The sequence below is a fragment of the Phocoena sinus genome, chromosome 1, assembly GCF_008692025.1.
Source record: "Phocoena sinus isolate mPhoSin1 chromosome 1, mPhoSin1.pri, whole genome shotgun sequence".
Taxonomy (NCBI): domain Eukaryota; kingdom Metazoa; phylum Chordata; class Mammalia; order Artiodactyla; family Phocoenidae; genus Phocoena; species Phocoena sinus.
The window spans coordinates 105,141,866-105,213,183 of record NC_045763.1 but is presented as its reverse complement, the minus strand read 5'-3'; the positions used below and the strand labels follow the sequence as shown (position 1 = coordinate 105,213,183).

The 71,318-nt window shown below is 49.8% G+C and overlaps 1 protein-coding gene and 2 long non-coding RNA genes across 4 annotated transcripts; all 3 read right to left on the bottom strand.

The window, feature by feature from the left end:
• Nucleotides 1-19,008: 19,008 nt before the first annotated feature.
• TENT5C (terminal nucleotidyltransferase 5C) lies at nucleotides 19,009-41,098 on the bottom strand. The gene is given in 5 exon segments (XM_032638279.1): nucleotides 19,009-23,624; nucleotides 23,627-23,657; nucleotides 23,659-23,676; nucleotides 23,678-24,516; nucleotides 40,961-41,098. Coding segments are annotated over 5 exon segments (1,290 nt in total). The 5' UTR covers nucleotides 41,052-41,098; the 3' UTR covers nucleotides 19,009-23,313.
• Nucleotides 38,481-39,728, bottom strand: LOC116757021. The gene is made up of 2 exons (XR_004350820.1): nucleotides 39,029-39,728; nucleotides 38,481-38,656 (listed from the first exon to the last, which is right to left on the bottom strand). It is a non-coding gene; the product is annotated as an uncharacterized LOC116757021 (long non-coding RNA).
• Nucleotides 41,099-59,364: 18,266 nt separating the features above from the next.
• LOC116761865 lies at nucleotides 59,365-70,852 on the bottom strand. Of its 2 annotated transcripts, none has more exons than XR_004352142.1 (4): nucleotides 70,498-70,852; nucleotides 69,933-70,039; nucleotides 67,650-67,763; nucleotides 59,365-59,712 (listed from the first exon to the last, which is right to left on the bottom strand). It is a non-coding gene; the product is annotated as an uncharacterized LOC116761865 (long non-coding RNA). The 2 variants fall into 2 exon arrangements; XR_004352141.1 differs by having other exon boundaries at nucleotides 67,650-67,705.
• Between the last annotated feature and the right edge of the window lie 466 nt (nucleotides 70,853-71,318).

The window sequence follows — 71,318 nt, the reverse complement described above, 5'->3', positions numbered from 1 at the left end:
GCTGCAGAAGTAAATGGAGATGAGACAAATGCCAGTGAAGACTGAGAGGCATTTGTTTTGTTTGCACTGAAAACATGGAAGTTCAATAAATGCCCAGAAGAGATGATACAGGAGAGGCATGCTCTATTACCGCACTGTCCAATAAGAGAACCACTAGCCACATGTGGCTATTTAAATGAAAATTAATTAAAAATGCAGCTCCTTAATCACAGCTGCTAAGTGGCTACTGCACTAAATGACTAATCAAGTGTTAAACGGCTACCATATTGCCCAGAGCAGATAGAGAACATATCCATCATTGCAAAACGGTCTATTGGACAGAGCTGCTCTAGAAAAAAAGTTGTAATTTGTCATGTCTATGCTGGCTTCAATAAAACGAGTCTAAGTGAGACCAGTGCACGCAGCCCCCAACCTCCTCCTACCCAAAACGTTCTCCAAACAGCAGAAAAACTGTTGGGATTCTATTACAATCTATACGCGATAAAATCACATTGGGTCCCAGTGATTGCGAGTTAACCCTGGGAGAGTTCAGTGGGGACATCAGGGAGCTGCTGGACCGCAGGATGTGGTCTGGGGGCAGTCTGGGCGTTCTGTGTATTCATGATGGTTTCCCACCAAATCCAACAAAGGTCTGTGACACCTAGAAGCAGCTTACGATCGCCCGGACTGAATGCACGGGGAAAAGGAAGTATGGGCGGGGGGTACTGATGGGAGGTATTGGGGTCATGCTCAACAGAAAAGGTTGGAGCAGTCAGGCCGGGGTAGACAGATTATGGCGGGTAAAAGGTGGTCATTACAGCCAAATTCCCGTTCTACAAAATTCAAGTGACTGTAGAGAACCAACAAATTGTGTTTGTGATTTCTATATGTAATTTTCACAGTTTTTATATGACAACTTAATAAAAAAAAAAAAGGAATGTGGTAGAAGATGTGGTGTTATTATCCATCAGGGCTGTCCACTTAGGGTTTGTTATAAGGTGTCCTCCTGACTTGCTGAAGTGAGAAAGTCACTTCTGGAATTTTAAAAATAAAATTTCCAATTGTATGGGAAAATCTCTCTCTCCTTTTGAAATCACCTTGCTCCCAAAGATATGTTCACTTCCCTGTACAATGAAGAGGTGGTTTTTCCTCAAAGAAACTTGTTTACTTCTCTTTTCTTTCATCCCATTAGTGATTTATGACCCCTGTGTTATATTTATCTTATCTCTTCTCCAATAAGACAGGAATTTGGAGGAAGCTCTTGAACCATTTCTGAACCCTCGTGTGTGATGAGGCAGCTGAGGCTCAAGAAAGGTAAATGACTCGTCCAAAGACATGAAAATGACATGTTCAAAATCCCCTGCAAAGAAAGAATTCTATTCACTAACATAGTTGAATCGTACAAACATTCTGTTGAATGAACGAAACATGTTCTAAAAGAACGAAATTATAAATTCGCTTCTATCAAGTTCAAAAGCAGGCGAACCTAAATGATGGCACCTAGAGGTACATACACACGTGATAAAACTATAAGGAAAAGGAAAAAATAGTGTCACAAAGGTCAGTAGAGCAGGACCCTTGGGGAGTGGGGAGAGTGAGGTAATGCAGGGCTCTGGCGGGACTGCTGAGGGACCAGCAAGGTTTTATTGGTTAAACTGGGTGGTAGTTATACAAATAAGGAAAAGCGAGGTATACATCTTCTCATCTCATTGATTCAAACATTATTTTTTTAAAAGCTCAGTTATTAGGATGCACCAGTCCAGAATCAGTGGGTGTTCCTAGGTGGAGCAGGTCATTTTTCTGAGAGTTGAAACTTCGAGCTGTGGCGTTGGAGGTACAGTGGGACATGGGCTATTATGGGGCTCTGCTTCTTCTGGCGGTGCCTCAGTTCATCTTCCTCTTATTTTATTGGGGTTTCAAAGTGTTGTCCTTGGGGGGCTCTGTGGAGGTGAGTCAGGGCTCCTGAGAGAGCGGTCAGCACCCGAGCAGGACTCTAAAGGCCCCAGATCAGCTGCAGCACAGCTGCCCTCCTTCCAGCTGCTTTACATATTGGGCATCCACAAGGGATTTCATTTTAAAAATGGGTTTTGATGTCAAAAGAAAAATGTAGAAAATCCCTGGGGTATCAGTTCTCCCTTCAGTAATAGACATACTATTTAGACATATTAAAATGACTTTTCTTTTTTTTAAGAAAAAACTCCCTTCCAGATTATTCACTAAGAAAATATCCTCAGGCTTCGCCCCTGGACCCTGGGCCCTGAGGTCCCGGCTTCTGCTCCCTAGCTCCCCACCTCACTCTTTCCAGCTACACTCTCTCCAACTTCTGTGCTGAGGAAAATGCTGCTTTCTTGGGGTTGGTGGGCCAGTTTCAGCCATGCTGGCTCACCCAGTGGTCTTCTTCAGGGAAGGTGGACTTTCTAGGAGGTGGAGTCCCCCAGTCCACACTGGGCAGGGTGCACAGCTGGGCCACAGGAGAAGGGAGTTGCAGACCAGTTCCAGCCACTACAGTCTGGATTCCATGGGGCTAAGCCAGGTGCTGCCAGGTCTAATGTCTCTGTCTAGACTTGTCTGCTGCTAGGCCTCCAGGAGCCTCCAGCATAAGACCTCTGGCCTCCCCTCTGACCTGCCGGCTTCTAGAGCTGCTGACATAGGAGTCCTTAACCTTGCAGGCTGCCTGATCCCTGCTAGAGCGAGCTGAGCACAGTGAGAACCAGTCATATGACTACCCAGAGCCGAGGCCCAGGGAGTCAGAATGGAAGGGGCTGTGCTCAGAAAGCCTGCCCAGGAGGGTAGCAACATGGGCTGGAAGGTTGCCAGACAGAGCACCAGCCCAGCCACTTGCCATTCAGAGAACAAGCTTCCTCCAGAGAAACTTGCCCATTGTGGCTCCAAGGCTACATTCAAAGTCATGGACAGGATGTATTATGTAACCAAAGGCAACTGTTCATCTCGGACTCACTCCAGAACTTCATTATTAAAAATAGCTAAGACCATTTACTGAGTTATTACTACATTCCAGGCATTCTATTAAGTGCTTTAGGTACATATCTGGGTCAATCCGAGTCAATCCTCCCTACGTGTTAAGTATTTTTTCTCATTTTATTGATGCAGGAACTAGTCCATGGAGAGGTTCGGTAGCTGTCAGGATTACTGAGTCAATACAGGTGAACCCAGGTCTGATGACCCCCATCCAATCCACTGAAGTGTCAACAGCCACCACGCTGCTGCATGCACGGGGCAAGCTCACCGTGGCCGCCATCTGTGGGCCTCAATATCTCCCAACGCCTCTCCACTCCTCCCTCACAATGTTGTTCCCATTTCCCCCCTCCACCCATCCCCATTATGGTCCCCTGACCTTCATTTCCTAGGGACGCCCCCATGGCTTGTTTCTCTGCAGGGCCCCATGTAGAGAAAAATGCTGCCAATGCCTAGGGTCCTCACTGAGCCCCCTAGGAACCTCATTTGGGGGACCCCAGGTCAGTTCTCAAACTTCTAGACCTTCTATATATGTGTCTACATTCATGGCTACAGTCCAATATGAGATGATCCTGGCAATATTGCTGAGTTGCCAAGAACAGATACAGCTGTGTTTGGTGATCTGTGTGCCTCAGACAAATACTGAATCTCCTGTGTATGCTTCCTCAACTACAAAATGGTGATAACACTTGTACATACCTCACAGGGTTGTTGTGAGGATTATGTTAATTAATATATGTAAAGCGCTTAAAACTCTGCCAAGGGCTTCCCCGGTGGCGGTGGCGCAGTGGTTGAGAGTCCGCCTGCCGATGCGGGGGACACGGGTTCGTGCCCTGATCCGGGAAGATCCCACATGCTGCGGAGCGGCCGGGCCCGTGAGCCATGGCTGCTGGGTCTGTGCGTCCGGAGCCTGTGCTCCGCAACGGGAGAGGCCACAACAGTGAGAGGCCCGCGTACAGCAAAAAAAAAAAAAAAAAAAAAACTCTGCCAAACTCATTGTGCTATTATTATTATTGGTGTTGTCATTTTATTACTCTTACTAAGGCAGAAAACTACGCAGTGAGTTTTAGAAATAGTTCAGTCAAGGAGGTAAATTTTTTGAAATGCTGGCACTCAAGGGCTAATCTCTGGGTATGTGAGAAACCGGCTGGCCCAGCACTCCCATCGCCTGGGGGACAGGATAACCCAGAGGTGTGGCACCGTAAGGCCACTTGAGGTGAGAGATAAAGGACCAGGGAGTCACTGGGTTTGTTTGATCTTTCTCAAATTGCCAAAATAGATTCCTTAATAAGCAATACCCCTCTCTCCAGTGTCTTAAAGAGACTGAATGACAACCAGTTAGAGGAAGCTTTTTAATCAGCAAAACAGCATTGCTGTTATGATCTCTTTCTCTGATAGTTTCATTGCTCCCCACCCCCATCCCTTTGCTATACTTTGCAAAGACAGAGACTGCCCTTCTGGCCTTTGGGTGAAATCAGGCACAGCCTCCACTGCTGATTCACTGGCTCCCATCGCTGCAGGTCCAGTTCTTGAGGAAGAGGTGGGTGGATGACATGGGCCTCCCGGGTGGCTCCAACAAAGCTGAACCCGACCACAAGCTAAACAGCTGTGCTTGGTGGATTTTATTTCTCTCCTGACCACTGCTGTGGATTCTACCTATGATGAACACGGCAGGAATTAAGATTTTTTTTTTAATTAATAATTGGTTCAATTCAAAAGAAATCTTTAGGCTTTCACTTCTAGCCATTCTTACCATTTTGACTGAAAAAACTTGAAACCAAACAAAATGAAGGAAAGACATTGGGTGTCAGGCAGTGAAAGGTAGTGATTCCTGAGAGATGGGAAACCAAGGAATTGAGGCCTCTGATTGGCTCAGCTCACTGGCTAGAGAGAGTTTGCAGGTTTCTGAGGTAGGGAGGAGGAAGCCAAGGGGAGCTGAGTTTTGGAAATGGAACTGGGAATCTGGGAGAGTGCAGGGCAGAGGACCAGAGAGGAGGGAACTGCGTAGGGAGGGAGCTCCAGAGATCTGAAGAGGGTCTCCTGCAGACCTTCATCTGAGCCCTGACCAGCACATACATGTAGAGAGAACTACTCGGGGTTGGAGGAAGAACCACCCTAAAGGACTAGAGGGAACAACCCCCGTGTTCCACAGATCCAGGAACTGTTCCTTCTCTCACCAGCCATGGGACATTTTGGGGCATTAGGTGGAGAACTGACATAGATGATAGGATTTGTAGACAAGAACATTAAGAAAGTTATTATACTATTAGAATGGCTAAAATCTGAAAGACTGACAAAGCCAAAATCTAATGAGGATGTGAAGCAACAGGAACTCTCATTCATTGCTGGTAACAATGCAATGGTACAGCCACTCTAGAAGACAGTTTGGCAAAATCTAATGAGGATGTGAAGCAACAGGAACTCTCATTCATTGCTGGTAACAATGCAATGGTACAGCCACTCTAGAAGACAGTTTGGCAAAATCTAATGAGGATGTGAAGCAACAGGAACTCTCATTCATTGCTGGTAACAATGCAATGGTACAGCCACTCTAGAAGACAGTTTGGCAGCTATTACAAAGCTGAACATGCTCTTACCGTATGATCCTGCAACTCATCTGTCAAAAGCCATAGAATGTATAACAAAGAGTGAACCCTAATGTAAGCTATGAACTTTAGTTAATAATAATAATTAATAATCTATCAATATTGACTCATCAATTGTAACAAATGTGCCACACTAAGGCAAGATGCTAATAATAGGGAAACTATGAGTGGGGGAGGGCAGGGAAGAGAGAGAGAGAGGGGATATATGGAAACTCTTTGGACCTTCTGCTTGATTTTTTCTATAAATCTAAAACTGCTGTTAAAAAGTCTTCTTTTTAAATTTATTTATTTATTTTTGGCTGCATTGGGTCTTCGTTGCTGCAAGCAGGCTTTCTCTAGTTGCGGCAAGCGGGGGCTACTCTTCATTGCAGTGCGTGGGCTTCTCATTACGGTGGCTTCTCTTGCTGTGGAGCATGGTCTCTAGGCGCGTGGGCTTCAGTAGTTGCAGCACGTGGGCTCAGTAGCTGTGGCTCGTGGGCTCTAGAGTGCAGGCTCAGTAGTTGTGGTGCACGGACTTAGTTGCTCCACAGCATGTGGCATCTTACCAAACCAGGGCTCGAACCCATGTCCCCTGCATTGGCAGGCGGAATCTTAACAATTGTGCCACCAGGGAAGTCCTAAAAAGTCTTTTAATTAGAAAAAAACTACGTAAAGTACAAAAATGTTACGATAACTCTATTCCATATTTTCAAAAAGACGAAAGATTGACTATGTAAGTAAAGAAGTGGAAGACATAAAAAGACCCAAATTGAACTTCCAGAGATGACAATTATAATGTATGAAATGAAAAACACCCTGGATGGAAACAAGAGCAGATTAGACATTGGTAGATGATGGGAGGTTTACTCTGCAGAGCTGAATTGAAAAGGCTCTGGATTGGGGGATATCAACACTAGCTAAGGGGTGGTTGAGACACTATTCTGAAAGTGAAGATTAAGTGAAAGTCCACACACTTGACTGTAAGTCAGGCTTGTGCCTTCAGATATATGTTTGGCTAAAAGATTCCTCTTGGGAAAAACTGGCCAGCTCAAGAGAAAATACCTTCAAACATCCACATTGGGGGTCTCCCAACAAAACATGGCTGAGTACCTGCCCATCCCTCTACAGAGAAGGCTGGAAACTATAAGTATGCCTCGTGCACTGACTAGAGCTTCTAATTAATATTAAAGTGACTCATTCCCCCCCAAAAAAGAACAGCCAAGGGTTTTCTACCTTCTGAAGAAAGTCTCTAAGTGAAAGATGGGGTAAATATGTAAACAGAGAAAAGGAACTTGGAGAAAAGAGAGTAAAGAAGCATGAGAAAATATCAGCAAAATGTATAAATACTATTCTCGGGGTGATAAGAGAAGCTATTGCGTCCGTGAAATAGAGTAGAAAGCTAAAAAAAAAAAAAAGAGTATTAGAAAAGAACCTTTGAGGGCTTCCCTGGTGGCGCAGTGGTTGAGAGTCCGCCTGCCGATGCAGGGGACACGGGTTCGTGCCCCGGTCTGGGAAGATCTCACATGCCGCGGAGCGGCTGGGCCCGTGAGCCATGGCCGCTGAGCCTGCGCATCCGGAGCCTGTGCTCCGCAACGGAAGAGGCCACAACAGTGAGAGGCCCGCGTACCGCAAAAAAATAAAAATTAAAAAAATAAAAATTAAAAATTAAAAAGGAAACTTTGTAAGTTAAAAACTTGATAGTAAAAATTTTTAATTCAACAGAAAATTTAGAAAGTATGCTCAGGATATTCAGGATACCACTCGGAAAGTTAAGGAAAATATATCGATATCTATTGAGACAGAGACAGAGAGACAGAGAATTTGATTGAAAACCAGAGGGAAACAGTAACATTAGAGAATTAGACCAGAAGGTCCAACATCTGAATAATCAAAATCCAGGAGGAGAAAATGAGGAAATTTTTTTAAAAGAAATAATAAAGTAAAATTTCCCATAACTGAAGGACGTGACTTTCAAATTAAAATGACCCATGGAGTACCCTGCATAGTGAATGTAAATTCACACACACACACACACACACACACACACACACACTCGGCACTTTATCACTGAGTTTCAGAACCTCCGAAGAGAAGACCCTGAGAGGGCAGGTAATGGGAACAGGTCACATACAAAGGATAAGGGACTAGTGTGGCATCAGACTTCTCAACAGCAATACTAGAAGGCAAAAAGCAATGAAAAAATGTCTCAACATTCTAAAGGAATATGACTTGCAGCCTAGAAGTTTATGTCCAGCTAAATTCAACCAAATATGAGGGTAGAATAAAGATATCTCAGGCATGCAAGCAGGTTGGGTGGGAACTCTGTCCTCTTAGCCGACCTGACTGGAGGGGCTGGGATGATTAATGATGTCTCCGGAAGCCAATCTTTCAGGGGATGGCTACAAGGGACACACCTGTATACAGCAGCTGTCTGGGAGACAGGACCATGTGCAGCAGTATGAACAGTCATCGGTCAAGTACTGTCCCCCTAAGGGGAGATTGGAAGTATAGGGGGACATCGGCTGTCATGATTACTAGGGGCTGCTACAGCCATCTAGTTCCCCAAAGGCCAGGACATTAAGTATCCTGCAGTGCATGAGATAGTCCCTCAACAAAGAACTGCCCTCCCCATAATCCAAAAAGCACATCCCTGAGAAATAGTGACTTAGACACTTTCTTTGGCTTTTGCTAGGAGACTGATTATGCTTGAAGCGGGGCTGAGAGGGAGTCATGAGCTTTCGTGGGGCGGGGGGTGGTGTTGGGTGAGGGAGAGAAGACAGCTGATTTGGGGAGAATGGAGACAAGTGAGAACATTCCAGGGGATAAGATACAATGACTGATTAACATAAACAAGTATGCCACATGCCCGTGGGTCCACAGAACAAATTCTATAAAGCTATTTTTGGTGATGCATACGTTAGCAAAGGTCCCTGTAATTGTTCTGCGCCCAAGTTCACGTCAACACCCCCTCATTGTGTGTCACCTGGACCACTGCTGAGCTCCCCGTGGCTCTCCTCATTTCCAGTCTCACCTCGGCCCCTCCACCTGCTGCACAGTGACCACAGTGATCTTTCTCAAATGCAAATATGATGGTGTCACTCACTGGCTCAAAAACTTTCAGTGGTTTCCCAATGCCTCGCCGGTCCCCAGAGCACGTGTAGACAAACTGACTCATCCTGTAAGACCCAGCTCCGAGGTTGGAGGGCTTTCCCCAGTCATTCCTTCTGATGAGACCCTAACACTGTACCCCTCCATTTTAGTATGATCCACAGTGTGACCCTTGTGTGCTTTTATACAGTGTTTCCCAGGAGTCCACAAGCTCCTCATGGGCAGGGACTGCTTCTCAACTGTCCTTGGATCTCCAGTGCCCAGCACCAAGCCTGGCACGGGGTAAGCACTCCTCAAGCATCTACTAAGTAGAGTTGACCCATTCCTTCCTCACGAGAAGGCTGAGCTCAAAGAAAGGTCCCAAGGACACTTCTGTGACCGACATGAGCAAGGGCCCTACATCATGTCAGGCCTCCTCTGAGCACCCGAATCCTTCACAGCTTTTCTGAGTCACAAGGTCACTGTGGCATCAGGCTCAGCTTACATCTGTGGGCTAAGGCCTCTACAGATGGGCTAGTCCAACATCTGCATTTTGCTGATGAAGAAACTGCGGCCTAGCGAGCGAGGCCCAGTGCCTGACCTGAAGAAACATGGCCTCACAATCCAGATTAGGACATGGTCTCCTGGCCTCCAGGCCAGTGTCCTTCCAGCTCTCACACCAGGTTCGATGGGACCAGTGGGGAACTGGTGAGTATTGTATAGATAAAGTGAAGGCTTCACCAGCCTGTCTCCCCTTCTCACCAGTGGGGAAGCTTGAGTGGAGGGCGTGGGGATGGGGGGGATGGGAGAGAGACCGGAAGGTGACTCGAGCCCAACGGTGGAGGATCTAGAGGCTCTCTACAGGCAATGAGAAACAAGTGAAGGCTTTTGAGAACAGACTGACTTGATTGGAACAGGGCTTCCCACTGAAAAGAGGTGGGAAATGCAGTCTGCCAGGGACCAGTGAGGTTACCAGAAGTGATCGGTCCTGATTTATGGATGCCACAGCTAGAGGTGCACAGGAAAGAGGCAGGCTGTGTCTCACCTGCACAGTGAGGTCTTCGCTGGAAACTCTCTCAGCTCGGAAGATGTCATAATCAGAAGAGAAGACCCTCGGTAAAAAGCAGCAGGGGGTCTGTCCCTGGATTCTGTAGTCTGGACCCAGGAAGTGTCAAGAGGTCAAGGATGTGGCCTTGGAGTAGCAGTGACAGTAACCAGTGAAGGCTGAGACTGGGAGCCAGCCCCTAGGCACTGGAGCACAGGACTGGCCAGCCAGACATGGTGTGGGCTGGAGCCCCGAGGACCAGTTGACCTCGGGGAGCACCAGAAGCGATGCTCTTCCCCTTGTCCTATGGTTATACTCCTTGCTCTTTCTATATTTGTTTCCTCTTTGGTCTCTTTTAAAATGTAGTAAAATGTTGTTTTAAAACATCCAGACTGTCTCAGCTGGCTCCAGGGAACCAAGGGTGTTGGTGGTGCCCATGCAGGGGCGGGGGTGGGGGCAGCTCCCCAGGCCACTAGAGTGAAGGCTCCACAGGGGTAGAAAGAGCTGCCAGTCACTTGCTCTGCCCACGGGAACATTCTCCTTGCAGAGTTAAACCTTCAAGACCAGGGATTTTGGGACTTCCCTGGTGGCGCAATGGTTAAGAATCTGCCTGCCAATGCAGGGGACACAGGTTCGATCCCTGGTCCTGGAAGATCCCACATGCCACAGAGCAACAAAGCCCATGCACCACAACTACTGAGCCTGTGAGCCACGACTACTGAGCCCTCGTGCCACAACTACTGAAGCCCACACACCTAGAGCCCGTGCTCTGCAGCGAGAAGCCACTGCAATGAGAAGCCCGTGCACCACAACAAAGAGTAGCCCCCACTCTCCACAACTAGAGAAAGCCCCCACGCAGCAACAAAGAACTAACACAGCCAAATAAATAAATAAATATATTTAAAAAAAAAAAAAAAAAAAGACCGGGGATTTTATCATGGGAAGCGAAAACCTCTTACCACCACCCTCTGAGTGGATTTCAATTCTTGGACTCAGTTTTGTTCTGCAAATCATAAATCCCCTTGATTTTATTACCATTCAGTACACAGTTCCTCACCAGGAACAATGATTTTTTTTTTCAGAATCTGAAGTTAAAATGCAATGTATTAACAATAGTCAACTAAAACCACAAAAACAAAACATCTGGAAGCCTAAGAAAAAGACAGGCAGATTGGTCTCTCTTATTGAATCTGTGTGGACAACCGTTTAAAAATTCAAACTAATTCTGAGGGTGTGGACATCTAGTTTATTGGTTTGATGTTTCTGGTTGCCTTTTTTTCTTGTTGATAACTGTGACATGTGATCCCATTTTCAAGTGTTTTCTGTGCCCTGGGATGTCATCTTCGGGGACTGGGCCCCCGTTTTTCCAGCTCCTAAGGACTCTCTGGCCATCCCAGCTCCTGTGGTACATCTCCTCCTCAACCTTTAAGGCTGTGCTGTCCGAACTCCAAGCACGTGAGAATTATCTGGGGATGATTCCCTGCCCCTAAGCCAGACCTACTGAATCAGAATCTTGGGATGGGATCTGGGGAAACTGAATTTTTAACTAGCACTCCAGGTGATTTTATCAGATAATCTGAGGACCAAAATGAAAGCCACAACTTTACTAAAGAATCGCCCAGTTTAAACACAAAATAGACATGCCTACGCACACAGGCTATCATTTATTAACTATCTGTTTACCGCTAGGGTCTTTACTAACTTTAGCTCCTTTAATCTTTATACTAACCATAGCAGGTAAGCATCCCCATTTTTATAGCCAAGGAAACAAAGAGGTTAAAAAACTGACCAAAGGACACAGAGTTGGGAAACGGCAGTGCAAAGTCCATCCATCTCCTCAGCCCCCACCCACTTCTCACTCTCACTGTCTGTTCCCTCTTGAATGGGAAAAGACAGACGCCCGGGAGGAACAGAGCGTGTGGGCTGGCTGCATAGCATCACCCGCTCCATTCTCTCCTTCCCCAGGCGTGTGTCCTCCACGTTCTTCTTAGCGAAGCCCAGTGTCTCTCAGATACTCTCTTCACGTCTTTGAGCCCTCTTATCTTGGCAGGGTTGAGCCCCGGTCTCTCATCATGACCCCTCCATCACTCTGTCCCTTGAACACCTGAATGGCCCGTAGAGTCGCTGATGGCATTAGCACCCTCTCCATCCCCCTCCGGACTCATCAGGGAGAAGGTCAATAGTTTTCCCGTTTGGAACCTCCATCTTTCTTGAGCATTTTGTACGTCAGGCCATTGTTTCTCCAAATCTCTGACAATCCATGTGCCTGTTGCAGAAGTGCAGGCTGAGCTCCTGGGGCGGGGAGGTCTGAGCCAGGTGGGACAGACCCTGCTTGATGCCCAGCCTGGGGGTACAGTCAGCTACTACACTTTCAAGCAGCCCCAGGGACCCCCGAGAGAAGTGGTAAAGGTCTCTGGAGTCTGGGAGTCACCCCCCAGGATGCCAGAACAAAGGGCTCACTTTAGCCTTAAGCGAGTGTCTCAGGATTCTGGGGCATGTGGGCAGGAGGGATTCATTTGACTCAATGCTGAGGGGTACAACTTGAAAGTCCCAAGCAAAGCGTCCCAAGGTCTCTGAGAGGAATTGTAAGGAGTAGAACCAGCCTGCCTAATAGGAGTCGTAATATTTGAAGGGTCTATGAAGAACCGAGGGAGAGAGTCCAGCCTTTCTGGGAACATGGAAGAAATTGTGACCCGCATGGGGATAGGAGCTTCCCCCGCCGAGCGAGAGGTATGGTGGAAGGTGGGCCAAGAGGACCATCTGGGGCCAGAGGGCAGTGATGCCCACGTGGCTAGAATCTCTGGGCTCAAGTTCAGAGTCGTGGTGACAGAAACTCACACTGGCAGGTACAGCGGGCCACCACAACGAGACCCTGAGCAGGGAGCTCATGCGGAGAATATGACACGTGGGTGACAGGACTGGCAGTCAGTCTGCAGTTCCACCCGGTTGAGGGACACGGTTGGAGGGGGGACAAAAACGAGAAGTGCTTTTCTGTGAAGCAGCCTCTCTCTCATCTAGAATAAGAGCCGGCAAACTAGTCAGTGGCCGCATCTGTCCTGCTGCCTGTTTGCTTACAGCTGGCAAGTAAGAACACGTTTTACATTTTAAACGGTTGGGGAAAATAAAAATAATGGTATTTCACGATACGTGAAAATTATATGAAGTTCAAATTCCAGTGTCCGGAAATAAAGTTTTATTGGAACACGGTTAATTCACATATTATCTCTGGCTGTTTTCGCGATAAAAACAGCAGAGTAGAATAATTGTGACAGAAACCGTATGGTCCACAAAACCTAAATTATTGCTAAATGCTTCTTTACAGTAAAAGACTGCTGACCCCTGAGCTAGAAAAATCCTTATACTGTCCCCAATAAGATATTTATCCAATTGGCTTCCACAATGGCCGGATCAGAAACTCACCCCAGCTGAACCCACGTGGCTGTGCCGCGTCCCCCTCCACCTGCCCTTTTCCACAGGCCCTGACTGCTGACCCTGCTGGAAGCCACTGACTGCTCCCTGGCGGGGGAGGCCCTTGTCTGGCAGAGAAAACACAATCGAGCAGGGTGGGTTAAAGCGTTCGTGTGAAATCTCAGGCAGGGAAAGCCCCAGCTTCCTCCAGTCCCGTTTTTTTGCCATTTTTCTGAGCTGCTGGGTCCCCGGTCAGGGGGGAGCAGGCCCTGGTGGGGGACGAGGGGGCTGGCTCTGGGGCTCGGGCAGTGGAGGAACATCTGAGACAGCAGCTTTGGAGAGAGGAAACGCCCCTGCCACGCAAAGTCCTCTTTGTTTATCATCACCATTATTAGAAATGTGCACATCCCAGCAAAACCAGTGGGTCACACAGTTACAAAAGAGCCTGCCACACTGGAGCAGGAGGTTTCTGGGCTTTTTCAGCGTGTAGGTTCTAATTCCTGGTACAGGGAAGTGGTTCAGTGAAAGAACAAAATGACTTCATTGTACAGCGAGTTCACTGTGGTCGTCCAGAACAGTATCTTTCATTCTCTGCTGACCGCCCCGCACAGGGGTGGGGGGAGTAGGTCTGAAGTTCCGGGGAACTGTGTGAGTTGGCAACAGGTCGGAAGTGAGGCTCATTGATTATCTAGTAGGAATTACGACGAATTGCCACCCATGGGTCAATGGGCAATGAGGTGGTCTGCCAGGACAGAGCACTGGCTGGCGCCCCAGGCCTCAGCCCAACAGCTGGGCATGGTCCACACCACCTTGGCTCCAGGTATGAAACTGTTCAGCCCAGGCTGATCAACCCTTCCCTCTGCGGCTGTGTGGGCTGTGTGGGCTGTGACATGTTGCTTAACCTCTCTGAGCCTTGGTTCCTCATCAGCCAAGCGGGAGGTGGGATGGGGGCAAAGACTCTCCTCACTTACCTGGCAGAGCTGTCATAAGCATTATGGATAGTATAGATGACACCCTTAATTGGCCTTGTAGGTTTCAATACATTGTAGCTAGTGTTACTATTTACTTCCTGATGTCCAACAGAGCTGAAGAATCTGTGGCACACGTGTTAGTGCTTTCACGCAGTCTGTCTCCACTCCCCAAACAGATTATGAGCCCCTGGAAGGCAGAGGATATCAAGGAATACATACCATCTCTGAGCATCTGGTATTGGGCTTGGGGCTCTGTATCAAATACTTGCTTTTCTAATTCTCAGCAACCCCAAAGTGTGTACCATCTTCATTGACATCATCTCGAGGAAAGTTGGGCTGCGAGCAGTTGATGAGAGCAGGCAGGGAGGAGGGGAGGTGTGCCGGGTTTGGAGCTCTGGCCCTTCTGCCTTTCTAGGTTGTCCCTCACCTCGGGTCCCTTGTACCCTGCTGGGTACGGGCCTGGCGGCGCTCGGGCAAGAGGCTGGAAGCACAACGTGCACAGCGGGCTTCGGGTTTGACGTTTCCTGACATAGGGGCTGCGCCCAATTCAGCAGCAAACTTCAAACGGCAAAAGCAAGGGAAGAATCGTGTTCCTTTCAGTAGTATCTGAAGTGGGATGGAAAATAAGCCTCTGCTGGAGAGCTGCCCGTGGGCCTGTGCTGGAGAGACGGGGGGTTTCTCCCACCCCGTGCTGATCACGGGAAGGCCAAGGAAACCGATCCCTCACCTCGGGGGAAGGGACAAAAGGCACAAGGATAATCAGGTACATGCAGCCAACCTAAGAGAAGGGCAGAAGCACAGAGGGAATCTGAAGTAGCAGGGGCGGCAGAGGAGTAAGAGGCTGCCAGGAGGTTGCTTCTCCCAGCCTCCAGCTTGCCTGAGCCAATGGCAAGATTCTTTTCTAAAAAGTCTTTGTCTAGCTAGTGTTTATTTAGGGATAAGGTGACCCAACTACCACTATATTTAGTACATGAAAATTGACAGGTGTTTGCCTCCGGGAACTGCTTCGGGTTTTGCTATTAGTTTTCTGAGTCCCCTCCCTTGTGGGTTTCGTTACACTATGGCTGTGGGCAAGCTGGTTTCCTGACTTCTGCACGGTCTTCCCGCACTCCCGTACCCTCTGCTCCATCTTGCAGGTAGTTTACATATTCCTGTATCATGTAACTTTTTTCTTGTTTAAGGGAAAAAAAAGATGCTGTTTCCCTTTTAATTCTGATGTTAAATTATATGCCAACCCCAATGCAATAGAGGCACCTTATTTCCGCTTAGTCAGTTGGTTTAATTTTTGTTTTGAGCTAATCAGTTTAGTCGGTCTCTTTGGCCTCCATTTAATACCACTTACTAACCACAGACTTGGGACGTGTGCCCTTCGCTCTCCAAACGCTCTTGTTGGAGGGCGGGATACCTGTTCTCCTGTACCTCCTCCACGTGATACCCTGTAAAATACAGGTTGAAGGCAAAACAGCATATTGTAGAAGGGCTGAAAGCTTGAGCCCCAAAGTTAGATGCCCCATAGCCTAGTCCTGGCTCTGCTGGCTGTACGACATTCTGGTTTCCTCTGGAAACGGAATCGTCCTATCTCCGAGCTGTCAGGAGAGTCAATGCTAACACAGCACAGGACGTGGCGTTTGGTGATGTTCCCGGAACATGTCAGTGAGCCTGCAGTAAGTACCCCTCACCGTTCCCCACCTGATTCACAAAGGGAGGGTTGTCTGAGAAAAGCTGCTGGCCTGCCCAAGGAATTCCTTTCCTGCACAAGTGGAAGCGGATCTATTACCAAGCAACTCAACACCTCTTCGGCCCTTGGGCCCCAAGAGGCTGGCATAACAACTAATACTGTCGGGTGATTTATGGTTTACTGAGTGCCTTTGGGGGCATAAGACTGGGAAGACTGGGGCCTTGGAGTTGGCCGTTGTGCACAGGTTCTGCCTCTCCTAAGATATGAAACCTTGGGGTGCTGGGAGCTTCCGGTCCCTTGTCTGTAAAATGGGAACTGTGCTCCCCATCTCCCAGGTCTCTGAGATCCACAAGCTGACACGCATGTAACGTGGACACGGTAAACTCTAAAGCCTTAGTCAAATGTGAGCAACTGTCATTTCATTTTCTCACGGCTTTAGCTTCCAACAGACCCCTTAAGCAAAGGCTCAGACGCCATCCATATTGAACAGTTGCGAAATGTTTAGGAGAGTCACTGTTACGCTGCTGGTCTCCATTGCTTTCTCTCTCTCTCTCTCTCTCTCTCTCTCGCTCTCTCTCTCTCCCTCTCTCCCTCTCTCTCTCTCGCTCTCTCTGTCTCACATTCACACACACAGTACAGCTTCAGACCCCTCCTTCCCAGGTAAGCATCTAAAAGAAGGCAGGTGACACCTGCTTCTCATGCCTTCCCCTAGGACCACTTGTAAGAAACTTCCTACAGTAAAAGGCAGCTTGAGTGGTGACTGATGAAACAAATCTGTGATGCAGCTTTGGCCGCAACAGGTCGGCGGGCTTGCTCTGAGCTAGGTGAGGAATCACCTTCCCAGGCATGAAGCCGAGCCTCCTGCCATGGCCCAGCTTCCCTGGCGTTCTGGCGGCACTCACAGAAACCTGCTCAAGAGAGGGATGCCGCTTGTGGTTCATCTGCCAGCTCAGCACATTCTACTAGAGAGCGTTCACCCTCGGGAGAGGGACACAGCCCCGTGTACAGGAGAAAGCATGGGGCCGGGAGGCAAGAAGCCAGCACTGTGGGCCCAGCTCTGGTGCTGTCACTCGGGGCAGGAAGTCGCTTGACCTCATCAATTCCCCCTCAGCTTTTGGGAGGTGTGGGGTACCAGACAGCCACCATAGTGCCTTCCAGCTCCTTTTACTATGTCCCACCTGGACCTTCCTCTCAACTCTACCTGCCATAAGGTGCACAAGGAGCTGAAGGTCTCTGGAGAGGATACGGCTCCACGCCAGGTAAGGCAGTAGAGGGTGTGTCACGCTGAAGCTCTGGCCTGTGTTTCTCCCAGAGGTTGTTTAATAAACCCTCTCAGGTCCTGTTCATGTTCTCAGCATCTTCCAGCAGATGTTAATCCCAAATTACATGTATGTGACTCTCCCACCCAAGTCACTCCTTAGACAGTGAAGGAGAAAAAAATTCCCCACTAATTGAAAGTGTGCTCCTGGAAATCCTGGCTGGCGCTGGGAGCAGTATTCCAATGCCAAAGAATGAACCCTCGGAGCTTGATTCAGGAGTTCTACTGAAACACCGGAAGGGAAAGTCTGGGGGAGGGGGGGTGGTAATAGGTGGGTGGGGAGTTAGGGAGGATACAACAGAGTGTCAAGTTTGCAGCCGTAAGTACTGACCTTGTTCAGGAGGTCAAGAGCCTGCGGTCAACAGTGCTCCAGCGTCCGGGAGGTAACTACTCATTCTGGGGGAACTGAGCACCACCGCTGCCCACATCAGTTGCTCTGTAAATATTGGTCTGGACGATGCCTGGACTAAAATGTTTCCCAGCACGAGAATGAGGCATGATAACACATCCATGTTAGTATCCAGGATTCAGCCTCCTGGTTGCTAGCGGCCCCAGTCCAAGTTCTCTACGGGCAAAAACACCAAGTTCAACATTTGCACAAGTTCAGTCTCTGACAGTTGTGTGGGAGGCAGGCTGGGGAAAACGAAACAAGCAGGTGTTCACGATCTAGGTGAAGAGCTGATGCAACACAGTAAGTACAGGAGTCGAAACAGAAGCGGGGAAGGTGGGCTGGGAAGCAGGGTAGATGCGACAGCCCGGCTGACTTTAGGGGCTCGCTGCACAGAAGGACCTGTGTGCCCTGGGGCTGGAAGGAGGGCTGCTTAGCAGGGGAGGTATAAGGCTGGAGCTGCCTGCAAAGGACTCCTCATGGGTTTAAGTCTGACATCTGCCCTCGCACAGCAGAGCCTTAAGCAGTTTTCAATGTCTGGGAGGAGCACAGGCAAGTCTGTTTTAGAAAGAGCCCTCGGATGAGTCGAGAAAAATGGCGGGGAGACACATGATCTGACTCATGAAATAACCCAGGCAAGAGGTGAAGGCCACGCCAAAGCAGGCAGAATCAAAGATTTCAGAAGGAACATGCAGTACAAACGAGGAGGAAAAGGATCCTGGCATTGGCTTGTAGGGAAACATAAAAGATTGTAAAATTGCTCTCTGGTGGATCCTAATTCTTGTGGCCATGGAGGGAGCTGCTCCAAACTTCAGGAGCAGCTCTAGGTCCACACAAAGTATAGCCAGTGTTGAGTAGGTGGCCAGAACGGGGGTAGTCAACGTAAGGCTGATGGAGGCCACTGATTCGGATGTTGACAGCGCCAGGATAAAGGGCGGGGTGAGGAAGCAGCAGAGGTGGTGCAGGCTGGGACTCAGGGCTTCAGAGAAAGTGTCATCAGATGAACACGCCATAGTGATCTGGAAGGACTCCGCATACTGGACTGCAGGTAATTCTCATCCTCAGACCAGAAGGTCTAAGAAGGAGGAGGAACAGGCAGGTTGAAGACGAGGGGATGAAGGATTTTACACGTTTAAAGACAAGACAACCACTCAGGCATCACTTGGTCACTCCTACACTTCTTTTCCAATGTGGAGACACCATGATAGCAGTTGCATACAATATAGTTGAGGTTATTTTGGTTCTCTCATTGAAATAGGTCTGGGGCCAAGGTCAAGCTCAAGAGAATCTAGCCTTTAGCACTGAATCGAACAAGGTGCCAGAGAAGGTGGATTTCAAGCCCACACCACCTAATGTAAACGTTAGCCAAGATGCTGTGGTCAATAACAAAGCTCAGTTTAAATCCAAGTATCAAGGGAACTGCAGCCCCCGAGGTAACCACACAGAGAAAAGCACCATCTTTCAGACAAGTATCCAAGGCTGATAACCGCTTACCGCTGTGCAACGTGTTTCCTGAAACCTATAATAAGTTCACCGTTGAAGAGACATAAAGAAATGCGCAGAACTGACATGGTCTTTTTAAATATACCTTTATTTCTCAAACTCAAAGCTTTATTTCATCAAGTTCTAACACATTTTGCATTGACAAGTGATTTCACCTGCATCCCATAAGAAGGTCAGTGGCCATTACACCAAAGAGGAAACCTCCCATATCCTAGGAAATTAATATTTGAAAGGCTATGCAAGTGTACAGTAACAAAAAAGCTTCCAATTTAGTCTAATTTGTATCTTTTCATCTATAGTAAGTTGGAAATGAATGGCTAAAAACCTAATTTTCCTAAAGCAGTGAGTTTATTTAAATTCATGAAAAAAAAAAAAAAGACCAGATTGCTTGAGTTTTTAAACACCCACAGATCCATATTATTTAACGACTTCCTCTTTAGCGGATGGTCTTCTCACCTTCCTATGCAAACACACATGACAATTTGCACCACCCCTCACTAGCCCAGGCAAAACTCCAAGCATTTTCTTTTGCTTCCACTTAAACTATTCTTTAAGGGATAGGTAAACAAGATTTAGAACTTGAACTCAGAAGAAAAGCATTTTCTTTCCTGATCCTCACTTTGGAAGTCTCCACAAATAATCCTGAAAACTTGCCAGGTCTCTTTAAACACATCCCCTGCTACACACCCCTCCCTTGGTCCTCTGAATGGAACTGGCCGAACTGGAGTATGTTCCAAAGTCAGCTGTGACATTCTGGTCTCTGCCAGATTAAAAATCGAGTCTAACCTTGGCAACTGGATGTTCTTTCACCTCACAGAATCTACCCCAAGGGTTCTTCCCTAGTGTGGAGCCCATCAGATACCCGGGAAGCAATGGCCCCAAGGAGCATTAGGGTCTCTGCTCACGACTAGATAACTATCATTTATTCTCTGGAAGAGGACATTTGAGCTCAGAGTCTAGCTGCATCCTAAAACAAGGCACTGGTACCAGAAAGTTAACCAAAAAGGAGGTATTCCTAAAGTTAGGAAGTTGCTTTTGAGTGGCACCATTTCCCAAAGTTAACAAAGCAGTACTAGGTTAAAATCCTAATCTACCATGAAGGTAAGGGGCTAGTGCTAGCAGAGAGGCTGAAGGACAAGCAGATTCGGGGCTTTAGCAATTTCATTATTATCGCATCACCACAAAACACACGTTCACACACAGTTCTCCGTGACTCAAATCCCCGGGGGGGGGGAAACATATCAAACTGGGGGAAAAAAAAAAACAAACTCTTGAATGCCAAACCACATCTGTTGCCACACACCAGGAACCCAGCATCTTGCCTACCTGCCTCTCCCCACCTGCGAGGCCCTCCCAGCTGTGAGCCATGCCACCTCCCATGTGCAGTCAGCAGGAACCCTGCTTTGAAGGTGTCAGTGATGTAGTTTAGTTTCAGAGTTGAAGTTATTGAGTGAGGAATAGTGTCTCACTGCCAAGGTAAGAATTAAGGGTGAGATGAAGCTCGAGGCCAGGAATTTAGCGTGTCCTCTTCTGCCAACGCATGGGGGAAAAGGTACAGCTTTCATCTCACAGCTGCTCAGCCTGATTCCAAGAAACAGGCTGGGGTAACACGCCTGCAGAAAGCATCAGAAAACTGCTAGGAGTCCTGAAGCAAATGAGGCTGCTTCCATTTATATTAGAACTTGCACTTGAACTTTAGTGCCCTTTGCCACTGCCAAGTTTCATATTACTCAACACACAAAGAAGAGGAACCACTGGACTCAGTACAAGTTCAGAGTACCTGGTGCTTGTGTGAGCAGCACAAAAGGCAGGTTCCAGCTAGAATTTCCAGACACCTGAAATTCAAGGTTACCTGTTCTGAGGCAGGCAAGAGGCTCACAGAGCAGATGGAGACACCACTAGACCAGGGTGGTATTTAAAAGTGCAGCTTTGGGCGAGGGCAGCTTTTGACCCTGATGGTGCCGGAACACAGGTCTACCCTCTAACTTCAAAACAGCTGGGCTGACTAAGAACTTCAGGTGAAGGGAGTCTATCGAGATGGCCATTGTGCAATGGTGGTAAATAACTGGGGGGGGGGGGGGGGGCTGGGGATTTCTAGCAACTTCTGTGCCTCCCTTCATCCTTAAAGGAGGACCAGTACCAGACAGCAGACAGAACGCCCAGGACAAACCGGAAATTTAATGACTTGATGCAGTTCTGATCCCATCTTCATCCGGACCCTCGTTACCCTGATCCACAAGCCTTCTAGTAGAAGCAATACTGACTTCTGAGAGCAAGTGCGTATGCTGGTGGCTTTGTCATATTTCAGAGCTTTGGTTAAACAGATCTGTCATCTTTGTGCAAACATGTTGCCATTTGACAACAATGGCAGCCTTTTAAGGTCATGGATGACCACAGAGTTTTTAAAGTCGGGGCTCACTCTTCACTGCCCTTTTTAACACTGAAGCACCCCAGGACCCGCCTCAAGGTAGAACCAGCCTTGACTCAAAGCCAGTGAATTCAAATATAACTACTGGTTCACAGGGAAACAGAAGCTGGTTACACTAAGAAGTGGCTTCTATTCAACTAGTCCACAACATGGACACCAACTAAGCCTCGGGTTTCAGTCATGCCCGATCTGCTTTCAAGAGGACAACATATCCCAGAGAAAAACCTGAAAATATAATCTTCAGAAAAAGGTACACCACTCCTTTTCTACTAAGCATTAAGGTAACTTCATTGCTTCAAGCAAGGAGAAAGCAATCACTCAGGGCTCGGGATTTTTATGGCCACAAGAGAAAGTAAAACTCAGCAGCATGGATTTAATTAAATCACTCAAGAAACTAAGCTGGCTGGCAACATGGAGTTTCTTTGCCCTTGATACCCTAAAGTGATGCTTTCTAAGAGATCCCACGAAAAGCTTCGAAACACGAAGTCCCTTACTCTACTGGGAACGCAACAGTAGCCTAGAATTCTCCCATTTGCTAAGCTTGCTTCAGACTAGAGATTAACACTGTTTGCCTTCTAAAGTGCAGAGTATAAACAAGTATGGTCAATCTACCAGAGTAAGGAAGATTCTTCTTCTTCATCCTCTCAATTCTTCCCAAATACACCGGCAGGAATCCTCTTGAGGATGCCTCGGGGGCTCGGACACACACGAGCCCCGCTGACGGAAGGAGCGCCCACCTCACACGCAGCACAGGGACAGCAGGTGCGAATCTAAAGCAATTTTAAACCAGAGAACTCTGCCCGCAGGCGCGGACCATTCCACAGGTCACTCGGATCTACTGAAATCCCTGGATTTGTTTGCTGTCCAAAAAGCCTGGAGAAGGAAACCACTATTTTTGAAAAAACAAAAACAGAAATCGGCCAAAGTACTCCAGAAAAAACAGCCGGTCACACTTGGAATGTGACCAAAATGGGTTTCCGATTAAAACATGGGAAGACCCTCACATCGGTTACGGCAAAGACCCTAGACTCGGCACAATCCTTAGTCTTGGGAAGGGCAAAACAAAAGCAATGAGCTGATGAGGGAAACAAAAAAGTGTCATTCAATAAGAATTCCTCACTTCTAAGAAAAGAAAAATTGAACATTCACGTTTCCTATTTACAATCCCCCACCACAATTCTACTGGACATTATGTTGCACGGTTTATTTTGTTTTCAAGTTACATTTCAAGAAAAGGTCTTTTTTTTTTTAATTTTTTTTTTTTTTATCTCAGCAAAATCTCACAACTCCTCGTGATAGCACAGCATCTAAACCATCAACCACTTCCAACCAGATAGTAATTCTCCAGCTATCGGCTTTGGTTTATTGAGGAGAGAAATCCTCAGCTCTGCTGACAGAGAATGAACATAAGCAGTTTCGTCCCTTGAACAAAAATTAAGCCACAAGAACACCCTCACATTTACCATTTTCTGCGGGACTAAAACTGACACAAGAAAATCGACCATCCGCACAACTTTCACGTAAGTGCCGAGGATTCCAAGTGAGGGCCGACATCCCCTACCCTAGGCTCCAGTGAGAAGCCCGGCAGCTGGAGACTTCTACACTGCCCACGTGTTTCCCAAGCTCAATGACCGCACGGAGCTCAGACGGCCCGTGCCGATGTCTGGAACACGGCATGTTAGTGTCTGTCTTGGAAAGATGTGGATAGGTCATAGTTCCTATAGCATTTTCCAAAGTGGCACTGGAAATAACAGGTCCCTTTAGGGTTGGCTCACGATATACTGGAGACCCATTCCAATGGGCACACAAAGAAAAAAAAAAAAAAAGCAGAATCAGAGCTGAGTTCCCCTTTAAAAGCCAAACAACTACATCTAGAAGGAGTCTCCCCTACCTGAGAGCCCTCGCCCTACGGGGGTTCCCCCTGCGGAAAACCCTCGGGTCTCAAGGTTAGTTACAGGGCAGCCAGGTGGGGTAGGGCTGGCTGTAGGTGACCGGAGAGTGGGCCACGTAGTAATTGTTGAAGTTGCCGTCGCTGACGTACGGCGCGGGCTGGTAGTAACAGGTGACGGTGGTGGCATTGGGGATGATGTTCTGCTCGGCCAGCACGCGCAGGGCCAGCAGGGAGATGAGGTTCAGGGGTCTGCCTGCGCTCGTGGCCATGAGGCACACGGTGCTCTCGTTCACTACCCTGCGCAGGGTCATGAGGTAGTCGTACTTGCTCCTCTCCTCCTCAGCGAAGTGGTTCTGCAGGTAGGTCCCAGCTTCCTCTGCTGCTCGAGGATGTCGGGGAAGGTCGATGAAGAACCGGGAAACACATGTAGCGCTCCAGGGTCTTGATCTCGTCCTGGTCGGTGGGCCTGAAGTCCCGCACCAGGAGGTTGCTGTACTTGAGCAGCCCCCCGCCCCGGATCTCCTCGGGGTTCTTGGTGGCGATGAGTCTGTTCTGCAGGTGGTCCAAGGCTTCCTCAAAGTCCCCGTACACGCTCTCCCCGATGACAGTGGGGTGCAGGTGCTCGGAGACGGGGTGGCTGGAGCAGTCATAGAAGAAGAGCAGGGAGTCCAGGATGATCTGGAAAGAGTCCACACTGAACTCGAACTGACGCCGGATGGAGTCCACGAATTTCAGCTCCACGTTCCGCCCGTTCTTGTTGGAGAGGGAGATGAGGCTCCAGCGGTCAGTGTCCGTGCGTACCTTCACCAGCTTCTGGACGTACGCCTCCTTCAGGGTGACTGGGCTGATCCTCAGCTTGTTCACGCCCTCTGGCAGGAAGTTCAGGAGGGAGCACAGAACCACATCCCTGACCAGCTGAAACTCGGCCTCCGTGGGCAGAGCCACGTGAAAGATGAGGTCCAGGTCTTTGCAACCCAACCCATTGTCTTTGACCAAGACGTGGCCGGCCGCGGAGCCGTTCAGCCGGACGTCCTGCACTTTGATGCCCGCCTCCTCCAGCCGGCCGCGGACTGTCTGCACGATGTCCTTCAGCGTGATCTCCAAGGTGGGGAAGTTGCCTCGTCCGTGGATGGGTACGACCTCGGTCAGGACCTCATGCAGCCGGCTCACCTGGTCCCAGGTGAGCACGCTGAAGGACACGCAGTCGCTGGTACTGGGGCTCTCCTCTGCCATCTTGGGGGATGTTCTTGCTGGGGAAACTGAAAGAGAGGGAAGAGAAACAGAGTGAGGATTCACTTCTATGTGGCAAAGCAGCTCCAGGGACTCAGAGACGATGCTGGTTTCTCTCTGAACATCTTCCTTACTGCAAAGTGGCCGAGAGCACCTGCTGCCCGGTGCTGCTGCCGAGGATTAAGTGAGCTTAAGCGTGTTAAGAACAGTGCCCGCAGGGAGTGAGGACAATATACACGTAAACCTACCCTACACCAAATCTGACAACTTCGGACTTTTGTTTTCTGTGGGGTTTGTTCGTTTTGCCCGTTTTGTCTGCGTGAGGGTAGGGTCGGGGGTGGAGTCTGTGTGTGAAGGGAAGCAGACAAACTTGCTAAACCGAGTAACCTAAACACAACATTATTCAGTAGAGGGTCTACAGGTTTTGCTAATTTTCCTTGTTTTCCATGGAAATCACCTCTCCTGCTTTAGGCTCCCTAACTACATCCTGAGCTGGTTGATACCTCGGGACAATGCCCACACAGAACACAGGATCCACAAGAGAAGCTTCCTTCTCTTCGTGAATAGGTGGATTCTCAACCCTGGGCTTGGTCCTGCTAGAATCAAATACGCCGATATCCTCTTCACTTACGGGAGCTGTCTGCCCCGTAACAAACAATCCTGTTATCCAGGGGAGGACCAAGGAGGTGTCTGAATGACAAAATTCCTGAGTAACAAAGGGTTAGGTCAGCCAAGCAGTGGAACCGCTCTGCCCAGCAAGGAGGCCCCACACGGGATATGGAAAACCTCCTCAGGGCAGTGTGATTTTTCAACTGTATTTTGAAAAAGAATCCCTTCAGTCTACCCAAGGAGAACAAAGTTAGCACTCAGTACTAGGAGAAAAACATGTTTCTCGCACATCACCGGCTAGAACCACAAGGTTACCAAAGTAATTGTCAACTAAGTTACATTGTTCAGAAAATGAAACAACAGATTCCCTGGAAATGCTCATATGTAATAACAAAAACGGATACAGCAGAAAGTCCAGGTGCTTTGGATCCACATGGGTCACATATTAGCTAGATGGACGTAAAAGGCTGAGGTGCTGCCCTCAGACTTCGCTGCAAACAGAAAGTCTGGCCACCCCCTTCACTTTTCTGACTCGCTAGACACACAGAATCCATCCCCATGACCTGCAGCTTCACTGTTTGGAAGCAGCTGCCTTTGAAAGCACGTCCAGCATGCGTAGTCCTGGGGTTCCAACTTGGGTTTTTAGTCCTGCACTGGCGCCAGGGACCCTCGCCTTATCTATAGAGCTCAGATCAATGGAACGGTTGTCGAGCCATGTCGGGGGCACCACTGGACACACCAAGACCAGCTTTCCAGGAGCTGGCCGTCAAGGAGGAGGGTGAGGACACAATGTCTCAATATGAGGCAGTGTGTCGGCGAAAGAAAACGTAATATGAAGGTAGAAGTGGTGTCAGTTGATTGGGGCGAACAGGAAGGCCACAGAGGAGCTCATTTATGGGGCGGGGACACGGCTGACAGAAAGGCAACAAGAGCTCTCAGCTGGGGTTGAGGGGCAGAAGACAGCCGAGACCTGACAAGTTGTCCAGTCCGGCCATCATGCGCCTCTTCTCAGGCCGGATCACAAGCTCCCTTTAGTATGTAGGTTAAGGGACTGAATTTACTTAGTTGGCCCTGGGAAAGTGGATCACGTGATTAAAGCAGGCTCCAGGAGGGCCAATGGGGGATGGGCACTCTTCTGCTTGCTACTGAAGAATACTTGCCAAAGGGAAGGTAAACGTTTTCCTTCAAACCTGTTTGGACAGCGTCAGAGAGCCCTAGGCTATCTAGATTATCCTACCAAAGCACTTCTAAGTTAAGGATACCATGCAAAATTTGTGATGAAATACCTGATGTTTACTGTGGCTGTCCTTTGGTTTCAAGTCTGATTTGGGACAGCAGAGATCTCTTTTTAATGTGCTCTATATGCGCTTGGTTCTTTGTGGCCCCTTTAATGGTGAGCGTAGCACACATTACACTTGTGCCAAGTGTGTAGGGCACTACACGATTAAGTTCAGATGATTACAGAAAGGTATGGCTCCAGCTTTGTTCTGAAACACTGCTGAACTATGATTTAGTGACAGATTTCTGCCAGGTGTGTTGATTTACCTATAAAAATACAACTTGCTTTACCCTGTGTATCAGCTGTCAGTGTGCTTCCAAGGCTCGGGTTTCTGATGTGGGCATAAGAAGTCACAGCCACAGAGGAGCTGCAATTCAATCAGTACTTCGAAAAGAAGGAACAATTAATTTTAAGAAAATCTCTAGGAAGAAACTCGATAATGTTGTAGAGGAGAATAGTTGTAGGAATCACTTTTGACTTGTGCCTTTTTTTAAGGACTTGTTAAAAAAAAAAAGGAGTCATCTAAAGTCAGGACGACTCCCACCTCTAGAACAGTAGCTGTTAACATTAGAAGTGGGACATCTAAGACCAGAGAGAATCTGAGGAAAGCTATCACTCATTCTTGGGGCGGGGGTTGGAGGGTGGGAGGTGTAGTACCTATGCATGAAAATGTTCACATATTTTAAAATCTCTGACATTGTAGTAGATTCAAAGTTAGAATCTATTTTAGACTGAAAATCTGTAAGGTTCTAATGGGAAGAGGGGCAGGAATAGCCAGAAAAGTTATTAAACATTGGAATGATGTCTACTAGCCTCTGGTAAGAGATATTATGAAGCTACAATAACCGATAACAGCAATGATATGGGCAGGAAAAGGCAGACAAAGAGATGAAACCGAATTTTTAAAATCTAGAATGAAAATCTAGTACATAAGGGGATTTAGTGTATAAAAAGGAGGCATTCGAAATAGTAAAGGGAAATTTTTGAGACATCTGGATAGTTTTCTAGATTTTAAAAATAAGCAAGGATGGCTCCTTAGCTTGTGCCAATCTAAGATCTAGACGGATGAATCAAAGACTTAAGTGTAAAAGGATGAAACCCTAACAATACCAGAAAAACTTGAAATTTATGTAAGTTTACATAGAATGGGTATTCCTTTCTAAATCACACAGAAGTCGCAAAAAGTTGATACATTTGCCTATATAAAAATTAAAACATCTACGTGGTGAAAACACCATAAAGACGTGAGAAGACAAAACCACGAAAATACTTGTAACATTAGACAAAGCAGTCATTTCCTTAATGAATAAGGAGCTCCTACACATCCGGAATACTAGAACCCCAACATAAAAGGGGCAAAGGACATGAACAGTGGCTCAGACACTTAACATATTCAAACTTACCTTAAGGGGTGGGCAAATTTAGACTTCAGTGTATCATTTTTCCCTATCAGATTGGCAAAGACCAAGAAGCAGACACTTCTGGTACACTGCCCGTGGGTTCTCTCTGAAGAACAACATGGGACCCTCAGTTTAAGTGGACACACTCTTTGGCATAGCAGGAAGTCCACTTTGGATTTTATCCTGTGAGTATACGTGCAAGTATGCGCAAGGATATTCGCTGAAGAATTATTTATAAAGCTACAAATAGTCATCGGTAAAGGAAGTTAAATGACTTGATGCATGTATACGACAGGATACAAATGCCTGCAGTTGTCCAAAAGAATGGTGGCTGCTCTATCTGTATGAATATGAAATGCTTATCAAGATTGATTAAGAAAAAGCAAGTGTGAAACTGTGTGTGTAAAAGCACAAGTCTATGCTTACACAATCAAAAATCTCTGGAAGGATATACAAGTAGTTCAGCTTACACCAAATACCACCTCTAGGCTGGGGTACAGGGTACAAAGAAGACTTATTTTATCTCTTTTGAATTTGGAACCTACATATGTATTAGTTGAAAAAAGTTAAAATCTTATGAGCCATATTCCAAAATCTCTGCCCTTTGAGCCTTCTAACCTGCTACCTTGTTTAATTCCTTCAATTCCTTTCCTCCTAGCCCTCCCCACCATCCCTGTATCCACGTGCCAAAACCGAATACACTTAGAAGCTTCTCCTCCAAGCCTAAAAACCGATCTCTAGAGGGGCAGGCAGAGGAGGAGGGACAGTGTTTATCTGGAATGGCTTTTAGTCAATTTTCTACTTCTGCGGTGTTTAAAAGATGATGTCCGTTGTTTATCCAAAAAAAAATCCCCAAAACTTTCAAAATGATGGATAAGTCATCTCACCTAGTGTCATTCTGTGTTTAGTATCCAAAAATGTTTTCTGTAGTTTTACAAGAATTACTATTTCTCATTTCAGACGTATTACAGCTACCCTCATGGTGCTGTTGGTTACCGGCTACAGTTGCAAGAACCTTAATAAATGCAGTAAACACTTTTTCAGGAACCTAAGATGCCTATAGTTGGCATCTTCCACGTCAACAACTTCTGACACATATATGAATAATGGAGTTAACTCTTAGAAAAAAGTAGTCTATATAAAAGCACAGTGCAGAACATGTGCCTAGTCCATGGTATAGTTTTTAATTCTCCCAATTTACTGTGACTTAGATCTGGAGCAGCTCTCGAAGCTGCTGAAGGCTCAAATTTAGGCTGAGTTATATTTGTTGTTTAGCTTATTAGAAGAGCCCAACATAAGTTTTCGGTGCCTATCAGAAATGAATCCTTTGTTTTCCCTCACCCATCCGAACAATTTCAAATATCAAAAGTACATTTACAGGTTACTTAGACAAACGTGGTATTACCAGAATAAATCCAGGTCGTAGGCCCTTAGGGCTTAGATAACACACCAGAGCTTCGTGTAACGGTTTTAGTTTTAACCAACCACTTGAGATCAACATTGATATAATCCCCGTAGAAAAGAATCACTCGAAACACACAGTCTCAATTCATGAAAGGCTCTGGTTAAAGGCAAATTCTAATTAGCAGAATTAATGAAATAGTAACTAGAAAAAAACTTAACTTGCAGCCTGGTAAACTCAGACTAAAGTGTTTGATTTCCCTTTACTTGTCTGAGAAGCAGATGCATTGTATTTTGCACTAGAAACTGGGCAGGGTGGGCACTATGATTTCTCACTGATTTGAAAATTCAGGCACCTTTTTCACAAGTGAGGACGACGAGCTGCCGGCTCCGTTTAAGCTACTTAATCTTCTAAAAAGTCTGACTTGTGATGAATGACTACCTCAGGTTCCCCTGAATTCCCTTTTCTTTTAGCATCTGGCTGCAGCAGAAGGATAAAATACACACACGAGTGGAAAACAAGTTTGTAGAGATGGCAGCAAAAGGTGAGAGGAAAAGACGAACTAAGCCCAAAGAGTAAACCAAGCTCCCTGAGCACGCTAACTTTCCTTTGTTTCCCACTGCCTGGCACACTCAGGGCAGGCTGATCTGAAAACCAGTTTGAGCCCTCATTGAAAAGAGAAAAAAAAAAAAAAAAAAAAAGTTATTTCTACTGCTGCTCCCTGCCTTATCTAGATCCCAGAAACAAGAGTGACAGAGGCTACGAGAGCACGAGGGGACTCCAGGTAGGCAAGAGGACAGGCAGATGGACAGGTTGGAGATGAACGCTAAGAGCACTTGTAATACGTCTAGGCCTTGTGGACGAGCGCTTGGGTCAAATCAACACTGATTGGTTTGTGCCTGGCCTTAGTTGTAGAAATGCCCAGAGTCTCCTTGGCATGTGTGGAGATGGACATCCGTGAAGTTAAAGACGGTATATATTTAAGCCTAGGCCTGTGACATCTGACATGGAAGCTCCAGAAGGTTTCGTGGAAATGCTGCAGCGTGAAAGAGGCGCTCCCAGCTATGGCAGCCCATCTAGCCCACAGACAACTGAACGGCACCCTCCCCCGACCCTGCCGTGGGCTTCAGAACACAAAAGAAACTCAAACACGTTACAGCATCCCTTTGATGACAATGTGCCGTTAACCGGATGTTACCCCAACGGCCTGGATCTTCCTAGTGACCCTTTCCAGCTCAGGGTCAGAGACCCAGCCATGCGCGGTGGACTGACTGATGACAGACTCCAAGGGAGGTGTGTATGGGGCACAAAGACCCCTGCCGTCCCCGGCTCCTGGCCCAGGGGGGGCACCCATGTGCCCGTGGCTGCGATCGCCCACACAAACTCTTCTCCTCCGTGTACAACTGAGGGCACTTTAAGCAAAAAGAAACTACTTCCTTGCCTATAGAAGCTTAGAGAATTTAAGCAGAAGTGAAAGTAGATGGCAACACTCGTCATAACATCCCATCCCACCTCTTCCTTCATCTAGCTGACGGAATGGAAACCACAGCTCTGGGCCTATTTCTTTTTCTTCTCTAAAATGAAGGTGTAGAGGTGTGTGGGCAAGCAGGCAGAAAAGTACTCAGTACAAGGCGCTTCACGCCCACTCCCATTCATCCCCACAAGCACTCTGAGGAAGCGACAACTGTCCCTTTTCCACAAAGAATAAGGATCAGGAAAGATTCAGCAAACTGACCCCAGATCCTCAGCTCTGGACCTAATGTTCTGACTCTTGGAACTGGAAACAACTTCCACCGAGGTCAAGTTCTGCCACTGGTGGGCGGCAGGGGGGGAGAAGGCAATAAGCTCTTAAGCTACAAACCCACACGTACACTGGGATGACCAGAGCTCACTGCTACCAGAGCGATCTTTTCTAAAACAGAAATGGTACTGGTCTTATCCAAAAAAAAAGGAGCTACCTTCTGCCAACTATACGACTGGGACGCCTTATCTTCTCATCGGCCCTTATCCCCACTGTACATGCTGAAGACAGCAAAGCTTCAGTCAACCAGCCTTTACTGCCTGCTTGAGTGCAGGCTCTTCCTGTAGAGACGGCCACAGCCAGGGGACACCAAGTGTGACCAGATGTTTGGCCAGGTGCCCTATGAGCCACCAAACTATTTGACAGTGTCCCAAACAGGCGGCGAAACAGTGCTGTAAGTTCATCTGGATCAACCCATCCGGTTCCTACAACAAGCCTGTACGCGAGATACTATTTCCCTACTTTCACAGGTGGGGAAACCGGAGAACAAAGAGGATACACACGTTGTTAACTGTCCAAGGACGCGCTGCTGGGAAGTGGCAGAAATGGGACTTAGGAGGCTTCCTAGGTGGCAGGCAGCTTTGGTATCCGCGTTGGGGTGAGGGCAGGGCTTTGAAGGTAAGCTGGTTGTTCAGGCAGTTGTAGGAAGGAGATAGCAATAAGAAGGAAAAAGAGAAGAAAGGTATGAAGCTTTGTTATCAGAGGGTGGGAAAGAAGCTGGCTAGAAGTGTTAAGGCCCCCTGCGTGGAGTGCCGCCAGCAAGGCAGAAGCATTTAGAATGAAAGTAACTAACAACTGTCAGTACAGAAACTCTCTCCCTCAAAACCATCATGGATTTGGGGGTGTGTCCAGCCTGATGGGAGCCACCAGAAAGAACATAATTAAGTGTAGTCATGCGAATGTTTGTTGTAAAGGAACAATGGCTGAAAGATGAAGGCCTAGGATCCTCACTTCTGAGGAAGCTCCAGGATACCAGCCAGGTTGGGAGGCAGTGGTGATCTCAGAGACAGCAAGTCCTGAAGGGAGAGAGAAGCCAGGAGTGGAAGGAGCTGGGACAGTCAGCTTACTGGGCAAGCATTAAGAGGAAAAAAATAATAGCACAGGAGAGAGCTTTTAGGAATGGGCTGATCCTGGTCTGGACCTGCAACTAAGGCACATGCCCTGCTCACAGAATAAAGGAACAGCTGCTGGGGGTCACTCCGGTGGCTGGAAGATCAGGATTGTGAACCTGCGGATGAAGCAACAGAACAAGACACTCCCTGCAAACAAGACGGTAACTTTATCAGATCCAAGAACAAATAACCCAACGGGAGCTGCAGAGAGAAGGCAGGTAGATTGGCAAGAAGTGATCAGGACCCCAAGGGCTGGCACAGGAAGGAGAGCTGGAACAGACTTGAAACAGAAACAGCCTGGAACAGACTGACGAAGGCCTGCACGTTGAACCTCAGAATGGACACCTGCTCCTTTTCCCACCTGTGTGCAGTCTGACCCCCGAGATCCTTTCACCCTCGAGAGAGCCAGGGACTTGGAATGACCACGGACTTGATATATGCTGCAGCAGATAAGGGGGCAAAAAGGAGAAAAACCAGGGTCAACAGGGATTCAGCCTTCTGCAGAGAAATCCTCCCTTACTCCTTGAATTCCTAGGGAGGTGAAGGTCAAAGTCATCTAGGACCAGAGGGAAGCCTTTTGTCTGCCAGCTGCTAGCCCCTCGGCAGGGCCCCCGGCCCACCACCTGGGAGGAGGCCACATTCTGGAGACTCTCCCCGCTGCCCCCAAACACACCACGAAGTCACAGATAACTGAGACGCACGCCTGTGGTTCATGTACCTGAATAAGAATTGCCATTAGTAGACAGCCCAAAGCAACAGAACCAGATAAAATAATGCCTTGCTTATTAAAAGGACAAGAAAATTTATCCTTTGTTAACTTTTTACAAGAAGTTATGCTTACAGCTGCTCACTCAAACACCCACAAACACACTCTACCTCAGTCCGAAGATATAAGTGCCCCATGCCACAAAGCTGCGCCTGGGGAAAACTGCTCTCGTCAGTGACACAACAAAGCCCGCAGGTGGTCTTTTCTCACTCAGCTCCAGCACATGCAGCCAGAGGCCTCAACCTATTTTCTCAGGGTTATCAGCATCCTCCTAGCCATTCAGCACTGATGTGTACCGGAGTCTAAAAATTTGGTTCAATTCCCACGGCAACAGGGATGCTGCCTGAGCCAAAGGCAAAGAGTGTCCCAGACGGAAGCAGAAGCGGGAAGAGAGGCCAGTGCCCCGTCGCTCTGCCCAGGCTTTCCCAGTGGGAGGGCCCTCACAAGCACTCCCTCCCCACTGATGCCAACATACAGTCCTCACGGTTATCAATGCCTGGGCCCCGTCCACAGACACCCGCCCTGAGACGACTCCAAACAGAAAGCTCTTTCCTGTCTTTCAAAATAGGACGCTTAAGTAAGTGTGGTTGGAGAGATAACGCTGGAAGAACTCATGCTGCGGCAGCAAAACAACGTGAGACAGAATAAAAACACTGTCCCGGATGTTGTAACAGGGACGCCACAGAAGTTCAAGTGCTTAAAGGAATACCCTGAATCGTTGCAAATGTAAGTATTAACAAGGTCAGAACACAGATATCTCTGGATGGGAGAGAGGCATAGAAGCCTTGACTTTTCCAAGGTGTCAGCATGATTAAGTGCTACATACTCAACTTGAACTGGAAATAATCCTTGTTGCTCCTGGGTACCTCCCTCCCTCCTACCAAATGCCTGTTTCTAAGGCAGAGATGTTACTAGTCTGAACTCATTTAAAGAGATCCCCAGAGCTGGCCCTACAGTTTGAGAGACTGACTAGGCTGAGGAAAAATAGGACAATTCCTAGGAGACTTTACTGTAAAGATGAACAAGTTTACATACAATCCATAGGGTTTAAGGGCTGACAGCCTCCAGGTTTTTATCAAGGGCTGTGTCCACAAACTAATTTACCATCTAACTTGCTAGTTCAGAGCTTTGAACTGTTGTTAGTTGTCCAAAATGAGGACCTCAGTCAGCTAAAAGCCCCACCTCATCACCAGCAGCAACCCGTGGGCCTTATCAGGAAAGAGACAAGCGCTCTCAGTTGCTCAAATGTAGCATTTCTCCTACTTTGGACACATGCCCCCCTTTTATGGATACCTAAGCATGAGCTGCCTCCATTTCAGTGAGGATGCTAATTACACATACGGTTCCACCCCAGTTTTAGTTTTGCATAGATCCTTCCCTGCAGAGTTAACTTTCGCACAGCAGGTACCTGACCTCCACTGAGCATGGTGGCAGCCCAAGTGAACATCACCAGGCTCAGTGGTCCTTCTGACATCATCATAAATACTGCTAAGAACAGAACTCGGGGGAGAAGGGCAGGGGAGGGGGGGAAGGAGTGGAGGGGTAGGATTAAAGTGAAGGAGCAAGGCCATGGAGTGGTAGCTGTTTCTGCACCGACTGCACCTGAGGAGGCCAGACCACCTTGTCTTTGGTGTCTTCACCTGTGTGAGCCGCACAAGCCATGCATGTGGCTCACTGGGATGCTTGTCATCAAATTAGCATTTACCGAGTCACGTGCTGCTGTTACCAGGCATCTTGTGGACACCTTTTACGTGAAAGTTATTTTCTCTACCATTTTCAAATTTTAATTGTCGATAAATTGTTAGAGTCCTGGTCCCCTGCCAATCTCAGAAGATTTTATCTTCAGTTCTTCGAAATTCTATTACTACCTTATGATTATTCTCTAGGAAACTATAGACAAACAAGAGAACAAGCATTGGACTAGGACTCAAACATCCTGTGTTTCAGCGTCAGGTCTGACTCACACAGTGAATGATTATCAGCAAGGGGGCCACAACGACTGAGCTTCCTTTCGTTCTTTCAGATATCTGAGTACCTACAACATTCCAAGCACTGTTCTAGGAGCTTACGGTCTATCGGGAAGCAAGAGACCGAGATCTCTGCCCCTGCAGAGCTTAGATAGTTCCTAGCTCATACTCTTCCTCCAAAACCTCGTGTTATTAACTCTTGCCTCCCACACGAGGAGAATCAGGATTTAACAGTGAAACATTTTTGCAGATGGTCTAGATCTGTGCCACCCAATAATGTATCCACAAGCTGTTGGGTGCCTGAAATGGGACAAGTCCAAATTGAGATGTGCTGTGAACGTAAAATACACACTGGATTTTGAGGATTCCGTACGAGGGGGAAAAACGTAAAATAACTCATTAATGTTTTTATATTGATTGATTACAAATTGAAAAGATAGTATTTGACATGATGGGTTAAACGGAATTATGCTCACCTGCTTATTTTTACTTTTTAATGTGACTACTAGAAACTTAATTGTGACTCGTATCTCTACTGTCCTTCTTACAGTGAAGAAACTGAAGAGGTAGAACCTAAAGAAAGAGGCAGTGGCGCTTCCAGGACCAGAACCCAGGTGTCCTCACAACTAAAGCAGCCTCAGAAGCAGGGAGGGGATAAGGATGAAGACAACAAAGGGTCTGGGCAAGGGAGATAGCAGCAGCGCCAGTGCCCCACCCAACACCCCCAGGGCCGGCACCTGGACACACGGCAGGTGCCCAGTTCGCACCCACTTCATCTCCGCATGTGGGTCAGCAACCTTCCCAGGACTGGCCAAGCCCACACAGAGTCAGCCGGCTGCGGTGGTCCTGATGCCCACCTCCTCAGCCGTCACAGGTCAGGGATAAACAGGGTGTGTCTGGAGGATAAGGGGTAACCAGCCAGGCGAGGTAGAGGATTACCCCTTCTCCCATCCTAGTAAGGGCTATGCAAGGTGAGAGGAGCTTATGACAACATGACAGGGTGGGAGCAGTTCAAGATTCATGGATAATTTTTTTCTCAAAATGTGTTTACAGGGAGCAAATGAAGAGACAGATATGGAACTTTCTGCGCTCATCCAATTTAAGGTAAGGTTTGAAAAAAAACTAGAAAATAAGGTACAAGGTAGAACTGTAAAGAAGTACTGATGAGAAGAGGTGTGGGATAAGGGGGATCCCCAGATGGGGTAAGATCAGACGCCTCTGAGAAGGGTCCAAAGCTGGATTAAAATAAAGTTTGGTGAGGAAGAAGGAGCATTAACTTGCTCAAATATTTGAGTGTGTATTCCATGAGGCCAGGTAGGTCAATTAGGAAGGGAGGTCAGGAAAGTATAGAAGGTCAGAAAGGTACAGGTCTTCAAAGGAGCGCATCTTCTAGAGGGAGGGGCAGTTCCCGTGAGTTCTTAAGGTGTTTGTCGGAGGTGCCGGGACGGAGAGCTGGCCAGAGACAGGGAGAGGCGCTGGGCTAGAGCTCTCATGGAGCTGCTGTCTGCAGCCCTAAACCAGGTCAGCGATGGCAGCGGGAAACAAAAAAGTTAAAAAGAGAAAGACTCAGCAGACCGAGCACCCAAGTGAATGTGGAGAGAGAGAGGCTGAGTGCGAGCTGTGAGGCTGTGCTGGGGTGGATGGGCAGGGGGAAGGGCTCGAAGGGGGGCGGGTCTGGAGGCTCAGCCTGAGGGGTTTCAGCTGTCGGCCAATTAGTCGTCACTGCTCCTCGCTCCAAACCTACACCAGAGGCCTCCGTTTCTAAAAGGCCCCGAAAGCCACTCAGCATTCTGGGGCCCGGAGCTTGCGATCCAAAAACGTGTGCCAGCACCTTGGCCCATCAGGACGCCATCTCCTGAAGTGTGCTTCCCTCTCTGAGAGGAATGGCAGTCGGATGCCAGCAGAGCACTGGATCCAGTTAACAGGCACACCTTCTGAGTGCCAGGTCCTACACTAGGCATTCAGCAATGAGCACAGACCCCTGCCTTCCTGGGGCTCACAGGCCAGCGGCTGCAACAAACCGGCAAAACCCAAGTGCCTCAAGGACATTCTGAGGTGGACCCAGCTCCTCTCGCATCCAGAGCATTTCCACAGGCCTTTTCACATACCATCCCCTTGGCCTGCTTGGCACCTGGCACAAACTACTACCTAGGAAGCACTTAACCACTTACGGACTCAGTCACTGTTATCCAAGAAATAAACACTTTACACAGTTGCGTGACCAAGACTCCCAAAGGCTCTGAGACTAAAAAACATCCTACACAGAGAGTTGCTTAACATCAGCAATTATTTCTTCACATTAGTTTTTCCCTATTGTTCCAAGAGGTTCTGCAAACAGTTCTAGAACAGGCTACAGGGCCCAGCTGTACAAAATCTATTAATTCTAAACAATTCATAAGGCTTCCTTACACAGTTGGGCTACACAAAGATGCTTCCTCTAAACCATTTAAATTCCAAATATAAGCTTCCTTATTAATGCATGTAGTGAAAGGATAAAAACGTTTGAAACCAGAAGTTCCAGAAGCATCGCAAGAGATCAGCACTACTGCTGTACCCAAGTGGCTTTAAACACATGAACATTTCTTTAAACACAGAGGTGTCTGCTTCACCATAATACTGCTTATGCCCATTTATTTAACATGTTACAGTCAAAACACCAAGACGGCAGAAAGCATTTTTCTATATCGCCTTGTTTACCTCAGTGACAACACATAAAAGCAATGGACCTTATCTAACCAGAGTAATGTTTTATCCCAAGTAACACCTCAGACTCTGCATTGCTTCCCCTTAAACCCCGCCCCAACCCCCCCCAATAACAACAACAACAGATACACCCCAGAGCCCCGTGTGAGACCGAGAAACCCAAACACAACATCACAAGTTTAACTTAACTCATGAAACTAGTCCCGGGCATCCATAAGACGTTTTCTCGGCAACACAAAAAGGGTTTACCACATCCGTTCGCTGCTCTTGGCTTGTCATTCTTTGGTGACTGACACCATGCACACAACATACCAAAGATGAAAATGAAGACAGGGTACTACGTAGTTGAGCAGTTGAAAAAATAATGGCATTTTCTAATTTTGTATCGAATGTGCCCAGTTTCTGGCACTGGGAGAACAAGGACGCTACAGTCCACTCTAAGTTATCTTTACTGCTGGGCAGTTCCTTGGACTCTCAGAAGTGTGAGGACTTCTCTGTTCTGATGGGCAGTGCGTGACGTGCACAGTCTGGCCTGGCCTTGAAGACTGGGGGACGCAGGCTCAGTGCGGCACTGAGAGGTGGGGCTGGGGAGCTTCTGCAACGCAGGATGTGATTTCGGTGGCTACTTGTACGCACAGGCGAGCTGAGCACATTAGTAGGCAGAGCCATAGGTGCTCAACCAAATCACGGTCATTCTGACAAACGGGCCAAACGCCAGTCCTTTCCTTCAGTTACCCCAACTTAATCTCTGGATACAAGGCAGGTATTGTGGAAGAAATTCAACATAAAAAGTGCTGCTGTTCGCTCTGTGGACACACACTAACTTATGAAATTAGGGATCTTTGTTTGGGGTAACAATTTAGAGGCCTTCTGGCAGAGAAAAAAGTTTTTTTTCACTTTGATGTTAAATTTACCCACAGTTACCTGAAAAATTATATATAATATACCAAAATCTGCTTTCTAAAAACTTTTATTGAGAATAAATGGACTCTAAAGATGTGGGTATATCTTAAGACACAAGGTTTCAGTTATCTCAAGTAAAAGCTTGACTCCAGAGATACTAAGCTCTCCATCTTCGCAAACAAGAATGTCAAAAGGCAGAACCCCTGCTGGTCCAGCTCAGAGCTTCCCTGAAAGGGAAGAGAAAAGTCAGCGTTCTCTAGTCCCCACTCCAACCCCTTTGATGGCAGGGTCTCACTCGCCCAGTAACACCTCTGGGGGTTTAAGAAGGCACAGTTCCTGGTAAGCGCTCCTACCACCCTGACGGCTGCCTGGCTTGCTTCCCTGCCAAGTTACTCACGTTGAAAAGTTAGTGTAGCCAACAACGGCCACTCACTTCCCCCCTGCAGGGCAGCTGGGCCAAGCCAGAAGTCTACTTCAGGAGGATTTAATAATCTTCACTTTATTTCCTGGGGAGGTTCAGGCTCCCAACCCACCTACCAAATATCCTGAATACCAACTGTCACAACACAAATGATTACAAAGTCTTTATAAACGCTTACTGTAATAAGTGCACTTGAAGAGTCCACGGTTTGCATGTTGTAACTCCATAACAGATAAACAAACGTAAAAGGCAGCAGGTCCCTACTTAAGACAAAGATTTAGTCAGCCCTGCAGAAGTCTTCCTCCGGACAAAAAAAAAAGGGGGGGCGGGGGGAGCGGAAGGGGACCGAGCTGATCCTTCCCGCGGGGTCCAGCCCTAATATTCGGTTCTAGTGAGCCCTGCTCAAGTCGCGTTCTCCAGAGAAACTCGCCAGGCATTTCCCCGGAAGTCCTCCCTTCCTTCGAGGTAGCGTCGTTTTTGTTTTCTCCGAGCGTTCTGCGTTTAGGTGTACAGGCTACCAACCTGTACTCGTCAGGTTCGTCCCCCCGCTCCGACTCCCTCCCACCGCCGCGATCTGGACTGCGACACCTCCCGGGCACCGTGCCTCTAAGCCGCCGCGGCCCCGCTAGCAGACCTCCACTTAACGGCCGTGGCTTTCAGACTACAGGTTAAGCAAGTTTCACTCCTCAAAGGGGAGGAACCAGGTCACCGACGCAGTATTCCTGAGAAGTTTCCGAGAGGAGCGCAGCGCACGAGTCACTCGCTTGGATCACTTTGCGGCTCTCGGTGTCCCCGGTCTAGTGCGAATGCAGGAAAAGTTAGGGATCTCCGCCCCTCTCCTCAAAACCCGGCCCAGGTTCCGAGCCTGGGGACCACCCCTCCCCTCCCCGGCCAGATGCAGCCCCTGACCGCCGCGTCTCCAACTGCGCCCTTCCGAACCGCCGCCTTCGAATTTGCGCCCGGCCGACCGGCCGAGGTGTGAGCGCCCGCGGGAGCGCCGGCGCGAGCCCGAGAGACCGCACGCAAGGCAGGGGTGGGGCGGGCGCCGTCGGACCGGGGAAGGTGCTGAAGGCCCCCATCACACACTCTTCGGCCGCCCGGCCCGCGCCCGGCCAAAGCGCAGCCTGCGCGATGCGCGGAGCAGGAACTCGCTGAAGTTTGCCAGCCCCGGCCGAAGTCTCTGGAAAGTTGTAGCTCCCTCTCGGAGCGTCTCGCCTGGCCCTCGGGGGCGGGCTGTTTAGGGGGCGGGGGTGACGTCGCGGGGGCTGGAGGGGAAGGGAGCACAGGGGCCCGGCACCTGTCCGCACCTCCCCTCTGGCCGCCGTGCCGCCACCAGGCTTGGAGAAGACTGGAGCTCCGCTCGGCCGGGGCAGATTTCCCAACCCCCCCCCCCCCCCACCCCACCCAGAGGGCAGAACTCGCGGCTCTCCGGAACCGCGCATCCTCGCACCTTTAGAGGAGGGGGCCGTGGACTCACCCGGGAGGCAGCGGAGGAGACCACAGATGCAGGTCCTTGGCGTGGGCAGCCCCCAGCAGGAGCGGCGCGGTCACTACAGCCCCCAGGCAGCGGCACAGAGTGAACCGTCCTGCCGCCGCCCCCTCCGTTCTTAAACGACCTGACCACGCCCCCGCCCGCCACGACCGCCCCCAACCCCCGCCCCTTAGCCTGCCCTCCCGGGGGAGCGAGGGGCGGGGCGGGGCGGAGCCGTCGCCCAAGGGATCCTTCCGCCTGGGCGCTGACGGCGAGGGCAGGGCGAAAGGTGCCCTCTGATTGGCTCCTCGGGTGAATGGTTGCCGAGAGACGAGTAAATCTTCGGCGGCTAGAAGGGGCCGGGGTGCCAAAGGGAGTAGCACTACGCAGGCGCAATAGAGAGGGGCTGCGTCGACACCCCCTTAACTTTGGAGCTGCTGGGACTCCCTTCCTTTCTGCTTTTCACTACGCTCTTTTCTGCCATTCCTATCACATAACTTCTCCACCACCCTCCACATCCCGCCCAAGTTTTTCCCGTCTCTATTCCGCTCCCGCGCAGGCCTGTTTTTCTTTTGCTCCTCTGGGGATTTTCGCTTTAGTTCTCTCTCCAGGAGTGGGGAGTGAAACCTCCAAGCCTACCTCCGACGTGTGTTTTGAAGTCGGAAAAAACTTTTGGTTTCTGAGCGGGTCGAGCCTTCCTGATTCCCCAAACAAATTGGCTGGAGGTCATTGGGGAAAAGGCAAGCACAGTTGGTTCTCCGGCGTAGTTACCACCTGTGTGCAGTTAGTGGGACTAAGAGCCGTGAGGAATCCATCTCCAAGTCTGGCAACCGTGACAGCTTCAGCCCGACTCGGAATGTCACAGAGCTCAGTTGTGTATGTTATACAACATGCAGGCGGGGCTTGGACACCGTCCAATCACTCCATAGCAAATGGTTTCGAGTCCTGGTTCTAAATTCAGATTAACCTGGGTTGGAATCTACATTCACCACCTAACTATCTGTAAGGCCTTGGGCAAGTAACTTAACCAACCCTTCATAAGTCTCTGTTTCCTCACCTGTACGGTGGGACTAAAAATGGAACAGCTTTTTAGGGTTATATAAGTAATAAGAAAATGGAAAGCTATTAGTGCAGTGCCTGATATAAAGTGTGTGGTGACTGTTATTTATATCAAGTTGTAGTTGTTATTATTTATCAATAAACGTTTATTGAGCTTGTAGTGATCTTCTATTAGGTTGTGGGAGGAAAGATTACTTCCTAGATGAAGTATTTCTCTACCCAGCCCTTTCCATCCCCGCCTGAAATAAATGTTCTCAATGTCTGCCAGGATAAAGTTCTCAAGTGTATGCCATCCCTGGGGAGAGGGAGGTCCCCTGGAATATTAATGAGATAGGATATCGGTGTGAACGCTTGTAGGGATCAGGATAGATGGTCTAATTTTTTTAAAACTTTTTGGTTTTGAGGTACAAATTCGGTAAAGTGCTTTGTGTACAGAACAATGAATTCCTACGTATGTGTATCCCCCCCCATGTAGCTGCCACCCAGATCAAGACATAGAACATCTCCAGCTTCCTCATGCCCCTTCCCATCCAGTGTCCCACAAAGGTAACCACTCTTCTCACCTCTATCACCGACGTTTGAACTCGTTGTGGATGAATTACATAGTATGTGCATTTTTGTGTCTAGCTTCTTTCACTCAACAATGTGTCTATGAAATTCATCCATGTTGTTGCATATAACATGGTTCATTCTTTTCCATTGCTGCGTATTATTTCATTACGTAAATATTCAATAGTTTATGTACTCATTCCACTGGTGGATGTTTGAGTTGCATCAGGTTTTTGCCTATCATGAATGAAGCTGCTACAAACAATACTTTTTACCAGCTTTATTGAGGTATACTTAACAAAAATTGTATATATTTAAAGTGTACTACATGTTGTTTTGATATACATGTACCTTGAAGCTACTTAACAGCCAAGCTAATTAACATATCCATCACCTTACATAATTACCTTTTGTATGTGTGTGTGTGTTTGGGGATGGGGGTGGGGTACGGTGAGAATGATTAAGATCAAATCTCAAGTATATAATACAGTATTATTAACTATAGTCACCATGCTGTACATTAGATCCCCAGAACTTATTCTGAACCTTTTTACCCCCTGACCTACAAACATTCTTATATATGTCTTTTGGTGGAAATACATCCATTTATGTTGGGTTTATACCCAAGGATTGGAATCGCTGGCTCATAGAGTACACACATATTAAGCTGTAAGTATACTGCGAAACATTTTTCCAAAGTGGCATAACAATTTATATTCCAGTGACGTGAGATTTCTGGTTGCTTCACATGTTTGCCAGGGTTGATATTGTCAGTCTTTTCAATTTAAAAATGGGGTTGTATATTTCACTGTGATTTACATTTCTCTGATAATGATGTTGAGCAACTTTTCATATGCTTTCTGGCCATTTCGATACCCTTTTAGTGAAATACCTGTTCAAGTCTTTTGCCTATTTCTCGGGGGTTTTCTGTCTTAATGACCTGTGAGAATTCTTTAAACATCATGGATGAGTCCTTTGTCCAATATACGTATTACAAATACCTTCTCCCAATCTGTGGCTTTCTTTTCATTCTCTTATCTTTTGATAAACAGAAATTCTTAATTTTAATGACATCTGATTTATTAATCTTATCTTTTATGACTAGTGCTTTTAATGTCCTGTTTAAGAAATCTTTGCCCAGCCTAAGGCCATAGAGGTCCTCTCCTTCATTCCCTTCTAGGAACTTGGTTGCCTTAACTTTCACATTTAGGTCTATGACTCATCTCAAATTAATTTTTTGTGCAGTCTGGGGTCAAGATTTATTTTTTCCCATACAGATATCCAATTAGCTCAGCACCATTGGCAAGTAGTTTTGTTGAATGAATGAATGGATATTTATTAAATGAAAAATTCGGTTAAGAAAACAAAGTGACCAGTTACTTAAAATCCAGATTGTCCAGAAAAATCCAGGGTACATGATCACAATAAGACAAATACACATTATTACATTACATTGGCCCTAGGACCATTTCTACTTTTTCAGTGTGTCATGGATACCATTAGCACAAGCAGCCTCAGGGTAGAACACGGGTCAGAAATTCTTACCTAGAATTTGATCTAGCCTGATTTAGTCCCATCTTTGCTTAGGTCAAATTTTGTTCGGCGTCCTGACCCCTTAGGCAATTTTGTGGTAGGGGGGAGGGAGAGCCAAGAGCCAGAAGAGAATTCCTTATTCGTATGTGTGTATATATTTTTCTTTGAGCCCCTTTTTATTCCTGGGGCATTACTTGACTTTTATAGAATTTTATTCCCATTTTGTTTGTTTGTTTGTTTTGTTTTGTTTTTTAAAATACACAGTTCTTTCTACCCCATGTGGCCTCCTGGAACTGGAAGGAGCCTCGAGAAGTCATCAGGTACTGCCCATGGGACATGGACCAGATATTGAAACCGTCTTTCCGAGATTACTGGAGACTCCTTGCCCATTCAAAATGACTTAAAGACCTTTGCTTTAATTCACTGATCTGTACCTAGGAAAGCTGAGAAAAGGAATGAAGAGGGAGTAAATAGTCTTTAAAATGCAGGCATGACTCAACTGTCACCATGACACTGAAGAAGTTTTATGTCTCAATAGGATTTAATTAAATACTTAGGAAATTCTATCGTTAATCCTCATTTTTAAGGCTAGAAATACCTTTTGTACAGTGCCCAGTTATCCTCATTTATCAGTTTTCTTAAGTCTTAAGTATTTGTATTACTTTATCCCAAGGTGGATCACCTTGGTAAGCATTTATTAAAATGCCCTTGTCTAAATATCTTGTCTTAAAATGATTTTTAAGTTTTTATTGATGTTTATTGACATATAGAGAAGTACACAGATCATCAGAGCACAGCTCAATAAATTTTCACAAACTGAACAAACTTGTCACTAGCACACAGATCAAGAAACTAAGGAGCACCACAGCACTGGCAGGACCTGTTTTAAAACAGTGGCATTTTCTACATCCTCACAGTCTCGGTGGGGGGGCCAAGGCATGACTCAGCTTTCCACTTCCCGCCTAGAACTCTCGCCAGTAAATCCCTGTCTCTTTTCAGGCTTCTTTAGACCAATATTTTTCTTGGATGTTGCAGAATGAGAGCTAGGTTTGGAGTAAGAAGGTGTGAGTTTTATGGGAGGAGGTAGAGGGCTGCATCTTTGGGCACAGCTATGACAGCAGGCTCAAGCACGACATGGCAGTGGAAGCACTGGGGCACGGAGGCAGCATGAAGCAAGATGGGGGACCAGAAAGGGGAAGGGGGTGATGGTGGCACTGCCAGAGAAATGAGGATGCCAAAGATGAGCAGGGCTGACCTCACCCCTCTGAGGTAGTATCTCTAGACACCCTTCCTGCCCACCACCCTAGCAGTGTCACTTGAGAAAGGATGTAGGGTTTAGTCAGATGGCTGGGAGCCCTGTCAAATAGCTTAGCCCCTCTGAGTCTCAGCTCCCTAATCGACAAATGGGAACGATAACTAGCCTCCCTGCTTCGTGGAGGTGTGTGCTGATCAAATGAGGTAGTGAATGCATGTGAGAACAGTTGCCCTGTTCACAGGATTTATCTCTGCCAAGCTTGGGCCCTTTTCTCTCTTTCTGTTAGAAGAGCTTGGCAAGCAAGTCGGATGAGAGCAGAGGAGGGTAAATTCTCAACGCCTTGCTATAGCTGCCTTCACTTCTGGGGCTCTGGATCTCTTATCTGAGGATTAAAGTTTTCAAATCTCCCTTCAGGGAAAAGGAATTCCATGAAAGTGTAAATTGTCAACTGATCGTTTCATATCTCGTGACCAATCACTGGGTCCATTCTGAACCTGCCTTACATTCAGGTCCCAGATGTCTGTCTTGCCAGCCGCCATAACGCCTGAAACTCGCAGCACAGGAGTCTGTGCCTGTTGGCGAAGAGATTCCCGCCATTTCCACACAGATTACCAGAGGAAGAGGATGCCTCCCTGCTAGGAATGTCTACCTCACCTCCCAGGGGACCTCAAACATTGTCTTCCAGGCCACATATTAGCCTAGATTTTCAGGTGCAAGCAATCAAAAATGACTCTGGATGATTTAAGAAAGATGGAATTTATTTTTAAAATATTGGGGAGGGCTTCCCTGGTGGCGCAGTGGTTGAGAGTCTGCCTGCTGACTCAGGGGACACGGGTTCGTGCCCCGGTCCGGGAAGATCCCACATGCCGCGGAGCGGCTGGGCCCGTGAGCCATGGCCGCTGAGCCTGCGCGTCCGGAGCCTGTGCTCCGCAACAGGAGAGGCCACGACAGTGAGAGGCCCGTGTACCGCAAAAAAACAAAACAAAAAACAAAAATAAAATAAAATATTGGGGAGCCCACGGAATCAGCAGGATGACTAGAGAACTTGACCAGTTGGATGTGCTACCAGGAACAAGGCTTAAAAATTGTACTGTAGAACTGGTCCAGGGAAGATGCCATCACCACAGATATAGGCAATGCACGTTGCTGCTGCCGCCTCTGGAAACGATGTAATTGCCACTCCCACCACTGCCGCCACCCATTGATAGGTAGAATTTTTGTGTCCCATCACTAGCTTCCGATCCAAAATCTGGGTGGGAACATCTGATCAGCAGAGACCAGATCATGTGCCCAAGCCCTGGTTGCAAAGAAGGCTCAAAAATCAGGCTATGTGATTTAACTCAGAGTTTTAACTCTGCGAAGTGGGCTCTACCCCCTAAGGAAGGGAATTCTCCAAATTCAGATGCTGGATGGCCAGAACATGTGCCTCTTCCGTCCAGTCTTTACATCCATCTCTTGTGAGCATTGATTGAATGAATAAGCATTCTTTGATCCATCTAGCCCTGGGACACAGATCCAGACAAGTTTCTGAAGCTTACAAGTTGGAGAACCAGGAAATGGATTCTTGAGAAGCTTTGAGGATGGAGGCCAGCCAGCTAGCCTCACCTTGCCCGTACACTCTGCTGTTTGGCCAGGTGATACTTTTCCTCTTCAAAATTCTTCAAATAGACACTGAGTGAATGATGTTTGGTAAAAGGAAGGAAGGAAGGAAGGGGGCTTCCCTGGTGGCGCAGTGGTTAAGAATCCGCCTGCCAATGCAGCGGACATGGGTTCAATCCCTGGTCCCGGAAGATCTCACATGCCTGCGGAGCAACTAAGCCCGTGTGCCACAACTACTGAGCCTGTGCTCTAGAGCCCACATGCCACAACTACTGAAGTCCACGCACCCTAGAGCCCGTGTGCTACAACAACTGAGCCCATGTGCCGCAATTGCTGAAGTCCATGCTCTAGGGCCCGTGCAACCACAACTAGTGAGCCTGTGCTTTAGAGCCCGTGAGCCGCAACTACTGAAGCCCACGTGCTCTATGGCCCGTGCTCCACCACAAGAGAAGCCACCGCAATGAGAAGCCCGCACACTGCAATGAAGAGTAGCCCCCGCTCGCCACAACTAGAGAAAGCCCGCACACAGCAACAAAGACCCAATGCAACCAAAAATTTTTTAAAAAGGAAGGAAAGTGGGAGGGAGGGAGGGAGGGAGGGAGGGAAGAAGGAAGGAAAGCGCCTTGAACACATCACCCACCCTTCCCCAAGTCTCAGGTTTCATTCCTAGCTCTGCATTACTTTAACCACTGCTCTGGGCCTCAGTTTCCCCATCTGTTAACAAAGGAAAAAAGAAAGACCCAGCCTGGCTTACCTCCAGCACCTCCAGCTCCAACAGTGTCATGAAGGAGGTAAAGGGTCTGTGGCGCGGCTGCCCAGCACATCAGGGGGTTGGCCGCGTATACTGACAATGTCCCAGAGCTGGCGCTTGTGTAACAGGCGGATTTACCGAGAGGGGACGACTGTTTGCTCAGCAGCCGAGAAGTCTATAATTAGACTGTCACAACATCAGCAAAAGTACAGGATCAATGTAATCAGAGAAGAAATGGAAAAGAACACGGCGTCAGTCAAAGTCTCCAGTGGGTCCCCGTGGTTTCCGGACCACTAATCGCCCAGGCGATTCAACCTCCCGCTTGTGGGTTTCCTCCTGGTGATGACCAGGTTGGTTTGGGCCTGACTGCCCTTTACCACTACCCAGCTCTCCTCCTTCTCTTCCCCTTCTCCCTTCCTCTGCTCACTGAGCCTTAGGAATGAGAGACCAGAGGAGGCAGGACCTGTGCCACAAACTCATGGGCCGAGGCACCTCTTTTCCTCATAATGTGTATGTGTGTGGAGTGGAGGAGAGCCAGCTATAAAATCCAGATCCCTGGGCCCCATCTTGGCCCTATTGTGTAGGTGCCTTAGAATCTGCATTTAGCACATCCTCAGGTGGTTCTATGTATGCTGAAGCTTGAAGACCACCGGGCTGAGCCATCCTCCTGCCTCATGGCAGCCCTGCCCTTTTGCTTCTACTCTTCATCTGGCCCGGTTATAACACCGTCAGGATGGCAGCAAGATTTGAGGCAGTCCAGGTTAAAGGGCCCTTCCAAAGCCAAGAAATGATAATGGGCCTCTTATTTTCTTTTTAATCACATTAAGAATTCCAGGGCTTCCCTGGTGGCCCAGCGGTTGAGGGTCCGCCTGCCGATGCAGGGCACACGGGTTCGTGCCCCGGTCCGGGAAGATCCCACATGCCGTGGAGCGGCTGGGCCCGTGAGCCATGGCCGCTGAGCCTGCGCGTCCGGAGCCTGTGCTCCGCAACGGGAGAGGCCACAACAGTGAGAGGCCCGTGTACCGCAAAAAAAAAAAAAAAAAAAAATTCCAAGCTGCAGACGGGTTTACCTCATTAATCCTCACAACATCTGATCTAGGGGGTAATGGCCAGTGTCTTTAGTTTCTTTACATCAAAGTGGATCAGGGCCCAGGTCTGCCCCTGAAGGATCTGGATCCGAGGGCTTCTAGGCTCCCCCAAGCCCCATCCTCCTACATAGAAACAACTGGATTTCATAAACCTGTGAATCTTCATTTCAGACACAATTTTTTAACATAAATAACACAAGTTGCATTGTATAAAAATCAGAAAGTGCAGGGGAGCGAAAGGAAGAAGGAAGTCATTACTCACCCCTGATCCCACAGCAACAATTCTGTAAATACTTTGGTGTTTATCCTTCCACACTAGTGTGTGTATGAATACACACACACACGTATTCTGTCCCTGCTTCAGTCTGGGTCCCAGAGGAAAGAGATGACACACTCAGTCATGGCTACTCAGAAGAGCTTGATGGAGGGATCATTTATCTAGTTATGGGCAAGGTCCAGGGAAATCTTAACAAGGGATGGGCACACCAACAATAGTGAGTGAGTAATAAAAGCTAATATTTTTGGCCAGTAGTAGCTAATATTTATTAATAATGTTTACTATCCTGGCCTGTTCTAAGTGCTTTATAGGTATTTATATCATTGAATCTCCCAGCAGCCCCGTGAGGTAGGTCATATTATTAGCCCCATTTTCGAGCCGAAGAAACAGGCATGGAAAAATTAACTCACACAGAAATTGAGGTATAGAAAGGTTAAATGGTGAAGCCAGAGTCTGAACCCAGGCAGGCTGATTCAAAAACCCACTTTCTCAAAACCTGTGTTCTATTCCAGTGAGTCTGCCATCAAAATTATATGGATGATGATACTAAGTCATCATTTGCCTCTTGAACTCTCATCCTCTCACAAGTACCCTGTGACGCTTCCAGAGGCTGCATGACATGGGATGACATCATTCAGGCTATTGGAATGTTCTGTGTTTTAAAACTTTCTCAGTTTGAGTTTCTAATACAGTCAATATCGACAGACGTAACTCACATAGACAAAAGTTCCTCCGTGTCTTCAGGTGGGTCCTGCAGGGTCCTGTGAAGGACTCTTGAGACCAAAAAGTATGAGAACCACTGTGCTACCCTTTTCCTGTGGGGTTCAGAGGAGGGGGTCCCACTGGATTATGAGATCAAATTTATCATCACTAGTTTCCTTGCCTAAATCATACGACAGTGTAAGGCAGATTCTACACTAGAAAATTATAGAGCCTGAAGGAACCCAGAGGGGGCAAAGGGCCATTTTCTTCGTTTGGGGAGGATGGCTGCAGCTGGGCTGTGGGCTTCCCTGCCCCTGGCTGCCTCATGGGCCTGCGGATGGCCAGGGGGGCCCTGCTGGTATTGTCCAGGACCCCTGGGCCAAGCCCAGCTCATGTCAGGGGAATGGAGAGTATCTGGTTGAAAGACCACACCAGTAATATTTGTCATCTCATTTGCAAGGAAGAGTGGAAGTTTAAAGCTTTGTGATTTTCAGTAGAAGAGTATAATTTTACTTATCTGTCAAGATTTATAAAACATGATTGCCAGGTGCCCTTGTTTTTTTAGTCTATGAAATGGGGAATAAGTAATAATAATTGCTTTTTAATTGGTAGATATTGGGAATTATAGCAAATGAAGTTTAGCCAATGATGGGGAAAGGCTAGAATCTAACACTGGGGATGGCATAAAGTCATTGATGTTCCTTGCTTCAAAGTGAAGAGGTAATGGGAAAATGTATGGAGTGGACGTTCTAGGCTGGTGCCCAGCATCCAGTTCTCCTTCCCCAATTGGGGAGCTGCCATGTTGCTTGGGTAGAACTGATGTGGACACCCGAGTGTCCTAATGATGGGCCTAAGCCCATCAGTGTAATTCCACCCCTTGCCCTTGACCAGTCAGGGATGAGAAGTTATCTCAAGCTCATGTTCAGTGGCTGGAGGAAGGGAAGCCACAGATGTGCGTCTCTTTCTGGACAGGATGATGTGTAGATGTGAGTCCTGGGATGATTGAGGTTACTTTGCTGCCATGAGAGAAGCTGATGTGTGATGAATGAAGTCTACACTCCAGCAAGAGCAGAGCCAAAGACTCAAGGACAGACAAGCCAGAAGACCACACTGCCACCGAGCTCTTCTCTTCCAGAAGCCCAGGACTCCCTGTGTTTTAGCCAATTTAACCATTTTTCTGATACTTAGCAACCAGAGCATCTGATATAATTAAATAACTTTTTTCCAACTCAAATACTGTCAGATACAAAAAGTAAGACTGTCATGTTGACCAAAGAGTGTCAAATCTGACAATTTAAGGATAATCAATCCTGATTTTCTGTCACCTTCACTTCCAAACCTTCCACATAGGCATTTCCTATATTAGTCTCTTTCCAAATAAAACACGCCTTCCCTCTTTGACTACATAGTGACCAAGCATCAGATACTTTAGTCTCAACAATTGAAGCTTCTCAAGTGTAAAGGAACATGCGGGGCTCAAAGGGCAGCACCACATGTATCACGGGGATCACTTAAGCCGACTTCTCTGCGGCAGGACAAATGTGGCAGGCCGATGGGCAGGACTCTTCTGATGGTCGGAAGGATGGGCTCCCGGATCAGACTTGCTGGGTTCAAGCTCTGCCTGTCTCTCTGGGAGAGCTATTTGACCTTGCTTCCTTATCTCAAGATAACAAGAGGGTGATAATAAGAGGACCTCTAGCCTCTTGAAGTTGCAAGGATTAAATGAGCTAATGGATGTACCATGCGTTTGTGTGGCAAATGGGAATTTTTCCAAAAATGTCGGAGACAGTCCAAGAGACTTCCCCTCCCTGAGACTCAGGTTCCTCTCCTGACAAAGGAGGAGGGATGTCCAGGGTCCCCTCCAGCCAGACGTGCTGCCCTTGGCAGAGACAGGAGCCGGGTTCTCTGCTTGAGCAGCAAGGGGCCTGGGGCAGAGCGCTCTCCTGCGGGGAAGCCCGCCTGCCCTCAGAAATGACGCAGGGGCCATCTGTCAGGTGGCCTCAAGGGCCTTCAGGAAAGACACCTATGTTTGTTTGGTTTTGGCTTTGGTTTTAAGTGTAGAGACTGCAGCAGAGGAACAGGGCCGTGCATGCTGGTCGGCATGTCATGAGCGGGGCTGAGTGTGCAGACAGCATGGGTCCAAGGGTCTAAGAGACTGTGTTGTTCATTCTGCTGGGCCTCACGTTGTTCATCCGTAAATAGGGACACCCTCCCTGTCTCTCAGAGAGACTGTGAGGGTTACAGAAAATAACCCACGCGATGTGGGAAAGTGCCTGTCGCACCTTAGTGCCTTGGTGTCAATACTGTTCCTTTCCTCTTTCTGGAGCCCAAGTCCACCAGCCGCCACTGCAACAGGAAATGGAGCTGGAAAGTGCGCCCCCTGAGGGTGCAACCGAATAAGCTCTCTAAACTTCAGATGGAGAGTTGCTGGGGTCCTGAGGAGACAGGCATCACGCAGAGACCCCCGGCAGGGGAGAGCTGACCTCACGGCACCCGAGACCCACACCTGGATGTGCTAGTGTGGGAACTAACACATCAGGGTGGCTCTAGAGACCCATGTTCCTCATTGCCCTTCAGAAGTATATTCATGATTTCTGTTAACTCATGAGACTTGGCTACTCTCTTTTCTAGAGTCTCCTAGAAAATTCCCAACTCCTCTGTTATTTAAAATTCAAACTCCCAGAGGGAGAATCTGAGGGGCAGGTTGGCATCAGCAGTCACCATGTGGGCGCCTTCCCTCTGGTGGCCTCCCTGGCCCAGGTGCTCTCAGCTGAGGTCACAGGGATGGGATCACAGGCACAGGTGCTCAAGGGACAGCAGAGGGGGGCCAAGAGCCTGAGGTCGTGCAGCTGGATGGGGCCACCAGCTTCAGGGACAGCAGTGTGACACAGCTGTCACCAGTGTGGGCTCCTTGCCCAGGGCTTCCTCCCCCTCTTTCTCATTGTCCTATTTTGGGGCAGCTCCACCCCAGGCCAAAGATCGTTTCCCGTCAAGCTGGTGCCACCCCCAGAGCTAGAGGGATCATGCTATGAGGGCCTGGCAGCTGTCTTAACCTATCTCTCAAAGGGCTTGTTTCTGTATGGAAGAGCCTGAAATAATCACAGGCCTGGTGCTTGCAGACCGTACCGGGGTTTTGTAACCACGTTGACCCTGATCTGTACACAGTGGCTGAAGCCCAGGGCGAGATGCTGCCGCGGCCTGGCCTGTCTTGTTCGTCATCACGTACACAGGGTGGGATCAGACCTGCTGTCAGTCACCTGGAGAAGAGGTGTGTCTCTCAGATTGGAATCAGCTGAGCTTCCGGGAAGAAGCCCATCCCTGGCATCTTGACCTGAAATGCCTAGAGAGGGCATCCTATCTGCGGGCATTAACTTTGCTCCTTTATTTAGGACATTGTTCTTCAAACTTTGAGACCATTGGAACCCCCTGGGGTACTGGTTAAAAAGGCACATTCCCATATCCCAACCCCAGAGGCTCCTATTCTATAGCTCTGAGGTGGGACTCAGGGGACTTTGATCTTGACAAGCACCCCTAGTAGTTCTGATTCAGATGACCATGGACCACATCTAAAGAAACCTGGTCTAAGAGGAAGGTTAGTGTGTCAGGTAAGCCTGAACTCATAGTCTGGCTCTGCCACTTGCATGCTCTCTGGCCTTTGGCATGCTCTAATCTCTCTGTGCCTCAGTTTCCTCTTCTGAGAAACGGGAACAATCATATCAACCTCATTGGGGCATCAGGAAGAATAAATGAAGTGAGATGCTGCTCTCAAATGCTTGGGAAGGGTGGACACGGGTGATTGATAGAGTCTGACTGAAATCTCACTTGTAGAGCTGTACTTATCAAGGGACGCGTTGCAGGAATGAATGGTAATTCTAATGTCCTGAAGAAATGCCACCCTTAGCCGCTCCATTCAGAATCATCATTGGTAAACAAGGCAACCCTAACACACCCTCATCCCAGGCACACTCACACCCTCCTCCCTTCTCTCTCAACTGACCAAGCCCTTTGCCTGGAAGCCCAGTTCTCCATTGCCTGGTCCATGGTCTACCCCATGACCCCCAAACAGACCACCTGTCTGTCAGCAGGAAGCCTGTCTCCTGTGCTGACATCCCAACTGTGCAGCCACGCTGAGTACTCTTAGGTCTCAGACTTCTGGTTTTTTAAGTAGTATTCCAAGAACTGGTATCCAGCTCTTGGAGAAATAGGATATTCTGTGTGGTCAAATATCTGGGCTCACTGAGAGACGGTACGAATCAGTTGTTTGGCTGATTTTATATACATTAATATTCGAGAATATTTACTTTATACAGAGTGTCTGGCCACCCCCAAACTCAGCTAAAAATAATTGACTGTTCAAGCATTAGAAAGTTACATTAAAATCTTCCAAAGCTCTGTTGTCCTTATTATGAATAGTGATTATCATGGTATCTGAGAATCCCCGAAAGGGCATTTCTAATCATTAGAATTCAGGGTAAGCCAGCTTCTACCTCATTAAGCCTAAAGCCCTGGCAGACATCCAAGAATTGTGGCTATGCCACACAACCCAGCTGGGGACCTGGGCGGGGAGGGTTCAGAGACCTGGCTTCCGGTCATCGCCCTCACCTTGCTGTGTAACCTTGGGCAAGTGTCTCTGAGCTTGTCCCATCCACACAGCTAGGGGGTTATTCCTCAGTCCCATACCTTCTAACATAGAGTCTGTGTGTCTGGGTGAGCTGACCTTCATGCTTCCGTAGAATGACGCTTGGTCTTGGTTCCAGTTTAACAGGCCAGAGGGCAGTCAGAATCCATCCTTGTTGCCAATGATCCAATACAAAATGCATTTCTATTTGTTTTGCACTAAACCAATTCCCCAGGGCAGCCATCCAAGCAGAGCGGAGTTGGTGGTAATGGAGAAAGCCCAAGATGAGGACGTAGTTTCCAGCACCAAGGCCATTAGCCAAGTCTTCCTGACGCCAGGATGGTGAGAGGAAGAGTGGACAGCTCCTACGGGCACCCACGCTTTGGTTCTGACCTGTGCCTTTGGCCACTGTGCTGACAGAGTCCCTGCTTCTCTGGCATTGTGTAGAGGAGACACGGCTCTGAGGGGATGGCAGAGCAGCCGTGGGTTTGTGCCACCCCCCATGCCCCTGCCCTGTGGTGCACGTCCAGGAGAGCGGGGCCAGCTTCTTAATGGCCATCATTTCCAAGATGGCACTTGGCAATGTCAGTCAGAGGGTGAGGGCTTGACCCGGCTTGTCCCTTCATCTGGCCAGCTTTCCATGGGTCACACTGATGAAAGGAGAGGCTCTGCAGGGTCGGGGAGAGGGCGGATTACAGAGCTTTGGAGTGAAGCTGGCCTGACTCTTTTGTTGGATTTGCCCCTTCTCCATACTCACCCTTGTGCATGTTTGTTCCTGGCTGGGTCTGGCTCTAAGCTGTGGAGAAGTAGCAGCTGAAGAGGAGGAGAGGCTGCCGGAGTTGATGGTAACGATATTCCTAACAGTAGCTCACACATTTGTTTAATGCGCCCGCAGCTGTACCGAGGGCTGTTTCCTAGAGGGAGGATCTTTTGTTCCACATGGAAAAACTGATGTGAGAGATTGAATGATGTGTCAAGGCTACAGGGCTGGTAAACCGGGAGAAAGGATTCGAATCTAGGCCATCCAGCTCCGGAGCTGGCCACTATTGAAGAGCAATGCCTTTCTAGAATTTTCAAGGGCGGGGTGTCCTCCAGACACCTCCTGGGCGGGCAGCTCTGGGCACATCCCCTTTCCACCTCCTTTCTTGGAGCTTAATGCTGTGGCCTGGAGGGAAGCAGACTCCCCCCATCAGAAGTTTCCACTATTCACCCAGGGTGAGCTGCTTTGCTCCTTTGCTCCTGAGGGACGCGAGTGCGGCGGCCTCCCTTAGAAGCTGCGGGCAGGGGGCATGGCCTCCGCCCTCCTAGGCCCAGCTTTATAAACGCTCCTCAGGCCACTGTCTGGGGGGACACCACCTCTCACCTACCTCACACCGTCAGAACCTTAAGCAGCCAGAGGGCCTCTTTGGGGCCCCCTGGCCTGGGGCACTGTGCTCCAGCTTTGAGGTGGAAAGACCTGGGCTTATGTGCCATCCATAACCCTCTGAAACTCTGTTTCCTCTGAAAATACAGGTAGTGATGGCTGCCTCATACCTACTGCAGCTTCACCGTGAGGGTGCAATGCGGTCATTGATGTGACAGGTTTTTCATGAATTTTCATCACCAGCTCACCTTGACCGAACTTTCAGACTTGACAAGCAGCATCTTCATCTTGTTTAGATGCACAAAAGGAAGTTCAGAGGAGTTCACGAACGGCCCAGCACCCCACTCAGGAGCAGCAGGCCCATGCCTGCTCTTGACTCACCTGAGTCACAGCCGTCCCCTCCCTCCCCAAGCCCCGGTGTCATACAGATGCAACGTGACGCTGATTCGGGACCCACTGCGAGGTGAGCCCGGTGTTGCGGAAACCAGGGCGGAGCGGAGATGCTCTGCAGAAGTGTGGGAGCCGTTCCACTCAAAAGCGAGCCTTAGAAACATCTCCTGCCGACAGAACCTGCCGCTTCGGTCACTGGGCGCGGCTGTGTCACTGCTCCGCCTGCGGACAGGGACACCAGGTGGCAAGCATCTTCAAGCCAGCCCCAATTCCATGCTCTGGGCAATGGCTTCACCTGCCGCCTCCATCGCATGCTTTCTCGGAGGCGTAGCCAAGGAGCAGGGAGACGTTGAATCGGAAGGCATCACCACCCCCACCGCTGAGTCCAGTTCACCACCAGCAGGCTTCTGCACCCCAGTCTTTCAGCCACGCTGGCCCGAGGGGCAGGCTTCAGCGACCTCCCTGAGACCCCAGACACAGGTGTTCACGCTCTCTTGGGAACCCCGTTCTGCAGCTGAGCACTTGTGCCTAAATCTTTAAGCGTGAGTCCTTCCAGGTCCCGGTTTGTGTAACTAACATATTATTCTCTTACAATAACGTTAGCTACAAAGGAGTTGTTACTATTTTCCGGAGGACTAAGTACTCCTATAGGGCGTTGTGCTGTGCCCTCTGCCTGCATTATCTGAGGGAATCATCCCAACTAGGACGCTGTTATTCCCATGGAACAGATCAGGAAACTGAGGTGCAGAGATCGGCAGGCTAGTAAGAGACAGAGGGGGGAGTGAGCCGGGCTGTTGGGCCCCCAGGCCACACTGGCACGGCCACCGTCCTTGCTCCCGGTCTGATCATCTGCCCCTATCCAGACGCTGCCACTCCTCTGCCCTCCTAGAGGTCAGGGTGTGGGACCCGTGCAGAGACCCTGGGACCCTGAGCCCCCATCTTCCCGGGCTTGACTCCTTCCCCACTCCACCAGGCCTCTGCACCGTCCATCCTCACGGGCCCTGCCCAGCCCTTAGCCAGGCCCGGAGTATTTCCAAAGCGTCCCAACCTGTCTCCCAGCTTCCAGGTTTCTCATGCTTCAATCCACCCTCTGGTGGCTGCCAAAGGCCTCCTCCTGAATCATTCATGTTCCTTCCTCAGCAAGACGCTCCTGCCCCAGCTGCAGGTGACAGAGTCAGGCCCAGACTTGAAGCCTGGCATCCAAGGCCTCAGAGTTTGACCTGAACCCCCTTCAGCCTCTCTCCCGCCCCACCGCCTTCAGTCCAGCCATGCCTGCCTCCTCCCCTGCTCCTCACGGGTACCTACGATTTCTCCCTCCGGTCACATTGATTGTGTGACTGGATTGCTCACTTAGCCACCCAGAAATGTCCATTGAGTGCCTACACGTGCTGAGCATCATTCAGGCACCATGGGGGCCCAAATGGCCAGCTCCTGTCGCACGGAGCTTGTAGATTCGCAGAGGACACAGAGTTGGGTGTCTCTGAGGAGCTGAGAAGCCAGGGTTGTGGTGCAAGGTGGGCTGGGGGCCTCTCAGGAAGTTTGACAGCAGTCACACCGAGGTGGCTCCAGCCAGTAGGGGGCAGCAGAGCTGAGAGACCCCACGAGGGATGGCAGTAAGCAGATGCCACAAAGCACTAGACGGCGTGAGCAATCAGAAGCATATGAGATGGGGAGGAGAGGAAAGAAAGATGGCGGGTAGGAGCCATGGAGGCAGCAGCCGAGACAAGCCGAGTTGCAAGGATGATGAAGACACAGGAGCAGAGAAGAGATGATGCAGCATCGGAGGGACCACAGGCCACTGTGCTGAAGCCCTGCTGAGGCAGCCCGAGCTTCATCCCTGCTCGCTGCTCTGCCAGCAGTGCAGGAGGTTGCCCAAGCACGCGCCTGGTCCTTGCATCCCAAAAGCACCAAACGCAGGACAAAGCTGCCATGAGCTGCCATGGGCTGGGCGGCCACCAGCCTACAGAGGCGGCTTCTTTAAGGCCTCCTGTGATAATTACCCAGAGCGACCACACCAGACCAAGATTTGCTCGGAAAGTCCTAAGTGCAGGGAGAGCCTGCAAGCACTGGGTGGCAAATTGCAGGATTGGAGACCACAGAAAGCCACAGGAAAATTCCCGTCAGGGCCAGGAGCAGACACAAGGGGAGAGGGGCTATGAATGGCTCCCTGGATGGGAGGGGAGATAGAACGCTCAGCTAGATGGTATGGAGGAAAATAAAGAAATGATGGAACAAATGTCTGGAATCCCTGAGTGGAAAGGCTGGCACGGAGAAAGGGAACTATGTGACCAGATGTTTGCTTTGCCTCCTGGATGGAAAGCACTCCAAATGGAAAATTTTCCCGTACCAGTGAGGTCAGAATGTATGAGCAGCCCCTCTTCCAAAAAGCAAGATGGTGGTGTCTGCCAGCCCCTCTGTGCCTCTCGGGAGGACTGCTGTGGCCGGAGGGCAGGCAGCACGGCGGAGACCTCAGCCCCTTCCCTCTCTGGTCCTCTCTGAGAAAGACCACTTGTGGACCGGACAGAGTGTGGCAACACACCATTTGCTCCCCAAGTTTACAGACCTGGCTCTGGAAGGAAGACCCACGGGAAGGGAACCACATCCAACCGGAGGCCGGGAAATGTTTCCCTAGGTCTGCGGCAGCAGCTGGTGTTGGCCTGCTCCCTTCTCATCCACAACAGGATGGCATGAACGAAGGCAAACAAAACAGCAGCCAATGCAAAGGGTTCTTGGGCTTTCTGATGAGAACGATCCAGGAACCAAGGGCAGGAGCAACGGAGGAGCCCCCGGGGGAGGGTGGGGGGCGAGAAGACCCTGTGGGAAAGCTAGCCGGCTCCAGGGACCTGCTGACTAGTACAGAGTCTTATGGAAATAAAGGGCAGACGATGTGGAGGGTTGCCTTGTGTTTCACGTGTGTGTATGCCCGTGCACACCTGCGTGTGCATGTGTTTTGTCTACTTCAACCCCCTCCTTGACTTCAGCCTCCAAGACCTGGCACCTCTCCGCTCTCGAGGCAGTGGGACACCTCCTTAGAGCCCCTCCCCCTTCCCCCTCCCCTCCCACCTCCTCCTTTTTCCCCCAGTTTTATTGAGATATAATTGACGTACAGCACTGTATGAGTTTAAGGTGCACAACAGAATGATTTGACTTACATACACCATGAAACGATTACCACAGTAGGTTTGGTGATCATCCCTCTTATACAGATACAACATTAAAGAAACAGAAAAAAAAAAGTGTTTTCTTTGTGATGAGAACTCTTAGGATTTACTCGACAGCAGCTTTTATTTAAAACATACAGCAGTGTTAATGATCCTTGTCATGTTGTGCGTTACATCCCTAGTACTTATTTATCTTATAACTAGAAGTATGTACCTTTGACCACCTTCATCTTATTCCCTTCCCCCAAGCCCCCTACCTGTCTCTGGTAGCCACAAACCTGATCTCATTTTCTATGGGTTTGTTTGTTTGTTTTTGAAGTGTCATTGACCTACAACACTATGTTAGTTCCTGGTGTACAACATAGTGATTTGATATTTATATACATTTCAAAATGATCACCACGGTAAGTCTAGTTACAAGATGTCACCATACAAAGATATTACATAATAATTGAGTATATTCCCCACACTGTACATTTCAGCCCTGTGACTCATTTATTTTGTAACTGCAGGTCTGTACCTCTTAATCTCCATCACCTATTTCTCTCCTCCTCCCCACACCCCACCCCTCTGGCAAGCACCTGTTTGTTCTCTGTGTCTATGACTCTTGTTTCTGTTTGGTTATGTTTGTTCATCTGTTTTGTTTAGATTCCACATGTGAGTGAAATCATACAGTATTTGTCTTTCTCTGTCTCATTTCACTTGGAATAATACCCTCTAGGTCCATCCGTGTTGTTGCCGATGGCAAGATTTCATTCCTTTTTATGGCTGAGTAATATTCCAACCCCTCTTCTTCTCAATACTGTGTCATTTTGGCTGCGGTAACAAGCAAACCCAGTGTCTCGGGGGCTCACAACCACGCACATCTCCTTCGCACTCACATCACCTGTGGGAGGCTGTCGGCTCTGGCTCCACTGGCTCCACCCCACAACTCCTCATCCCAGGGCCCAGGCTGTAGGAGCTTCCCCAGCTGGTCAGTGCATTCTTCTGACACACTTCTCAAGCAAGTGCGATGATGGAAACTCTCGCTAAACTTCTGCTGAGACCTGGAATACATCACCATATTTATTCACATTCCGTGGGCTGAATTGTATTACATGGTCAAGTCCAAAGTCAGTGGGGTGAGAATGAACATTTCTCCCAAAGGGAAGGAGGGTGCGAATTAGTGCAAACTACCATGTTATTTCATATTGTATGTCAATATTTTCTACCTCCTTTCCAGCAGGTCTCTCCACAGCTCAGCAGTCTCCTCTGAGCAAGCCTCTTTTGTTCTCCTAACAACCTTAAGAAATAATCGCAATGGCAAAAGTAATTAACTTTAAAAACAAAAAAGTAATTAACTTTTACTGCCTCTTTCTTTGTGCCAGGTGTTGTTCTAAGTGCTTTACAGGCGTTCTTTGAGTTAACACTCACAGCGGCCCCATGATGTAGCGACCACTGTTATCCCCATTGTACGTGTAAGAAAACTGAGGCTGAGAGGTTGACTGGCCCAAAGTCACACAGCTGCTAAGGGTCAGGTCTGGGATTCACTCTGAGGGCGCCAAAGGCTGTACTTTCAACCCCAGCAACTATACGGCTTCTTCCTATGAGGCCAGGGTGGGGTAGCGGCCCCATATGACAGATGCGCAAACTGAGGCCCAGAAAGTTGACTTGACCTGACCAAAGATACACCCTGTAAACAGAACTAAAATAGAAATGCCCTGGTGTCTTCTCCTCAGCAATCCCTCCCCTACACCAAGCTGGGGACATTGTCGTCTAGCACTTTGAGGACACTGACTGCCACCCTGGCCTGGAGCCGTGCAGAGGGAGGGTCCAGTGATGGTGCCTGTCTGTCGGCCTTTTCCTACCGGTCAGCCCAGGGTGGTGAAGTAGCCCAGTCCTGGCTCGACCACTGACGACCTCAGGCAGGTTCCTCGACCTCTCTGAGCTTTACCTTCCTGGTCTACAACATGAGAGCCACAGAGCTTAGACCATAACGCCAACCAGAGTAACTGGCCTCACTTTCACTCTTCAGCTCCTCCACTCTAAATCCTGCTGGATTTCTTTGATTAAGACACTCTTGCCCTCCACCCCACCTTCACTTCCTACCCCACCCCTCCATCCATCCTTCTTGGGTTCGTGTCACCTCCACTGCACACTCAGACAGGTTTGAGAGGAGGCGTGAGATGAGGTGGGGGCCACAGTCCCACCTGAGCTTCAACAGAGAACCAAATGGGCTGGCTCTCTGTGCTCCCCACCTGGATACACGTATACACATGTGCACAGACATGCCCACATGTATATATCACACGCCCACATCACATGCTCATGTATACAATACGCAAAACACTTACATACCTGTACACAAATACATACATACCCATATACCTGCATGCACACATGTACACACATATACACACAGACACCTGTACACATATACAGAGACACACATACGTATCCACACAAACACACACATACATATACGCACCTACACAATATACCTGTGTATATGTGTACACACATACCCACAAACACACACATGCACATGTCCACAAATAAACACACATACACACAAATATGCACACGTACATACACTCCATGCAGGCACAGCCACTGGACAGGGTGTGGCTTGTGGGGCATATAATGCTGTCTGTCCAGCCAATTCCTCCCCTGGAGGGTAAGTGCTCTTCTGGGGGTGGGGCCTTGGTCACAGCCAGAGAACGCGACAGAACGTGAGGGCCCGTGGGGGTCAAGCCCCTCCCTCAGCTGCGTCTTGCAGGTGAGGAAACCGAGGCCCAGAGGATAACGGAAGCACACAGCGCTCCAATGTGCCAGGCACAGTTCCAAGCTCTTCATCTGTACTAACCCACTGAACACTCACAGTCACCCGCTGAGGGACCCACTGTCTCGTTTTTCCAAACAGGAGAACTCAGGCCCAGAGGGTCACGCATTAGTGGTCACTCAGTGGGCAGTGGAGTCAGGCTCAGGCAGCCGCTCCTCACGGGCAACCTGGGCTGCCCCTCTGCTGCCATCGCTGATCGTGTGACACTGGGCAGAGGGACCGTGATCGCTGCCGAGTCAGGTCAGACCCAGCTTCCGAGCCCTGCTGCCTCAGGCAGCCTGGCTGAGAGGCTGTCGTCTGACCACGTGGTAACTTTCAGGGACACGAGGACACGCCAGACAGGCGGGCCGAGGGAGGGAGGTGCCTGGGCGGGCAGTGCCATGTGTGCTGCTGTGGTCTCTGCCCCTCCTGCTCTCGGGGCATGAATGGCCCGCCTGCCCTGAGACGGGAGCCCAGTGTCTGAGCAGGCCGGATGCCTGGTTTCTTTGGCAACTCAACTCACATTCTCCTGGCTGTGCTTTCTGGGGCTTGATTTAAGTTTAATTCCAGCCGGAATGACTGGAAATACCAAGTATTTTACTAGGATTAGTGCTTGGCTGGAAGGGCCAACTGCCTCTGCCACAACCAGGTACCGTGGACCTCAGAGGAGCGTTAATCCCAAGGAAGTCTCCGTGACTCAGCCTCGGGTGGCTTCTCAGCCCCAGGAGGGCCAGCCCAATGCACAGACGCCCAGGCTGGGCCTCCGCTGAGCTGGGGGAGGGGAGAGGCGGCACAGGAGGGCTTGCCGAGCTCAGAGCAGCCCTGCTCTCCCACCCACAGCAGGGACCCATCCAGCCCATCCCCCAAAGCAGACGCTTCCGGGAGAGCGGGGAGCAGAGTGGGGCGGGGCAGGCACACAGTGCGGGCACGGCTCTGTGCCGGGGGGGCGGGGTAAGGAGGCACCGTCTGGTGGTCCGGGGCACAGCTGCCAGTCTCACCAGCACTTAGCTTCTCGGCCCTGGCCACGTCTAACCGCCCTGAGCTGTGGTTTCTCGTCTCTAAGTAGGGATGATAACAGCACCTCCCACGCGGAGCGGAGCGGAGCGAATATGAAGATTAAATGAGGCAGGGTTTTCAAAACACATAGCACAGTTCCTGGCACATGGAAAGCCCCAGATAAATACTAGGGATCAATGTGAAACATTAGCTTCTCACACCTGCCAAGCCTTCAAGACTCTGTGAAGGAAAACAGTCAAAAATGTGAAGCACCTCCCTTCCCAAGGTAATGGAGCTGGTTTTCCTTCCTACCTATTGGCTCCAGCCTGACAAAGGTGTCTACATCAGAGGAAGGTCTTCTAGCAACGGGCTCAGCCCCACCTGGCAGCTCCGGGCTCCCATGTAGCCCTCTGAGCCCCCATGCTGCTGCCCAGAGCAGGCATCCCTAACTGCCTCTGCCCTACCCCATGGGCTTGGCTTCATCTTCTCTGCCCTGGTTCCTATGCCTGGTTCTGAGCAGCCCTCCTACTGGGATCCCAGGTGCCCTCCGAGGTAGAGCCCTGCTGTGAGCCTCACGTGGTGATCAGTGAGCAGGTGGGGAGACTGCCCTTCAAAGCTGGGGTCCTGTCACCCACAGACAGATCTCCACTAGTTTCCTGGGCATCAGCTGCCTGCAGGCGTCCCTGCCCTGCTTCTCGCCTCTCCACGAGCTGCTGGAGCAGCTCTAGACCCTGCTGTGTGGCTGGGAGGGTCCCGCAGTGCCTCACACCCAGTCCCAGACTATCACAGAAGGGGCAAACCCAGAGGGAGACAGGGGAGTGAGTTAGAGGAAAGACAAGAGAAGGCCACGGGGAAAGATTGGCAGGGGCAGAATGCAAGCAAATGCCAATCAGACATAATTTGAGGCTGAAAGCAGTCAGTGAAGGATTGCCCACACTGCTCTCCAAGATGAACGTCTTCCTCCCGCAGTCACGCTTGGTCACCCCAGCAACCCAGCAAGGACTTTATCAATGATCCTAGCTCTATACCCATCATGGAACTTCAGTCCTCCAGGCCCTGCAGAAACTTTTCTTTCTGCTGGAATACCTGCCAGCCTTCCCTAGTATGCACCACGAGTGAACTCCTATTTATCCTTCAAAACCCAGCTCAAACGTCACCTCCTCTAGGAGGCTTTCCCTGAACACTCCCTCCCATATTCAACCACAGCCTCTTGAGATGCCCCACAGTGTGCTCTACATCTATGTACCTCTCTTTGTTGTGGTTTATTGGCTCATATGTCATCTTCCCTTGCTGTGCTCGGGGCAATGAGTGTGTCTTATCCATCTCCACATCCCCAGCTCCTGTCACAGAGCTAAGCACGGAGTGAAGCCTCAGCTAAAATTTGCTGACATGGAAAGCAACAACAACAAAACAACATCTTTTGACTACTCCTTCACACCTCCCTGGCGAAGCAAATCTAAAGTCCTAGCTCAAGCCCTCTGAGGGGCTGAATGTCTAAGATGGACACCAAGACAAAGTCCCAGACATCACACAGCCTCATGGAAGTATCAGGACATGCCCGGCCTCTGGAAGGGTGAGCCAGAAGGAAGCTTCCAGAGGGGCTCAGAAATCACCCACTGGTGTCCTGCAGTGAGAAAGCCACCCTGGCTGGCGGCGATCTGAAGCACCAGCAGCATGAAGAATGAAAAGGCAGAGTGTGGCCAGAGCTGAGAGGTTGGCACTTGCAGGCTAGGAACCGAGGAGGAGCGGCCCTGGGGGAGAAACTGAGCCAGGCATGACCCCTAGCCCGGGGGGTTCCAGGCAGAAGAACAGCCCACTGATGTCCCTCTCAAGCTGTAGGAATATTGTGGGCACTGAAACCCCATCTCCTAAGAACACTCCGCACTGCTCCAGTCCCAGGCCTGACTCCATCGGGACCGTACTGACAGGGGCGTCAAGTCCAAGCTCCAAGTCTGCCTCCCGGCCCCCGGCACAACTGACCACCCCCACACCGCTGCCGCCAACGGCTGTCCTCACTGAATTCTCTCCTCTCCCACCCACCGCCCAGGCCCAATCTCAGCCACCATCACCTCCCTCCCAGCTCCTAGGGGCCAGCCTGTGGGGCTGTCGCTCTTCCAGCCTTGCCCTTGAGATGCACCTGGACAGTCCCCGTTAACGTGTGGATCAGACCCTGTTTAAAAGTCTCCCTTATCGATCCTCCTCTGGAGGAGGCTGCTTTGGGGAATAAGGTAGGGGGTCAAATGTGTGAGAAACTCCCTATCCAGCAGAACTGATGCCCTCTGCTCACCTCTCCAGCCACTTCTCATCATTCCCACCATACGACCTCTGATGCTCAGATGACAATATCCTTTCCTCCTTTTTCCACCTGCCGCCCTCCAGGTCTGTCCCCCCAGCTGAGGGAGGCACCCCCACTCTTCCCACAACCCGCCCCCCCATCTCTGTTATCTCTCTCCCTCTGGACTGGGGATTCTGAGCTCTAATTCCTGAGCACCGGGAATACAACAGCAAACCAAACAGAAAAGTCACGTACGGGATGGAGAGTACATAAGATGCATACGTAAGTATATACGTACATAAGATGTCTGGTGCTGGGGAGAAGTTTTAAGCAGGACAGAGGGAATAAATGCTGATGGCGATTTAAACAGGATCCGAGGAGGCAGGGAGCCAGCTGTTGGATAACTGAGGGAACTTCGTGCGGTGGGGAAATGTCCTGTATCTTGGCTGTGGCAGGAGGCTATGCAGTTGTATACATTTCTCCAAACTCACCGAACTGTATGCTTAAAACCTGTGGATCCTACTTGTATAAATTATATACCTCAGTAAATCTGACATCATAAAAGAGTGTCCCAGACAACAGAAACCTAGAGGCAGGAGTATGCCCAGAAGAACTGGTACAGGGTTGGAGGAGCCACAGGCCAGGCACTGTGGACAGGGCAGAGGTGATGTCCAGTGCATGCATGCGTGTGCCTGCGTTCCGTGTTCTGGGTGGGCCCAGGCATCAGTCTCCTTATAGATGTCTGCAGGTGGCGCACCGCTGGCGTAGGTGCTGCTTCTCAGCATCTTCCTCATTACCTGTGCTGGCAGCCCCCGGAGGGCAGGAATTGTGCTCTACTCATCCCTGCATCCCTAGGAGGTACTGAGGAGGTGCTCGGTGCACGGTGCATGGAGATTAAATGGAGCTGATTCCCACTGAACCACGTCCAAGGAATCTGAAGCTGTCTGCAGCAGTGGACATCCCCCGTGCTGGAGGGGCAGGGCCCAGTCAATTTCACTGTGGGTTTGGGCTGGGACAACCCTGTCTCTGGGGTTCACCTGTCCCAAGATGATGTGTAAGGAGGGGCCAGTCAAGGCCCGCTGTTCGTTGTGTGGATTCCAGACTCTCTCCCCCTCTACCTGACTCCGAGGGCTCCGGGTGGGGTGTGGGCCAGCAGCCCTAAGCCTGGACACTGTCAGCCGCCTCTGTCTTCAGAGGCAAGAAAAGACGGCAGAAAAAGGCCGATGACCAGCTCAGACTCCTCTCCTCCTCAGCTCAGACTCAGCTTCCTTGAATGAGCTTGAGTGGCAGAGGCCCTGCAGGTTTTATCTCTGTGCGCCTCTGGTGGGGGCTCGCGGAGCCTCACTTCAGAGACTCTGAGAGCAGAGCCTGCGGTGCACTTGGAGAGGAGAGGAAACCTCACATTTCTTGAGCAAATGCCATGTTTTGGGCACGAAGCCAGCACATCACACATGTCATTGCTTTATCTTCACTGCAACCTGCAGGGCGCCAGGGTCCTTGTTTACAGGCAGGGAAAATGGGTCACAGAGCGGTTGAGTCATTGTCCAATGCAAGCGTGGCAGAACCGAGGTCTTTCTGTTCCCAGGGTCAGTGCCACCTCAGAGGCGAAGGAAGGAGGGGGCTGCTGTGAGGAAGGTCACTGGTTGAGAGGAGCTGGGAAGGGGATGGGGTGAGTGGAGTGGCAGCGGCTGAAAATGGGCTGCTATGTCCAGAAGCCAAGGGATGGCCCGGGATTCCAGGCAGAAAAGGTGCTGTTTCCCCCAAGCCAAGGTGAGTAAGTGTGGTAGGGGCCTGGGGTGGAAGTAGGGTCAGCCCAAGGAAAGGACAGTGGCCGCAGGAGGGCTCTGAGCCAAGGGCGACCGGAGCGCAAGGGAGTCCAGGAGGCCTCACTTCCAGCCTGAAGATGACAGATTCCTGTGGCTGTGATTCACCAGCTGCCATGACCACAGTCACAGCCCCTGACATCTGCACGGCGTGTGGCACTCTCCACGGACCTTGCAAGTGTCCACACATGACCACGTTCCGTCTCACTAGCAGCCCCCTGAGGGTGGCAGGGAGGTGAGGCAACGAGGGCTGGAGGGCTTAAGTGGCCGCCGAGGTCACACAGGGGTAAATGGCAAATCAAGGCTTGAGCGATCCCCATAAAGGGCAATGCTGATCCCCTGTCTGTCCATCTTTATAATCATCTGTGTGCTTCTGGAAGGCCTGTATGACCAGACTGAACGGTGGCCCTGGATGGAGCTGGTAGAGTGCTAGAGACTAAATGTTTGTGTGCCCCCAAATTCATATGTTAAAACCTAACCCCCAAGGAGATGGTGTTGGGAGGTGATTGGGTCCTGAGGGTATAGTGCTCAGGAACGGAATTAGGGCTCCTGTGAAAGAAACTCTGGAGAGCTCCCTCACCGCTCGCACCACGTGAGGCCACAGCGAGAAAAGAGCTGACTAGGAACCAGGAAGTGGGCTCCACCAGGCAGAGTCAGCCAGCACCTTCCTCTTGGACTTCCCTGCCTCCAGAACCGTGAGAAATAAATGTCTGCTGGTTAAGCCACACAGCCTGTGATATTTTTGTTATAGCAGCCTGAACAGAGTTAAACCAGGCCAAGGATACCAAGATCTTAGCCTCTGGAGGAATAGTATCACCCTCCCTGTCCACGCTCCCTATAGGGCTCAGGGCTGAGCTGGCCAAAGCAGGTTGGGTCAATGGGCTTTTGGTTTGGGGACTGCCAAGGAAATACGTTTCAGCACTGGGGCTGTCAAACATGCAGAGACTGAAAACCATCCACCCATTCATTTTGCCAGCCAGCCAGCCAGCAACCAGAGCTCAGGTGTGTGCATATATGCACATATATATGCATATATGAGGAGACCTCTGACCCCAGGTCATCGGGTTATTCATGGTCCTCAGCACTTACCTCTTTGGGAGTCAGGGGTGAGGGTGGTGCCTCCCTCTGGCCTTCCTGGTGGGAGCCTGGAAGGAAGGGAAACCCTGTCCTTCACTGGGCACAAATGCTGGTGCCTATGGAGCTCTGTTGGGAAATAAAAACTGCCTTCATTCCGGTCCTCATATTTCTGTTCCCCCAGGTTCCCAGACAGGTCTCCAGCAGATGGACCTCGGAGCCAATAAGCTTGGGATATTGTCCTCAAGGCCTGAGCAAGCCCCTCCCTGATCCAGGCTTGGAGAAGTCTCCCTAGTACAGGGAGCAGCTGACACTTTGTCACTCAGTGCTTCCCAAGCGTATCATCCCCAGGTCCCTTTTTGGGGTGTGTAGAAGTTTTTAGCCTGGCACACCAGTTGCCACGGGACTCACTGGAAATCACTGTGCCAGAGAAATTTCCTGCCTAGGGACTCCGGTTTCCCATTCTGGGTCAGCACTCAAGGGCTTCGCACGCACACCTGCGGGGCTCCCAGAATCAAAGTGCTTTTTCATCAGAGGCGTTTTTAAGTGTGCAGCATGGAGAGTAGATTTGTGTTCCCTTATTCAAAATATATTTATCGAGCTCCTTAATTGCCTTTCCCTTTCTTAAGTAATTGCTTCATACGTACTTTGCAGGTGGACCCACAGGAGGCAAGCATTTCCCACCAGGACCAACACAATCCTGAGCCTTCGGCCCTTCCCTTACTGCCCCCTTCGTGGGGCCGAAGGAAAGCTCCGGACCGGGGGCCCTGGCCAACCACAGAGCCAAGCAAGATCAAGCCTACGGCCAGTGAGGTACGTGCGTGGTGAAGGGGATGTGGGGGAAGGGCTGGGGCTTCAGAGACGCGAGAGGGCGGCCCTGAGAGGACCGAGGCCATCCTGGGGTGAACGTGGGGAGGGGCCCAGGGAGAGGCCTGAAAGGCTGACGGAGCTGTGTCCTAGGGAAAAGGCAAAGGGAAGAGGAACGAAAGAGTTCCTTCTCTCCAAGGGGCAAGGAGCCCCCGAACTCAGTCTAGGTTTGGGTACCCTTCTGGAGCCAAGGGCTAAGGACGTAGAGCTGGTTTGGGGAGGGACGGCAGAAGGGCAGAGGCCTGTGGGCCAGACCAGGAGCAGAAATCAGCCTCTGCTATGACGGTAGGTATTGGGGGCCTGCACACCGAGCCACACAGCAGTCACCAGCCAGCACAGGTTCCTGTGAGCCCCTCGCCGGTGACATCGGGTGCGAACGGTGCCAGGCCCCGGCACCGTGCTGGGTGGAATCGGGAGAAGGCCTGGCAGAGATAAGCCGGACACAGTGGTCCTCGAAGTGTGAATCACCCCGGAACTGGTTAGAAATGCAGACTCTCACGCCCCACTCCAGACCCACTGAGTCAGAACCTCTGGGAGTGGGCCCCATTAGTCCGCTAAAAAGCCCCCAGGTGATTCAGAGGCACACTCAAGTTTGACAAACTCTGGCCGAAAGGAATCCCTGACTCTCCTTCCCCCCAGCATCCCAGGCCGCGGCTGGATCAGGGCAGGCGGGGCCTGCAGGGCTGGGCTCTCGAGAAACCCACGCAGGAGCACAGGAAGCCTGAGTGGTTAGAGTCTGTGAGGCGTGCCCTCTCCTGAAGGGAAGCCTGACAGATGAAAGGCAGCAGCTGCCGCCCTGCTGCTCTGCTGCCGTGTTTGCAGCCTGGCTCCCCGGGCCTCGGCCCCTCCCGAGACCTGCCGCCCAGGAGGAGGCCTGGGCCAGGCACAGCCTCCCCTGCGGGGACTTGGCTGGCCCCGAACAAGACCCAGCAGGGCACCAGGAGTTCTCCACATACATTTCATCCCCTGTTATCTCCACCCCAACCTACTGAATTGAAGGCTGTCAGTACACTGGCTGTACAGATGCGGGTTTCAGAGTTTCAGAGTTCAGTAACTTGGTTGATGCCACTCACTCCTAAGCTGCGGAGGTGGGTCTTGAACCCGTTCTACACGTGCACTGCTTCTTCTAGCCTCACCTCTGATTCCCTAAGTCTTCACTCTGAGGACCTGCTCCCCGTCCCCTCAGCTCAGGGGGTGCAGACTGGCATCTCAGTGGCCAGTGGGTTCCCTTTCAGGGACGGGCATTTGACTTGGTTTTCTCATCCCGGAGCATGTGAATGTGTACGCTTTGTCCAGCATCTCTCAGGAGTCTCCTTCTGGAAGGAGTCTCTAGTTCTGAAGCCTCCCCTCCTGGCCTTCCTCCCACCCCAGCCCGCCGCGGGCATCCGCAGCCATCTGCAGGTGACATGGGGACAGGCGAGAAAAGCCCACCTTGTTTCGGGTGAGGCAGCGTGGTGGGACGACGGCTCGCTGGGGCCCTACTTCGTGCTGCTCTTGACGTCTCGTTTCCACCGTGTGCTCACGCAAGGACCTCGCTTCTGGAGGAAAACAGATGTGACTGCGTGTGGGCAGGAAACCACAGGGCGGCCTCCTGCCTCATCCGTCCCCATCACTCGAGGCAGCCCCGTGTGCTGACGGGGGAAGCTCCCTGGCGGTGATGCTCCGGAGCTCCAGGCTCAGCCTGCGATGCAGGGCCAGGGTGACCCAAGGCAGCAGGAAGGTGGAGCTCAGTGCTCTGCAGCTGTCCATAGGAACGGCTAGACACGCAGACTGTCGACCCAAACCCAGATCTACTGAATCAGAGACCCTGGGGGTGCAGCCGGGCAGCCTGTGTTTTAACAAGCCCTCCCGGCAACTGAGATGCACCCCGCAACGGGCGATTCCCAGACGGCCCCCATCCCTGCTTCCAGCCTCTTCTCTTACCACAGCCCACACCCTCGCACAGCCCTCCTGCGGCGCTCACACCCCCCCTCCTTCAGCCGGCACGTCCGCTTACCTCTTCCTGGCAAGCAGGCTCCAGGTTTACCCTTCGTCATCCCAGATCCGACACACAGCATCTCACGTCACTTCCCTTCACGGCTCTTTTCTTCCACATCCGACTTTCCCTTCCTGGGCTTTATGTCTATTTTCCTAACACCAAAAAATTGAAGCCTCTGTTCATAGCGCACCTGCCTCCACCCAACATCTGTCAACTATTTACCACGGGGGACGTGGCAGCCGACAAGCAGCAGGGCCCCAGCTCTCACAGAGCTGACAGTGCAGTGGGAGCTCGTGGAAGAGGTGGGCTGAGGCCTTTACTGAGCCATCTCTTCACTCTCCAGGCACCCATCAGGCCCCTCCCGGCTTTGTCACCTCCCTGAGCACATGCCATGCCCAGTGCCACGCCAGGCCAGCACAGCGCTTCCTCCCCAGGCCAGGCCCAGGGCTCAACGCTGCTTCAGCAAACCGGAGGTGAGCACGAGTGACACACACTGGCACACACGTGCCCACACACACCACACTCCTCAGCCCTGCTGGGACGGGGGCAGAATGCAGTGGGCACGGCTAGGCAGGACCCTGGAGAATCTTGGTGGCTACATCGATCCTTAGTACTGGTCACTCTTGGTAGCCAAGGAAGAGGTACAAGGAAACATCCCCTTCCACTGAACGCAAAGGAAAATGGATAAAAACCATTTTCCATCTGTTTTTCGTACTTTGCCTCCTCTGATGGACACCAACACCTCACTAGGTCGTCTCAGGTGTTGCTGAAGCTCCCTGTCAGTGCTGTTCTCACAGGGGCTGACCAGAAGCTGGCCCCAGCCATGGGGTCTCAGGTCT